We start from the raw sequence: 72089 nt of genomic DNA, 5'->3' as shown, positions 1-72089 counted from the left end.
ATGGCAAAATAAAAAACATAATTTAAGTCTAATCTCAATGTAACAATTGTTTGTTGGCTGAATCACCCCTAAGGAATCTGAAGGTTGCTAAGATGAAACATATACTGTAATAACAATAAAACATATTTCTAATGATTTGTGGTTTAGTCAAGTGTGAAATTGAACAGTAGAGGGCAGTCTTATTTTGTTTATGTGCTGAGCTGTATTTAAGTGCAGACAGGTAATTTTCAAGTTCAGGTTTATTGTTGAAATATGAAATCCAACTTCATACATTGATTGTAACATATTTTGTGTTCACTTTATAATGTTACATACATTCTGTGTCTTGAGTTTTTTTTATTTTTCATTGACTACTACCTTTCACTTTGGCTTCATTCTTAAGCAAAGGTCAGCATTTGCCTCTTAACTATTTAGCTTAATTAAATCATGTTTCTGTATACAAATGTTTGGTAAAAAGTATTACAGTGATTCACATCTTTTGCAGTTTCTAAACCATCCATATTTTGTTGAACATTTCCAGGAAAGTAATATTATATTCTCAGCCCTGTTTAATCCAGTTCAGAGTTCAGAAGTGCAAAGCAGGGGCCAGCCCATCACAGGAGCCCAGTGGAGATGGGCCCGACTGCATTCAGTGAGTCCTATGACTTGGGTCAGGTAGTGCCCACAATGACAGCCACAAAATGTCTTTTGAGTCATCACGCAACACTAATCTTAACCATCTAAACCAGGCATGTGATGGGATGTTGGGGCATCACGTGACTGACCTCAGAGGTAATGCAGGCTGCAGTTACATTCTGTTGGAGCAGTGCCTGTATTTATCAAGTATCAAGTGACATAAAAGATCAAGATTAGGCTGTTTCTAGTGAGTTTGCATGTAGTTTGTGTGAGGAGCTTACAGATTTGGGTGTGACTGCCGATCCTAATGTGACGTGGGAGACCTTCTGTGACAAGATCCTGAAAGTTGCTGAGGGTTTAGTTGTTGTTACCCGTGTTCCCAGAGGGAGGTGTTTTACCTCTCAGAGCACTCTGGATATCATCGAGAGGAGTCGCAGCGCATGGCTTGTAGGCAACTCAGCTCTGTACTGGGAACTGAGAGGGACAGCTGTCAGGGCTCTGAGTGCGGGTAAGGAGGCTTTTTTTAGAGGAATCTGTGAAAAGTGACACACCATCTATGTTCCAGTGACCTACGTCCTGCTTACAGAGGAATCACAGCATTACTCACATCTGAATCTGTTACTCAGAGAGTTGCGGTCAGGGCTGCTGATGGAATAGTCCTTACAGATGACACTGCAGTTGTAACCTGCTGTCCTCCTGGTATTGCAAGCAGTCTTTGCTTCCATTTGGGAGACACATGTTATCCCAAATCAATCGAAAACAGGACGTCGTCCCTATCTGGAAAGGGAAGGGTGATCACCTGGATTGCAGCAACTACAGGGGGATAACACTGCCCTCAGTGCCAGGTAAGGTCCTTGCTAGGGCCATCCTCAATAGGATTTGTGATCAATTGGTCACCTACCAGCAACCAGAGTTGTCTGATTTTACGCCTAAGAAGTCTACTGTCGACTGCATCCTGGCACAGAGGGTTCTCATGAAGTACAAACGCGAATATTGGCAGTGTTTCTTTGCAGCCTTTGTCAATTTTCATAAAACATTCTACTCAGTTGATCGTGCTGCTCTGTGGGACATCCTGAGACTTCACAAGATCCCCTCAAAGTTGCTGGAGAGCATGACTAACCTGTACACTGGTACTGTGAGTGCTGTGCAGAGTGGAGGCAGAACTTCTGCTCTTTTCCCAGTTGATTCTGGGGATCATCAGAGGTGTGTTCTTGCTCCTACTCTGTTCAATACTTGCATGGACTGGGTGTTGGGCAGGGTCATGGGGTCCACAGACTGTGGGGTATCTGTTGTAAAAAAAGATTCACTGATCTTGACTTTGCCGACGATGATGTGATCTTTGCAAAGCCAATGGAGGCTCTGATCAGGGCTCTCGAGAGACTGAGCGAGAAGTCTGAGTGTCTAGGCTTGTGAGTGTCCAGGATAAAAACCAAGATCCATGCCTTTAATGACCTCATAGGCACAGTCATCAGCAATTTGCCTGTCTGCGGTAAGAGTATTGACCTCATCAAGAGGTTTCATGTCTCTGGTGACTCTTCCTATGAAGTCAGTAGACTGATTGGTGTGTGGCACTCCCAATGTCTTTGTAAAAGGATGAAGGTCCAAGTCTTTAGAGTCCTGGTGCTTCCTGTCTTGCTATATGGTTGCGAGACATGGACACTATCCAGTGACCTGAGATGAAGACTGGACTCCTTTGGTACTATGTCTCTTTGGAGAATCCTTGACTACTGCTGGTTTGAATTTGTGTTGAATGAGGCACATTCCCTGCGTTGTGAGGGAGCAATATATTTATATATATATTTAACAAGGGGAGTGAAAAAAGGGAGCACAACATACAATTAAACTAAGCTGGCCTTTCGGAGATCATGTTCTTGAACAATGTAGCATCCATGTGATGTCCTTTCTTTATTGTCATTAACTGTAAAGCAAAAGCCACATAAAAAGTACAATATTGTTTCATGGTGAGATTTAATTGTAATACATTATTGTATAATGATAAATTGAAAATAAATTTATAAATGAAAAAAGGTGGTAGATTCCCTGGTTTTACTGGTTTCCCAGATTTCCCAGATTTATTGGTGCAGTTTCCTTTAAAAAGTGAAGTTTATTGTGATGTGTACTCAGTGCAAAGAAATTTCTACTTGAACGAACAGTTGACAATAAAACCATACCAACAAAAGACACACAAAAATACATTACATTCAATGTACAGTATGCGTATGTATAAATATATCTATACAGTATACTGTATATATAAAAGACAAATACCACTGACTCGCTCATCACGAAATCTCCTGAACCATGAGGACTTGTGACTTGAAATTTGGAATGTAGGTTACCCTTGGCCCATAGGTGCTTGCTAAGAAACGGTTTTAAAAATGTTGTGATCCAAGCGCGTTCTGTCTGTATGTCTGTCCGCTTTTCATGAGAGAATTACTTAATGGATTTAGATCTGGTTGTTTTCTATAATTTGCTTGAACTTTCCGGTTGATTTTATGACTTCTCTCATCGCGCTAAGTACCAATAGTTCGCTTGCAGTACCAATGTATTTATGCAAATCCAAGAGAGTGGCTGTGGGCCGAGAGCAGGGGGGCGAGGCCTTCCTTATTCACTCGCCAGCCTCTGTGTGAGTTGGTCTACGTCTCGCCATGTGTTGGAGTGCACCTTGCCTCCACTTAGCTAGCAATACCTGTTTGTTCAACAGACATTATCATCTACAGATTAAGGAGTAACGTTTGACGTTTTTGAGAGAGAGATCAGAGCTCCATGTATTTTAGAGGGTAGCTGCTGATTGCCAGAGAAATCACGGCCATGTGCTTTTCTCCCCATGCAGGGAACACTCTCCCGTCAGAGCTGAACACGATCAGATATTGTGCCAACGTCCATTGATTTTTAAGGTTTGTCCTGTTTCCTTACTATGTGGGCAAAGCCATGGGGTACAGCTAGTAATTATATATAATATACAGATATGTCCATAATTTTTGAATTTCCCCTTGGGATTAATAAAGTATCTATCTATCTATCTATCTATCTATCTATCTATCTATCTATCTATCTATCTATCTATCTATCAGTTTTAGGACAGTGACACAATTTTCATAATTTTGGCTCTGTATACCACCACAATGGATGTGAAACAAAGCAATCAAAACTTATGGACCTGACTACATATAGTATGTACTGTATTTGCAAGTATATATATATTTTTATACACAGTTATACCCTAAATGTACTGGGATAACTGCCAATTGTCTTGTTGAATTTTCCAGAAGTGGGGAATGAGAAATGCATCTGTGTAGAATGTCTTGTTTGTTAGTTTGAACTGGCTATTTAAAAGAAGGAAGCCACCTTCTGATAGTAAGCATACATAAAGTGTAAAAGTACTCTGAGGCATTGTACTACATCCAGAGTTTTTAGGAATGAGTGTTTTCACTGATAAGACTTGCTTTTACACTTTATGGTATTACAAATGTGCTTCGCAACCTCCGACAATTTTCAGGAATGCTATCACTGATAAGAACTTCTGTTGAATGCTGCTCCAGTGTGTGCAATTGGAGGTGGGGGTTTGGGGGAATTCTGAGGACTTTTTGTAACTGGTTACACAGGGGTGCTTTGCAGTGACTGCCATTCCCGCTGAATGCATGGTTGTCATTTTTGGCGTAGTTTAAAAGCAACGTTGCTGAAAAACCACTACTTTGAAACTCTATCTAAGATATGTACATAAGATTTAGAATGAACTTCAAAAATATGAGCCAAGGACAGGTAGAATTTATGAGCCTCTGGAAAGAGGACTTGTTTTAGAAACATGGGCCCCACCTCTCCACCTCCAGGACAGGTTTTAGATTTATAAGCCAAAACAAATGTTATTTCTCAGCCACCTGGTTGGCGTTCAAATTCATGTTTTATGTCTCTTTTGATTCTTTGATTTATGTTGTTTATGTACCTGATTCTTTATTTTTATTTTGTCTATGCATATACAGTAAACTGTCTTTGTTATGTTCCATGTGTTTTGTGGGTGGTCCTTCCAGAGGCAGTGCCACCTGTCAATCACCACCAGGAACTGCCCTCTGCCCTTTAAATCCGGAGGGTCTTCCACAGTTTCTGGCGGTTTATTGTAAATGAGCCTCAGAATGGTGAGTTGTCATGTTTTACTTGACTGATGATTTACTGTATTTTTTTGACTGTTCTTGGGTATTTTCGTACTGGGACTCTGTTTGATTTTGGATTTGCCTTTCGCAGACGTTGTATGCTTTTTGTGATCGTTGAAGCTTTGCAGTGCTACAGAGTATTTTTCTTGTGACAAATAAATATTTTTATACATTATATAAGATTCTTCTTTGCCCTTGTTACTAGCTGTGTTTTACTGTTTCTCCCTCTACTGGGCATTTTTTGGAATATGTGATTGGAACTTCTAGTCCATGACAACAGAACCACTAAAAATGTTGCGTAAAGTCAGACAATGAGCTGGCTGGGAAAAAAGACAAGAAGGAGCTAACCTGAGAGAAAGGAGGCTTCATTGTAACTTCAAGATTAAGTGCCACCTGAGAGATTGAACATCTAAAACTATCAGGTTGTATGGTGTTGGATAGCCACATCTATATTTGCTTTGGTTTAGGACACTAGCTATAATATTTAAATATTTAAACTTGTTAAGCCTGCTTGTACATTTTGTTTTATTTTATTTTACCACCAGGGGTTGAGAAAACTGTTTTCAGCTAAGTCAATTAAGAGTGTTAGAAGTAAGCTACAGTGACAGTCACACCTGGGTGAAGTCTAAAGCAAGTGGACCGTAGTCCTGGTGTTAAGTGCATTGTAGCTGTGAATTTTATATCTCTAAATAAGCAAACAGGGGCAGTGACAAAGGTGTCATATTTAACTGATAAAGAAACTGCATTTGATAAAAGAAAATTTATGTTTTAAGGAGAGGTGTCTCCAAAAGCCTTTCCCAAAATAAAATATTTGGTGCTGTTGGAAAATGAGTAGGGTCAATATGAATTTATACTGTGATAAAACAGGTAGTTATACTATCAGAGCACTCACAACTTGAGCACATGCAAGTAAGAGATTCACTGTACTCTGTACTTATGACAGTAATGACTCTACAAACCTATATACAGTATCTAAGGCCGCCTTGTGCCTGGTTATGGTGAGATGATCTCTTGCTCTGTGCAACCAAGGAATGGAATAAGCAGATTTGAAAAATAATGAAATTAATAAATACCTCGGGAGCAGTCTACATCATTACAGAGGAACTTGAACAGCATGCAGTCTTGAGCAGATTTGTGGCAAATGAAATGTAATGTAAGTAATTGTAAAGATTTACACATAGGAAGTAAAAATGTTAGGTTCGAATGAACAATGAGAGGTCTGACAATTGAAAGTACACCTTATGAGAAGGACTTAGGTGTCGTAGTGGACTCTACGCTATCAACTGTCAGACAGTGTTCAGAAGCCATTAAGATGGCAAATATAATGTCAGGTTATATAGCATAATGTGTCAAGTATAAGTCCAAAGAGGTCTTGCGCAGTCTTTACAATGCCCTGGTGAGGCCTCATCTGGAGTACTGTGTGCAGTGTTGGTCTCCAGGATACAAAAAGGACATAGCAGCGCTAGAAAAGGCCCAGAGAAAAGGCCCAGTTGGAAACTTGCTAAGGATAAATTTCACACAAACATTAGGATTTTTTTTTTTGCTCACAGAGAACCATAGACACTTATAAGGAATAAGTAGTGTGATTGACGGTAAGACTTTAGGGACTTTCAAAACTTGACTTGATGCTTTTTTTTAGAAGAATGAAGTGACTAGGACTGGCAAGCTCAGTTGAGCTGAATGGCCTGTTTTTGTATAGATTGTTCAGATGTTCCACGGAATATAAGATGTGAATGAAGCTGATCAGTATTTGCTTTAGATAGATAGACAGATAGATAGATAGACAGATACTTTATTAATCCCAAGGGGAAATTCACATACTCCAGCAGCACCATACTGATACAAAAAACGGTAAAATTAAAGATTGATAATAATGCAGGTAAAAACAGACAATAACTTTGTATAATGTTAATGTTTACCCCCCCCGGGTGGAATTGAAGAGTCACATAGTTTGGGGGAAGAACGATCTCCTCAGTCTGTCAGTGGAGCAGGACATTGACAGCAGTCTGTCGCTGAAGCTGCTCCTCTGTCTGGAGATGATACCGTTCAGTGGATGCAGTGGTTTCTCCATAATTGATAGGAGCCTGCTTAGCGCCCGTCGCTCTGCCACAGATGTCAAACTCCCAGGGTGAGGCTCATCCATTGCACTCCGGGTGTGCTGACCCCTGCGATTTCCCCAAATGCGGGAAACTCAATTTGTAATTTATGTTACTTACTTACTTATCTGGTACTGTGATTTGGGATTAGAATAAGGTAACCATCCCTCTTCAGTGTCATAAAATGTGACAAATGGAGGTTGGTGTCAGGAAAGGCATCTGGAGTGAAGATTTCTGATGTGGTGTAACTGGCCAACCTAGGTTAGTCCAGACAATGGTCATCCAACTGGCCCAAAAAGAGTGTGAGAGAGTAGAGTGACTCCGTATTCCTTACATTATTAGCCAGTATGTTTTTTGATATTATTTCCCTAACTAGTTATCTTTTTTTTCCATTTCCTCATTGCCTGTTTTGGCTCTTTGCTTGACGTGTTTAACACTGCTGTTAGTTTTGTAATGATTTTGTTAACTATTATACCCTGCCTATAATTTATATAATACTTTATCTTTTAAAAGTTTATCAGTCTGCATCAACATCTCATCATTTTCAGCCTCCCATTTGTTAAATATCACCTTGGAAAGCCTCCCTGTCTGCTTTATTTAAGGCTCCCATTTCTTTTAAGGATTTTAAAGGATTATCCCTTCCTTCCTATCCTTTTATTTTTATACCTTCAAGATGTGGCAGGGCCTCTCGCTACCTGGCATGAGTAGTGGTCCTGTGCTGCCTCTGCTGCTCCTCCTTAACAGTCCTCTGCCATACATGGCTTGCACCTTTAATGTCTTCTTTTTTATTTGTATTATTTTCTTGTGCCTTCACTGGTCTGTTATTCAGTAGTTGACTTCCACTATCAATTTTCTAAATTCGCTTTCAATTAATCTTTCTCCATCTGGGTTTTTAAAAACCACTGCTCCATTCCAACCTCCCCAACTCTGTCTGGTCTCGTTGCTATGGTTTTTCATATGCAAGCCACTTTTCCCTCTCGCAGTTCTTTTGTTGCTGTTGAGAAATAGAGGATGCTGACTCACAAGCTATTAGGACAGCTGCACGGCCGGTTGTGTGGTAAGCCGAGACTTGGCCTTATAAGGAGTGCTGTACGGTAGACATGTAAAATGATTTCTATCTTTAGATCTGGGATAAAAAGACCTCTTCTTATTATAACAGTGACCTACCCTTCTCTCCTGCCCCTTTTGGTACACCATCCTGTATACTTTCTCCACTTACAGCCCGCACATTTCATTCATTCATTTGGCACTGCAGTCAGTGCTGCTGTCTAAAGAGGGGTGCAGTTTGAAGACTGTGATTTGGGTTCAACCTCAAGCCAGTTACGGTCTGTCCTCAGTTTTCATGTTCAACTTTTCTCTACGTAGATTGTCTTCTGTTTCTTTCCAATGATGAAGACATACAGAGCTACAGACACATACAATAGGTAACCTCTGATATTTAAAAAAAAAAATTAGATGAATAGAAAGTGAAGAGCCGTGTTGGGCTGAATGGATTTGACTCATCAAAAAACTTCCATTTTCTCATATTGGGTCGACTGGGTCGTTGTGTGTGTGTGTGTGTGTGTGTGTGTGTGTGTGTGTGTGTGGTTATGGTAGTCAGCTGCTTGGTGAAAAAGGGGTGGAATTGTAAAAGAAATGTTCTGTGTGGTCTTCTGTGTAACAAAGTTTTCTTATTCCCATCATTTCCAGCATGACCATTATGGAGATGGTGAGATCATATCACATTTTAACTCTTTCATTAACTGTTGTGTTTATAAGTTAAAACAATATCTCTGTAACTTGTCATTTCTGCAGCATCCTCAAAACAAACTGGATTTGAGACAAATAGAGAAATTTGACGCAACTACACAAAGTCATCCTTTGTTTACAATGTTACCTGTGCTTTAAGGTTTTAGATTTTTTTTTTTTTAGTTTATCCATCTTCCAGGTCTGAACCCCTCTGGATCAGACACCAATCCGTGGCAGATTTACGTGGAATTGATTAATTCCTGGAGAACAAGGATGCAGCATTAATAACTTAACCACCATGTTTCGCCATCCATTGTGCGTATGTCCCTCAGTTCATTATAAAACCTACATAACCCAGTTTAAGGTTGTGGGATCAAGCTTGCTCGGTGTGCCATGTCCACCAAAGTGATGATGAGATCATATGAAATTTTATCACATCCATTAACTGTAGTGTGTGTATAAGTAAGAGCTATTCAATGATTAGATGTTTGTCTAAGACTTCAATCTATCCAGTGTAACCAGTAGGGGGCGCCACTGAGCCCCACACCCCAGACACCAACACACCCACCACAGTGCCAGATTCAAATAAAGGTTTTTGTTTATTAAAGACAGTACCTTTACAATTAACAAGATCCACTGTTATAACCACAGATAATAATTGTTCCTTCTTCTCTATCCACTCCTCCAGGTGAGTGCTATCTATAATACTGGTGGAGGGATTGTTCTGGATCTCCACCTGCCTATCCACTATGGCTTTCTGACCAGGAAATACTCCATCAACCAACCTGGCCAGGATGCCTGTCCATCCACCTTGGCACCTAAACCAGTTATGTTGGTGTTGCTATGCAAATGATGGCAGCCTTTATAAGCACAATTACTGGTATATTTGTCAGCATCTGTCATAGTGAACTCAGGCTATACGTATGGTATGGCTCTTTCAGAGCTTTCATATTTTGACGTCTATTTGCAGTTGAGTAAAATATGTCCATTGGAACAAGTGCAGTGGTGATCTCAGCTGTTATTTAAAAGAAAATTCCCAGCAGCTCCCTGCAATCTACACCTGGAAAAGTGGGTTCAGCAAACAATTGTAGGAATTCTATTGGGCGGCCATATATTCACTCTGTTTAAGAGCAAACATGTCCTTAGAACATGCAATATCATCAAAGTGTAGATCACCATCCTGAAAATAATATCAAAATTTTTTTCTATTGCACGTTTCTATACAAAGGATGTAGCTCAAAGTCCTTTACAAGATGTTAAAAAATTTGTCACTTACAAAGAAAAAAAATTACATTTAGATAAAGATTAGATAGGATAACAATGAATAAACAGTATACTAATGTTGTGGGGTACAAAATCTGTACATTTTGGTTTATATTTTTATTATTATATTTTGCTCCATCCCAACAAGATGAATTCAGGTGCAGGACACTTGCATAGGCATTATAATAAAAAGGCATATCTCTTCCCTTATGCCTGACTTTTATAACACTTGTTCACAGCATAGTGCTATATTGGTTTTACAGCCTGGGAAACGAAGACTGAGCCGATATCTCAGGCTATTGATTACTTTATGGATGGACATCTGGGACAACAATTTGGTTTACAGCCTGGGAAAGGAGGACATGCCGATGTTTTTTAGGCAACATCAAAAAAACTTCATCATCTGGGAAAAGATAGATAAAGAGTTTGAGCAAAATTCATCCATCATATTGACAGCCAGCCAATCTGGTGCATGCAACAATCCTGTGTTGTGAAACCACGGCATGAAATTTTATAATAAATATGCCTCATTTGAAAGCAACGTCAGAAGACAAATAGCGACGACGGAAGAGCGACGTGAGAAAAGAAAACAAAGACACGTATGATCAGTTTTCATCAGATCGTCAGTTAACAGCATTTTCATGAACATCGATCGCTAAATCAAACGCCGCCCTGGGACTTTCATCCTTGACATCACTGATTCCTTGTCACCTGTAACTTTTTCGTAAGCTTTTTCTAAAGACTATATATATCCAGATTTTTCTATCAGTCCTATTTTCTATTTTTCTTTGTTCCAGTGGTATTATTATTATTCCTGTATTAAATACCATGCTGCTTTTACCTTTCTATGCTTTGTCTTAATGTCTATAGAGTGATTGAAATAATAAGTTAGATTTCTTTGAGCACCTGGTGCAGTCGGAGATTTTCCATTACCTCTGTGCTGCGAGGTTTATTAAGACTGTGAGTGAGAGCTCCACTCAATAGTAGGGAACAGTACGTAAAGAAGGTATTCTTGGCTGATAAATGGCCTATAGGCAAGGATGCTGAGCCTTTGTATGTTTAAATGTATTCTTGTAGACCAAAAGTAATATTTAGGTCTGAGATATCATTAAAACATTGTATGTTGTTCGTGCTGATAATAAGTAAGTCTCTTGAAGTGCTGAGAGAGAGTGACAGGCTGTGTTATTCCTAAAGCACTTGTGTGGTTTAAAGTGCTAAAAGTTAATCAGCGTGTGTGTGTGTCATTCATAGGGCACTGTTGTGGTTAGGGTCTGTGTGTATGTGTAAAGTTATGTGTGTGTGTGTTAATCTTAAAGTGCAACAGTAGACCAATCCGATAATGAACTTTATGAGTACACTTGCCCTTTTTTAAACAGATAAAGGGTAAGTAGAGGGAAATACTATGATAATACAACTAAAGATACATAAATAATGTATAAAAATGTATATAGTTACAAGAAATAGAGTCCTTAAGACAGAGACTTGTTTTAATTTTTCTAAATGACAGTTCGATGATAAGGAAAACACAATCTGCATGTGCTCCACGCCAAAACACCACTCAGCCCCGACTGGGCGTTCTGCCTAATGTAGATGTCCTTAAGTAGTTCTTTTCTTTGGTTCTATTTAGGCTTCATCTTAGAGGATTGCACGCAGTGGGTTTTGTCACAAGTTGGGGTATCCTCTTGCAGCACATAAATTTATATTCTAGTTTGTCTTTTGTCTCTCTATGTGAATCCTGTCACTGTCTGAGCACAACTACAGCATAAGATGGGTGGGTTGGATAGGGAAGACCTTTGTGAGGTATGGGCTGTCGTTGCAATTTCCGGGAGTGCCATGGAAACGGATGCACTATTGAAAAGGAGTGTGAAAAGGCAGGAAGAGAGAGGAAAAACAGCCTGAGCTTTATGGCGGAGTGGAAAGACATGGCCTATCTAAGGCCAGGAAAATGATTGTTTCATGTGGAGCACCAAAAGTCCGATACAGCTTGGGGGTGGCCACCTTGAAGAATCCCGATACACTGAGGGAAGTGGACTAGACAGTAGATGGGACCGGGATCAGAGTGAGCAATAAATAATCTTTTCTTCTTGCCACTTCTGAAGAATTGAAAATTGGGAGATATGATTATCTTACAAAGAGAATAAATTGAGTGGACGTTATGGGATATTTTTGGGTAAATGATTTTATGGTATTTGTTTACTGTATATGTTGGGAGAGGGTGGGTGGTTTTGGAATCGGCTTATGTCCGGGGAGTTTGTGGGATTGCATATAAATCATTAATTACATTTTTTCTCTGCACCTTTTCTCTGGGTTGTTTCTGTAAAATACACTTACATTAGTGGATTTAAGGGGTCTGAAGACAGTTTGGGGTTGACATGCAATCCGTAGTTAATTTTTCACTATAAATTTAGTGAAGCATAGTGGTTACGATCGCTACACTCTTTCATTCAGACATCACAGGTGGCTGCACAGAACTTTGGTCAGGTGGGGGTGGTGGGGGCAGAGAAGGCCTCCATTGAAGACCCGGAGAAGAAAACAGAGGAAAGTAAACGTTATTAATGATTGCATATTCACTGAAGAGACTGATAATTCTGTGCATAGCTAGGGTATTAAGAGTAAAATTAAATTGAAGGCTACAAAAAAAAAGCCTTAAACTTGGGATCACTTCAGTGCCGGGAGACAATACAAAGGCATGTCGTAAATGCTGCAACATGCAAATAGGAGCCCACTGAAACAACCTTAAAGTCCATGATGAAACAGCTAAGCATTAATTCCATTGTGCACCTTCAATGAGAGAGCTCAAAACGTTTACACTCCTGTCATCTTTGGAAGCTGCACATGTGCTTGCTAAAGATGAACAGAAATGTAGAGAATTGCAACCTGTGTAGTGTGCCACATATCAATCACTGCTGCAGATGAATTAGTAGAAATTTAACATGATGAATTTGGAAATACTAATCTTGAGCACCTGTCAGCACTAAAGAAGAGCAATAAAGTCCAGTGTTATGAAAATTAACAATGACCACCTAATCACCCTAGATCTGAAATCACGCAGTATTTATCAGTCATTGCAAGATCTGGACCTTGGAACTACATAGTGTAATAAATTGTCATCTACTGTAAAAAATGGTATAATAGCAAGGTTGTAAAAAAAATGCATCTGCAGTATCCGACTTCATGACCTAAATCTATGGAACTGCAGAGGGAGATGGAATTTTTTTAGGGTTGCCAGACATCCCTTATATATGGGACATGTCCCATATTTGATAAATTTGTCCCCTGTCCCATACTGACCTTTCAGGGACACCCAAATGTCCCATATTTAGTTCATTTTCAAATTTCGTAATAAAAATATATTTTTAGTACCTTCTTACGGTAGTTAGTAGTAACTTTATAAGTAATTATACTTTCATTTCTCAGATTCTCTTGATGAAAATAACTGAAATATAACGAGGAAACTAGTGTTTGCTGCCTGTTTGCAACTTATTCAGTTGCTATGGTTGGCTGAGGACAGCGACATTGTTACCGTTTTGCTCTCCAGTCAGGCTGCTGTGCAGTTCTATATATATATTGCAACATATTGTGTCAACAAAGTGTGTTGTTACTACTTGCCACGGACCACTTTTTTTCTAACTTAAAAACTAATCCATCCATCCATCCATCCCAAGATGCCAAAACGTAAGTGTAAACCTCGTGATGAATATTCCAGCAAATGGATATTTATCAAACAAGGCAGAAGTTGTTTTGAAGAAAACTGTGGTGTATGTAATTGCACTTTCAGTATTGAACATGGCGGGAAGTCTGATATCCAGCAACACATTATGTCTCTTCTTTAATATAATATATTGGTCTGGGTTTGTAGGGGGCATGTATAAATTTATATACATATAGTAATATAGAGAGAATTTTTAAGAGTGTCCCGTATTTCTAATTTTCTAATCTGGCAACCCTAAGCTTTTTACATCCATAGGTAGTTATATCTTTCGACAAATCAAAACTGGCAGGGGGTGCCTATGTCTAATGCACAATTACAGAGAGCTTTTATCACAAATGATGATAGCAGGACTCAAATGGGAATTAAGTTACTTTCGTTCAGGGCTGAGGAAATGTGGACTGACCTCCCCAATGTAGCAGCCTCCCTGTGTTGCTGGAGACGTTTGACAGTTACAGTGTACAGCAAGTTAGAATATAAAGACTTGGAAGGAAGCTGTAAATAGTTCAATCTTGATTAAAGAAGTTTACTGTTCTACAGATAAAATTTGGTTAAGTAGGCTTTTTTTATTTGAACGCAACATTCATGATGAAACAGTAATATATTAAATAGGTTAATGCATTTGGTAGCATATATGAGATTAAAAAGATAATTCCTACAGTATGTGCACAAAATGTGCTGTGTGTCACCATGACGTTTGTAATTATATTGCATGGAGTTACAAATGTAAGCTTATTATGTTGCTTAGCCTGAAAGAAGACAAACCGTAACATACATAATCAGATAGGCTTACCTTCTTTGTTTTTTGTTTATAACACAATGAAGCATTTCTTTATTCATTTATTTTTTTGCCTTAAAGGTTCTGACTTGTTGCATTAGTAATAAAGAGATACAGTACTGTTTTTTTTTCTGGTACTTTTCTTATAAATATTTTAAGATGTTAGCCGTTTTTATATAGTGACCTACATGCAGAATACAGTTGAATTTTACCTTACAGGCAGAGCAAAACCTTTGCTTAAATATTCATGTCGTTGAAACACAGGCAGGTTACATGACTATGCTACACTATTACTGTACTATATTCAAGATGAGTCAGGGAATGAACTTGTAGCAGTCAAATTTTCTGTATAACTCTTTATTCATTGTCCTTTTCAAATCTTAATAAAGGACATTTGAACATTTTTTCACTTTAATTTTTCTCGGTGGAAATAACTACTTAGAGTTACATTTTGAAGGATGAAGCACCAACAGGCTAAGTGCCTTGGCCCAGGTCAAGCCAATGGCACAAACCAAACCTGTGGCCTTATGGTTTTCCCTCAGACCCATTGCCTACTCAACTATATGGCAGTTCTCTCCCATTTGAAACCTACTTATTGTACTGTCTTCCTATCCAATACGATTCACAATGGACTTCATAAAGAGTCAAAGCACATTCAAGGACTCAAAGGTGAAGCTTTTCTACAAGGCAGGAACCAACCTGAGTAAGAGTCCAGTTCATAGCTAGACACAATTTAACAGACAAGACATTTTTAACTGAGACAGGACACCAGGAAATGATCCATTAACCAGATCATTTATTGCACACAATCACGTAGCACATTTGGAGAGCAAGACAGAATACACTACTAAATTAAGCAGTTGATGAAATGGGAAATGTACCTTTTAACAGCGAATAATAGAGTAGAAGCTATTTTTATATCTAAAGAAATCAGAACACTAAACATGATGACATTTAAATTGTTTTCAAATAATAATCAACTGCATCCACAGTCATGTAAAATGGTGACCTCTGCAAGTAATTTAAGGCAATTTGACAAGAGATTACTCATAATAATAAAATCAATTACAGCAGTTATTGTGACAAAAACCTCAAAATTGCTCAAACTACCCTTTAGTAATTCTTTTTACTTTATGGAGCTCTCTTCCATTATATCAGACCACACTAACACTATACCTGAATGTTATTGATTTCATATTTTAGACTTTTATAAAATTAGCAAAAATGTAGGAATAGAATAAAACTCATGATAAAGTCTCTCCAATACAATTCTATATTTTAAATTAAAGTACAGTATATTATACCAGTAGGTGAAGAATTTTCATCATACAAAATACTGCAGAGTTCACCCCAAGATAAGTGAATGTCTGTTTTAAAATGGAGGCCAATTCAATGGGGATTTGGAGGCCTTGGGTTAAACAGCTCAGCATTTTAAGTTCAGGTAAGCTCTCCTCCTCATGAACCTTCAGATCTCTTTCCCTTTAAGTAGCATTAATAAAAGTGACTCCTGTCATGACCTAATGTCTGAGTTTATGACTCTTTGTACTTAATACAAAATATGTATTCTGGAAGCACTGGTTGGGCTTTAGTTCCTCAGGTTCACCGAGTTAATTTCTCAGCTCTTTATATTGTGCACTGTAGTGTCACTTGGTAAGCCCACTTTTTTATTCTGAGCAAGAACTACAGAAAAATGAATCTATTGCAGATATATTCTTTATTGTTCAGCAGTCCATCTGGACGTACATTGTACATATCTGCTTGACATATTTTTTCATTAGGGATTGTTCTTTCTGTTATTGTTTTTGAATTAATTCAAAGGTCCCTACAGTCCTACTCTCTACCACACTACTTGATCATTTATTCCATGTGTCTTTGATTCCCTGCGTGAAGGAAAACCTTATAATGTGTGTGTGTGAAGTTTACCCCTAACAAATGTGTTCTTGTTGAAAAAACTCATTTTAAAGTAACAATTGATATCCACCATACTAATTCCTTCCACAACTGAAAACGTTTCGGTCATGTCACATCTTAATGTCCATTTGGTTAACCTTTCTCCGATAGCACATTCTGTACCTTGCAGTCCTGGAGTTCTCTGCAGTTCTTCTAGTGCTGCTATATGTTTTTTGTAATATGGGGACCTAATGGTACACAGTACTCCAGATGTGGCCTCACTAGTATATCACATAGCTTAAACATGACCTCTCTTGACAGGCCATAACCTAAAAAACCTATTAGTCTTCTTAGTGGCTTCTGCACACTGATGAACATAGTGATGAGGTCATTATGGCTTCTAGGACCTTCTCATAGGTGTACGTTCAAGTTTCAAACCTTCCATTATGCATTCAAATCTAATATTTTTACTTTCCACATGTAACACTTTTCATTTACTTACATTAAATTTACCTAAGTCTGTATTTTGTCCAAGTCTTTCTGTAATGATTCAGTGGATTCTTTATTATTTGCTATTCCACCTTATTTTACATACTGAATCTTGAATTCCAAAGAAGAGGTACATTTTCAGGAAATATGACTTTGTGTGATACATGCAATCCAAAAACAAAACCGAACCATGGTGCACATCTTAGAAAATTTCTCAAAACTGAGAGCATTGGCTACAGATATTCTAGAAGTAAATTTAAATGCATTACATTTATTGAAGTGGTTTGGCAGTAGAGAGAGGTGGTTTAAGTGATATTCTTGGATGGTTTATAGTAGAATACATCATTCTTCTGAGTTGATGCAACAGATATTTTGCACACCCTCATTACAGTATGTAGAAGACAGAAAGGTTTACAGTTGATGAGTCTATAATCTGCTGGCCAGAAGTACTTTTATTATGCAAATGTAATAGGCTTGAGTGAGAATTTATATAGATAGATAGATAGATAGATAGATAGATAGATAGATAGATAGATAGATAGATAGATAGATAGATAGATAGATAGATAGATAGATAGATAGATAGATAGATAGAGTGCATCCGGAAAGTATTCACAGCACATCACTTTTTCCACCTTTTGTTATGTTACAGCCTTATTCCAAAATGGATTAAATTAATTTTTTTCCTCAGAATTCTACACACAACACCCCATAATGACAATGTGAAAAAAGTTTACTTGAGGTTTTTGCAAATTTATTAAAAATAAAAAAACAGAGAAATCACATGTACATAAGTATTCACAGCCTTTGCTCAATACTTTGTCGATGCACCTTTGGCAGCAATTACAGCCTCAAGTCTTTTTGAATATGATGCCACAAGCTTGGCACACCTATCCTTGGCCAGTTTCGCCCATTCCTGTTTGCAGCACCTCTCAAGCTCCATCAGGTTGGATGGGAAGCATTGGTGCACAGCCATTTAAAGATCTCTCCAGAGATGTTCAATCGGATTCAAGTCTGGGCTCTGGCTGAGCCACTCAAGGACATTCACAGAGTTGTCCTGAAGCCACTCCTTTGATATCTTGGCTGTGTGCTTAGGGTCGTTGTCCTGCTGAAAGATGAACCGTCGCCCCAGTCTGCAGTCAAGAGCGCTCTGGAGCAGGTTTTCATCCAGGATGTCTCTGTACATTGCTGCAGTCATCTTTCCCTTTATCCTGACTAGTCTCCCAGTTCCTGCCACTGAAAAACATCCCCACAGCATGATGCTGCCACCACCATGCTTCACTGTAGGGATGGCATTGGCCTGGTGATGAGCGATGCCTGGTTTCCTCCAAACGTGACGCCTGGCATTCACACCAAAGAGTTCAATCTTTGTCTCATCAGACCAGAGAATTTTCTTTCTCATGGTCTGAGAGTCCTTCAGGTGCCTTTTGTCAAACTCCAGGCGGGCTGCCATGTGCCTTTTACTAAGGAGTGGCTTCCGTCTGGCCACTCTACCATACAGGCCTGATTGGTGGATTGCTGCAGAGATGGTTGTCCTTCTGGAAGGTTCTCCTCTCTCCACAGAGGACCTCTGGAGCTCTGACAGAGTGACCATTGGGTTCTTGGTCACCCCCCTGACTAAGGCCCTTCTCTTCCGATCGCTCAGTTTAGATGGCTGGCAAGCTCTAGGAAGAGTCCTGGTGGTTTCGAACTTCTTCCACTTACGGATGATGGAGGCCACTGTGCTCATTGGGACCTTCAAAGCAGCAGAAATTTTTCTGTAACCTTCCCCAGATTTGTGCCTTGAGACAATCCTGTCTCGGAGGTCTACAGACAATTTCTTTGACTTCATGCTTGGTTTGTGCTCTGACATGAACTGTCAACTGTGGGACCTTATATAGACAGGTGTGTGCCTTTCCAAATCATGTCCAATCAACTGAATTTACCACAGGTGGACTCCAATTAAGCTGCAGAAACATCTCAAGGATGATCAGGGGAAACAGGATGCACCTGAGCTCAATTTTGAGCTTCATGGCAAAGGCTGTGAATACTTATATACATGTGCTTTCTCAGTTTTTTTATTTTTAATAAATTTGCAAAAACCTCAAGTAAACTTTTTTCATGTTGTCATTATGGGGTGTTGTGTGTAGAATTCTGAGGAAAAAAATGAATTTAATCCATTTTGGAATAAGGCTGTAACATAACAAAATGTGGAAAAAGTGATGTGCTGTGAATACTTTCCAGATGTACTGTAGATACTTTATTAATCCCAAGGGGAAATTCACATACTCCAGCAGCAGCATACTGATAAAGAACAATATTAAATTAAAGAGTGATAACAATTCAGATATAACAGACAGACAATAACTTTGAATAATGTTAACGTTTATCCCCCCTGGTGGAATTGAAGAATCGCATCAGTCTGTCAGTGGAGCAGGACAGTGACAGCAGTCTGTCGCTGAAGCTGCTCCTCTGTCTGGAGATGACACTGTTTAGTGGATGCAGTGGATTCTCCATTATTGACAGGAGCCTGCTGAGCGCCCGTCGCTCTGCCACAGATGTCAAACTGTCCAGCTCCGTGCCTACAATAGAGCCTGCCTTCTTCACCAGTTTGTCCAGGGAACTAACAGAAGCATTCTTAAGTCATAATAAACTATAATAAAGCTCAGTTTAGTAGTAACCAAAACTTAACCATATTTATAAAACATGAAAGAAATAAAATGTTAGTGGAATAAAAAGAATGCTGTACTTTACCTGCATATAACTGTCCAGAAAAGCTCTGCATTACACATGAAACTAGATGATGAACAAGGGTTTCTCTTTCATAGCCATCCTTAATTAAACATTGATTTAGCCTACTTATAAAGAAGTATATGCCAGAATCACTATAAAATGCTGTTCACCATAAAAGTCATAATAGGTGACACACATATGATACCATGCTCATTTATCAAAATATTTGAGATAAAGTGATGGATGGCTCTATGCTTAAAAATTCATAAAATGCATTTCAGACTATTTAAATAAGCATGGTGGTTGAATGTTAATATGTATCAGTATCCATATATGCTTTTTATTCATGCACTTTATGTGACATTATGAGTTTTACTATTGCTATGCTTGCATTTAGCTAAATATATAAAGTAAACCAACTTATAAAATATGGTTTGTAGCAATGATTAATTTTGATTTTACAATATTAAAAGTAAGCTTGTTTTTTACTTGGAAAACATTGTCAATATAAAACAGATTACATTTCTTACTGTAAATGAAGCAACTGAAGTCTGCCGCAAGGATCTGGCACTCAAATGAACTGACTTAATTTCTATTCAGTTGTAATTGGCTTCCCCAGTGCAACATAATTAGCTTGTGAACGCTTCTGAATGAGATCTGTTATCTCAGACTATAAGGGTCTGGTTCTAATTAGGTCCTTCCACTAGCTTTCTTGGTTTGATTCATTTGACATATTAATTCAACTAATTTGTACTGCAGCATTTACTCTTAGAAATGTGCATAACCGCCGGAGAGAATACAAGGAAATGCATCCGGTTAGTCTATTTAGCAGACTCCCTTTAATGTACTGCCTTTGTATCTCTGCTCATGATCAGAGACGAGGAACGGATGATAGATTAACAGATAAACTGAAAGCTGCTTCTGCTTCCAAAACTTAGCAACTCCTCCCACTACTGCAGTCCTGCCCTGACTCTTCTCATACAGAAAAGCTCCACCATTAAGCCCATTTGTTTGTCTTTTAGTTTTCAATATACAGTGCATTCGGAAAGTATTCACAGCGCATCACTTTTTCCACATTTTGTTATGTTACAGCCTTATTCCAAAATGGATTAAATTCATTTTTTTCCTCAGAATTCTACACACAACACCCCATAATGACAATGTGAAAAAGTTTACTTCAGGTTTTTGCAAATTTATTAAAAATAAAAAAACTGAGAAATCCCATGTACATAAGTATTCACAGCCTTTGCTCAATACTTTGTCGATGTGCCTTTGGCAGCAATTACAGCCCCAAGTCTTTTTGAATATGATGCCACAAGCTTGGCACACCTATCCTTGGCCAGTTTCGCTCATTCCTCTTTTCAGCACCTCTCAAGCTCCATCAGGTTGGATGGGAAGCGTCGGTGCACAGCCATTTAAAGATCTCTCCAGAGATGTTCAATCGGATTCAAGTCTGGGCTCTGGCTGGGCCACTCAAGGACATTCACAGAGTTGTCCTGAAGCCACTCCTTTGATATCTTGGCTGTGTGCTTAGGGTCGTTGTCCTGCTGAAAGATGAACCGTCGCCCCAGTCTGAGGTCAAGAGCGCTCTGGAGCAGGTTTTCATCCAGGATGTCTCTGTACATTGCTGCAGTCATCTTTCCCTTTATCCTGACTAGTCCCCCATTTCCTGCTGCTGAAAAACATCCCCACAGCATGATGCTGCCACCACCATACTTCACTGTAGGGATGGCATTGGCCTGGTGATGAGTGGTGCCTGGTTTCCTCCAAACGTGATGCCTGGCATTCACACCAAAGAGTTCAATCTTTATCTCATCAGGCCAGAAAATTTTCTTTCTCGTGGTCTGAGAGTCCTTCAGGTGCCTTTTGGCAAACTCTAGGCGGGCTGCCATGTGCCTTTTACTAAGGAGTGGCTTCCGTCTGGCCACTCTACCATACAGGCCTGATTGGTGGATTGCTGCAGAGATGGTTGTCCTTCTGGAAGGTTCTCCTCTCTCCACAGAGGACCTCTGGAGCTCTGACAGAGTGACCATCGGATTCTTGGTCACCTCCCTGACTAAGGCCCTTCTCCCCCGATCGCTCAGTTTAGATGGCCGGCCAGCTCTAGGAAGAGTCCTGATGGTTTCGAACTTCTTCCACTTACTGATGATGGAGGCCACTGTGCTCATTGGGACCTTCAAAGCAGCAGAAATTTTTCTGTAACCTACCCCAGATTTGTGCCTCAAGACAATCCTGTCTCGGAGGTCTACAGACAATTTCTTTGACTTCATGCTTGGTTTGTGCTCTGACATGAACTGTCAACTGTGGGACCTTATATAGACAGGTGTGTGCCTTTCCAAATCATGTCCAGTCAACTGAATTTACCACAGGTGGACTCCAATTAAGCTGCAGAAACGTCTCAAGGACGATCAGGGGAAACAGGATGCACCTGAGCTTAATTTTGAGGTTCATGGCAAAGGCTGTGAATACTTATGTACATGTGCTTTGTCGATTTTTTTATTTTTAATAAATTTGCAAAAACGTCAAGTGAACTTTTTTCACGTTGTCTTTATGGGGCGTTGTGTGTAGAATGCTGAGGAAAAAAATGAATTTATTCCATTTTGGAATAAGGCTGTAACATAACAAAATGTGGAAAAAGTGATGCGGTGTGAATACTTTCCGGATGCACTGTATATATTTAACACAAAGATGCTATGACCACTTAAAATCCTTCCATATATGATCTACCCAGTAAAGGGTACAGGTAGTGTCAAAAAATTCTTTTAAAGGTGAACTGCAAACATTAGGTCAAGTGAGAGCATGGTTTCCCACACTAGAGGGATAAATAAAAGAGTCATAATGCTCAAACTGAAATATTTTCTTGAATTGAATTCCTTAAGAAATCAGTTTCTTTTGTTAGGAAGCCTCCCCTTTATTGTTACATAAAGTTGACCTCATGAAGCAAGAATCATCAATAAATAACATGGCTACTATACACGATGTGCCACAATGTACATGTCTGGAAGCAACAAGCACTACAGCAATAATAGCTCAGAACAGAGAAACTGTTGATATCAGAGTGGATTTCAGAGTGGCCGAACTTTCAGTTATATGAATTACAAGCAGGATGGGGTGGGTCCAGGACGTCCAGTGATGTCAGTGGTAGAACCGCCGCCAACCTTCCATTCTGCATAGGCAGGAAAAGAGAAGGCATTAGAACACAGTGCTAACTCCTGGTTCGGTGGGTAACTAGAATCAGCTTAAGTTGCAATCCATGCACATACACGCTACATATATATATATACAGTATCTTGTATATAAACGTCTATGCGTGGAAGTGTGTGTGTCTGTTTCCCCGGCCTGGAAGTGCGAGGCTACAGCATGAAGCTCAAAGAGCCAGCAGGGCGGCCCCAATTTAACGAGTCAGAAGAAGAAAGAAGTTCAAGGCTATAGCAAGAAACTGAAAGAAAGCTACTCCATTGCCAAAATGAAACCACTGAGGAAAAACAAACGAGAGAGAAACTCGCTTAGCCGCTAATAGACAAGAGCGGCAAGCATGTCTGAAAAATGAAACCGCCAACTCTGCATTTCAATTTTTTTTCTGATGATTTCAATAGTTTCTAGCAGCCTGGGCTTTTTACAGTATATATATATATATATATATATATATATACTGTATATATATATACTAGCTGTGTAAGCCCATGCTGTAAAAAGCCTGGTGTCCTAGAAACTATTGAAATTATCAGGTAATTGAAAGGAACTACTTTGGGGGTTTCGTTATGCTGGCGTGCTCACCTCACTTGTGTATTAGTGGCGGGAGGAAAAATAAAAAGGATACTGTTTTCTCACTTGCGTAAGAGTTTCTCTTTTTTTCTCTGCAGTTTTACTTTGGCTACGGAGTTGCTTTCTTCTTCCGATTTGTTAACTTGGGTCCGCTTGGGTCTGAGCTTCATGCTGTAGTTACCTCGCACTTTTGGGCTGGACAAACAGACATAAACACTTCCACGCATAGACATTTAGTTTTCTGTTTCCTCGGAGGTGGAGCCCTTGCCCTGACTCCACCTCTCACTTCTGGGACAGACAGACACACACACACTTCCATGAATAGACATTTATATATAAGAAGTGCAAGGCTACAGCATGACGCTCAAAGAGCCAGCAAGGCGGGCGGAAGTTAATGAGTTGGAAGAAGAAAGAAGTGCAAGGCTACAGCATGAAGCTGAAAGAAAGTGACTCAGTCGCACTGTGAAACCGCCGAGGAAAGACAAACTTAGCCACTAATACACAAGTGAGGCGAGCACATCGGCAAAACGAAACCTCTGAGGAGATAAAAACTCGCTTAGCCACTGATAGACAAAGGGGTGAGCACGTCCGCAAAACAGAACCGCCACACCTGCATTTAATTTTTTTTTTGACAATTTGAATAGTTTCTAGGAGCTCAGGCTTTTTACAGTACTGGCTTACACAGCTAATATATATATATATATATATATAATAGAAAATATATAGGCGACATTTTAGCATTTATGTTTATACATTTTAATTGCTGATTTATATTGTACTAGTTGAAGTACCCAGCATTGTTTGAGTATATGTGTATGATGCGTTAAGGTAAGAAAGAAAATATTTATGCATTTGGTCACTGCTCGATGAAATGCTAGAGTCCCATCTATCATCTACACTATTGCTCTGATAAGTCTCAATTTCTCTCATGAGTTGAGAGTTTGTTCTTTTTTGTATGTTTTGTTTCCAAAACTGCTGTAACTCCTTGTCAGGGTGGTACTATGAACTAATTCTTTGCATTTACTGGTTTAATGTGGTTTCACAAATACATCTTTAATATCACATTAATAAATATTATGGCTTGTTGAATAAACCATGTACCACAGATAGCATCTACAGTAGTTGTGTCAGGGGGAATTGGGGTTTACAAACATCACATCAGGTTTCTAAATTGTACTGACTAGCAAGGAAAATTCAGTCTGCTTTGAAGAGAAGGACTGGGAGAATAAACATGTACAGAAAAGCAAAGCTAAGGTCAAAACTGGTAATCAACAACACCAACAACAGTATTTATTTCTATAGCACATTTTCATACAAAAATGTAACTCAAAGTTATTTACAAGATGTCAAAGAGAAAGTTACAAGAAAAAAGAAACAAATAAGATTAGGCAATAATATTAAAGAAAAAGTAACAAAGAAAGAAAAAAAACAAATGAATCTAAGCAATCTTAACAACAGATAAATATCAAGTAGAAGAGTAGTGTTCTAATATTCAGTGTCATGATGAAAGTTTCTATGGATGAGTAAGATGGCCAGGAGGACAGAAAAAACTAAACAAAAATAACAAGCAAAAACTCTATTTAGGCTGGAGAAAAAAAATCTGCAGGGGTTCCAAAAGATCGCCCAGTCCCCACTGGGCATTCTACCTAACATAAATATTCTTAATTCATTCCTCTTTGTTTCCAGGTGTCATATGAGAGGACATGATGAAGTTGGACATATGGACAGCTGAGACACCCACCTTCATTCCATCATCACAGGTGGCTGCCTGGTGCTTTGATCAGGTGGTGGTGGCATAGATCGCCACCACAGAAGAACTGGAAAAGACAGCTGAGAAAAGTACAGATTAGTTTAGATTGTGGATCCCTGAGGAAAATGATAATTCTATTCCCATGCAGTATATTAGGAATACAATTAAAATGTAGCTATGAAAAAGCCATATTAAAATAATGAAGTTAGCAGTTTTTTTTAAATGTCCCATGGTATAAGGCTGGTGAGTTGCTATAGGTAAATTATTCCAAATTTTAAGTGCATTACAGCAAAGAGTATCCTTACCACTTCTTGTAAGCTTGGCTCTTGGAATTATAAGCAGACCACCATTAGAAGAGCTAAAGTTACGACTTGAGGTGTAGAGGGACAGGCATTCCAAAATAGACGAAGGGGCAAGACTAGTTAAGGCTTTGTAAACCATTAGTAGTTTTTTAAAGTCAATTTTAAACGACGTGTGTAACCAATGTAACAATACTAAAACTGGTGAGATGTGCTAAGATTTTCTTTTCCTAGTTAAGATTCTGGTAACTGCATTCTGCACTAATTGGAACTAATTGACATCTTTCCTGGGTAGCCTTGTAAGGAGTGCATTGCAGTAATCTAGTCGACTAAATACATGACCTAATTTTTCGGCGCCTTGTAGTGTTATAAGAGGTCTAACTTTTGCTATATTCTTTAAGTGAAAAAAATGCAGTGTTAGTAATCTGGTTAATATGTAAGTTAAAGTTTAGGTCACATTCAATGATTACCCCTAATTTCTTTACCTTGACTTTTAAACCTAAGGGATCAAGTTTATTCTAATACCCTCACTATTTTCATATTTGCCAGCAACTAAGACTTCTGGTTTTTTTCCCTTATTTAGTTATTACTTATCCATTTGGAAATACTGCAAAGAATTTGGATCAGTGAGCCAAGAGCATTTGGGTCATCTGGCGATATCGATAAATAAAGCTGTGTGTCATCTGCAGAGCTGCGGTAATTCACCTTATGCTTTGGTACCCAATAGACCCATCCACATAAAGGATCTGGAAAGAACTTTTAGTTATTTAGAGTTGTAACAGGCTCCATACTGTAAATAGCCATGAATAGATGGTAACAGATTTATGAAATACTGATGGGTCCTGATTTTAAAAGGACTCGAGTTATACAGGCTAAGTTGAGGTTTTCTTAATCTGTTAGTGTCCTGCAGCCTACCATAAATGAAAGATTTTCTACATATTAAGAAGTTTTTCAAAGCACAAAGAACCAACTTCATGCGCAAAGAATGCTTCCCAGAATGAAATGCTGCTTTGTCAAGCAATAGTCCTACAAGAAACCACCAAACCCATTGAAGAACTATAAAGTGCCATTAAAGAACCAGTATATTTAAGAGTGTACCCATCATAGGCATACAAAGTCAATGAAATTAGTTAGTCAAATTTTATTTAAAAGAAAATGGTATTGTCAAAATTGGTCATGTTTGCTAGTATTACAGCCAGAGATGTTAATTTAAGCTTGTAGTTGACTTCATTATGTGTTGCGGGAACATTCCTAGAGATAGCTCTGCAAAGTTAACTTATGTGACAAGCCTATAACGTCTTTTTAAGTGTATTAGAAATTCTGGTATGAATTGTTTTTCTTCATTCTGTTTATTCAAGTAAACCTATTAATGTATTTATTTGCCAGTTCAAGGAAAACAACTCAATGAAATAGAGGAGGACATTACCTCTTGAAAGTTCTTTTTACAGTGCCTACAAAAAGTATTCAACCCTTAGAAGTCACATATTCAGTTAAATGGAGATCCCCTGTCTGTAGTCAAGGGGTTTCAGTTGATTGTAGTATGAATGCCCCTTAAGGGGAAGTTCCTGCTTGTGGCGAATCAGCATCATTGCCTAATTTATACAATGAAGACAAAAGAATATTGAAAACAACTCTGTGAAAAGGTGATTGAAAAGCACAAGTCAGGGGAAAAAGAAAAGAAAAATCCAAGTCAGTGAATACTCTTTGGAGTCCATGTAAATCAATCATTGAGAAATGGAAGGATTACGGCACAGCTGTAAATCTGCAGAGAGCAGGCTGTCCACTAAAACTAAATATGCAAGAAGAAGACCAGTGAGGGAGCCATTTGCAATGAGTTAGGTTTCAGGTATGCTATGAGGAAACAAAAAAAATGATAGACTGCTTATTTTTTGTCATGAAATGAAAACCAAATAAAGGTGCACTTTAAAGAATACCAGCTGAGTTAAATAGCCTTGCCCAAGGCAGAAAATAGAAAGGTCAAAAGTGATTACAAATAATATATTACTAAAATTATTACCTTCCTACTCTATTTTGTATTGTAATCGGTGGAAGATTGATAAGCTAGATTGTCATCAAGTCCTCCTACAAATTTAAAAGCTTCAAACTCTTTTTGGAGAGTTTTGTCAATACATGACTGTGCCAGTCCAGTGTGAAAAGCTGTACATAAAGCCTCAAACACATACATTGGTGATTGTGTGCGATTTATTCCAGTTAGTGTGGCTAACTTTGCTTATTTTTCTGCACAGTATTGTTGAAACTGAATCTGATGCCTTTAAGGCATATGTCACATGAGTACTCTTCAAGCAAATAACATTTGCAGTTGTCCAATATGACTGATTCTTTAATCAGAACCTGCAGTCATATGAAAAAGTTTGGGAACCCTCTCAGCCTGCATAATAATTGACTCTACTTTCAACAAAAAAGATAACAGTGGTATGTCTTTCATTTCCTAGGAACATCTGAGTACTGGGGTGTTTTCCAAACAAAGATTTTTAGTGAAGCAGTATTTAGTTGTATGAAATTAAATCAAATGTGAAAAACTGGCTGTGCAAAAATGTGGGTCCCCTTGTAATTTTGCTGATTTAAATGCATGTCACTGCTCAATACTGATTACTTGCAACACCAGATTGGTTGGATTAGCTCATTGAGCCTTGAACTTCATAGACAGGTGTGTCCAATCATGAGAAAAGGTATTTAAGGTGGTCAATTACAAGTTGTGCTTCCCTTTGACTCTCCTCTGAAGAGTGACAGCATGGGATCCTCAAAGCAACTCTCAAAAGATCTGAAAACAAAGATTGTTCAGTCTCATGGTTTAGGGGAAGGCTACAAAAAGCTATCTCAGAGGTATAAACTGTCAGTTTCAACTGTAAGGAATGTAATCAGGAAATGGAAGGCCACAGGCACAGTTGCTGTTAAACCCAGCAGGTCTGGCAGGCCAAGAAAAATACAGGAGTGGCATATGCGCAGGATTGTGAGAATGGCTACAGACAACCCACAGATCACCTCCAAAGACCTGCAAGAACATCTTGCTGCAGATGGTGTATCTGTATATTGTACTACAATTAAGCACAATTTGCACAAAGAACATCTGTATGGCAGGGTGATGAGAAAGAAGCCCTTTCTGCACTCACGCCACAAACAGAGTCACTTGTTGTATGCAAATGCTCATTTAGACAAGCCAGATTCACTTTGAGTAAGTCGAGTGTAATTGTGGAAAACCATTTAGATCAGTTAACATCAAATGTAAACACAGAAAACAATTTAGATGAGCTAACATCACATTATAATGTGACCTTGAGAGATGCTCTGGACACAGTGGCTCCCCTTAAAACAAAAGTGATCAAAGCACATAGAAACTCTCCCTGGTTTAATGAAAACACTCGAGCTCTTAAATTAGAGTGTCGAAAACTGGAACGCAGATGGAGAACAACAAAGCTACAGGTCTTTCAAATTGCATGGACAGAGAGTGTTAATAAATACAAAAAAGCCCTCTTTAAAGCTCGGCCAGAATATTATTCTACATTAATAGATAGCAATAATAAAAATCCTCGGGCACTGTTTAGAACAGTGACTAAATTAACAAATGGAAATTCAGATCAACAGTGCAAAATACCAACAGACATTAGCAGTACAGACTTTATTAACTTCTTCAATGAGAAAATTAAAAATATAAGATCCCAGATCTCTGCATCACAGTACAAACCAAATACTAGCTTAGCAGACCCTGTCTCACATTGCACTCAGCACTTTAGTAATTTTAATCCTGTAACTGAGCAGGAAGTCTTAAGTTTAATTTCTAAAATGAAGCCCACTACTTGTTCCCTAGATCCAGTGCCAACAAAACTAGTAAAAAGTGCAATGGATGTTCTTGCAGCGCCTATCCTAAACATTATCAATAGTTCATTATTGCATGGCACAGTACCAGATGCACTAAAAGTCTCAGTCATTAAACCATTACTTAAAAAGTCAGACCTTGACCCACACATACTTAATAATTATAGGCCTATTTCAAATTTACCGTTTCTCTCTAAAATACTAGAAAAAGTAGTCGCCAGTCAGCTTCAGACACACCTTATGCATTACAATTTATTTGAGAAATTCCAGTCTGGTTTTCGCACTGGTCATAGTACAGAAACGGCACTAACACGGGTTGTAAATGACATTCTGATATCCTCTGATGAAGGAAACTCATCCGTAATTATGTTGTTGGACTTAAGTGCAGCATTTGACACCATCGACCATTCTATTTTACTGCACAGGCTAGAAAATGATGTTGGGCTTACAGGCACCGTGCTCGCTTGGTTTAGTTCTTACTTATCAAATCGATTCCAATATGTACAGAAATGTGCTGACAGTACTCCATCATTATACACAGAAGTTCAATATGGTGTCCCGCAGGGCTCAGTACTGGGACCTTTACTGTTTTCACTGTACATGCTTCCACTGGGATCTATCATTAGGAAACATAATGTTAATTTTCACTCGTATGCAGATGACACCCAGTTATACCTTTCATTTAAATCAAATGAAGTTTCTCCAATGTGGTCTTTAATTAGTTGTGTTAGTGAATTAAAGGAGTGGATGAATAAGAACTACTTGTCTTTAAATACAGATAAAACAGAGATGTTAATTGTTGGAGGGAATGATGCTGATCACAATAATATTTTGTCATCATTTAACTCAATGGGAATCCCAGTCAATTTTACTGAATCAGCCCGCAATCTAGGAGTTATCTTTGACTCTAGCATGTCATTTAAAGCGCATATTACAAAGTTGTCCAAAACATGTTTCTTCCATCTTAAAAATGTTAGGAAATTAAGGCGCTTTTTAAATAAACAGGATTCTGAGAAACTAATTCATGCATTTATCTCTAGTAGGATTGACTACTGCAATGCGGTGTTCACTGGATGTTCAAACTGTTCTTTATACAGCCTCCAGTTAATCCAAAATGCGGCTGCGAGAATTATTACAAGAACAAGAAAATACGAACACATAACTCCAGTTCTTAAATCCTTACACTGGCTCCCGGTTAAGTTCAGGGCAGATTTCAAAATCCTTCTTTTAACATATAAATCATTAAATGGTCGAGGTCCGGCTTACTTGTCTGAACTTATCATGACTTACAAACCAGAGCGCACATTAAGATCTCAAGATGCCGATCTGCTTATGATTCCAAGGATTAATAAAATAACAGTGGGGGGTCGAGCTTTTAGTTACAGGGCCCCTAAACTGTGGAATGGTCTGCCTGCTACTATAAGAGATGCCCCTTCGGTCTCAGCTTTTAAATCCCGGCTGAAGACTCACTACTTCAGTTTAGCATATCCTGACTAGAGCTGCTGATTAACTGTACAGACTGCAATTCTGTTGTTAGTCATTAGCACTTAAACCTAAGTAACATGACAGTTATAATTGTATACTAACCCTCACTTATTCTGTTTTTCTTCTCGGTACTCAAATGTGGCACTTGGTGCCACGGCCCACCTGCCAAGTTGTTTTGCCTGCCTAAGGAAAAGTCATCCCAGATGGAGGATCGCAGGAATCGTGGGAGAGAGGGGTCCTTTCATCGGATTGGCTGGCCCAGCACTGTTTCAGCTGTGGAATGGCCAAATGGGGGAGGCAGCTTGAAGGATGAGGTCTCCAGGACTCTATACAAATACAAATCTTATTATGGGATATATCTTCTACTGTTAAATTCTGCTCTGTACTTCTAAAATTTATATATATTTTTTTTTATTTCTTACTATATTGAGAAATTGTTCTGTGTACTGTACTGTATTGTATTGACCCCCTTCTTTTGACACCCACTGCACGCCCAATCTACCTGGAAAGGGGTCTCTCTCTGAACTGCCTTTCCCAAGGTTTCTTCCATTTTTCCCTACTAGGTTTTTTTGGGAGTTTTTCCTTGTCTTCTTAGAGAGTCAAGGCTGGGGGGCTGTCAAGAGGCAGGGCCTGTTAAAGCCCATTGCGGCACTTCCTGTGTGATTTTGGGCTATACAAAAATAAACTGTATTGTATTGTATTGTATTCTGGAACAAAGTGCTTTGGACTGATGAGGCAAAAATTGAGTTATTTGGTCATAACAAAAAGTGCTTTGCATGGCGGAAGAAGAGCAAGAAAAACACCAGCTACCTCAAATTTGGAGGTTCCATCATGCTGTGGGGCTGTGTGGCTAATTCAGGGACTGGGTCCCTTGTTAAAGTCGAGGGTCGGATGAATTCAACCCAATATCAACAAATTCTTCAGGATAATGTTCAAGCATCAGTCACAAAGTTGAAGTTACGCAGGGGTTGGATATTCCAACAAGACAATGACCCAAAACACAGTTCGAAATCTACAAAGGCATTCATGCAGTGGGAGAAGTACAATGTTCTGGAATGGCCGTCACAGTCCCCTGACTTGAATATCATCGAAAATCTATGGGATGATTTGAAGCAGGCTGTCCATGCTCGGTAGCCATCAAATTTAACTGAACTGGAGAGATTTTGTATGGAAGAATGGTCAAAAATACCTCCATCCAGAATCCAGACGCTCATCAAAGGCTATAGGAGGCGTCTAGAGGCTGTTATATTTGCAAAAGGAGACTCAACTAAGTATTGATGTAATATCTCTGTTGGGGTGCCCAGTTATGCACCTGTCTAATTTTATTATGATGCATATTGCATATTTTCTGTTAATCCAATAAACTTAATTTCACTGCTGAAATTCTACTGTTTCCATAAGGCATGTCATATATTAAAAGGAAGTTGCTACTTTGAAAGCTCAGCCAAAGATAAACAAAAATCTAAAGAATTAAGAGGGGTTCCCAAACTTTTTCATATGACTGTAACTCCTCTTTAACTCAGCTTTTCTGATGTTACTATTTCATCTATCAACAATACAGTGCATTATTTGAACTCCCAGGAGCATTTCTTATAGAGAAATAAAGTATCACAACTATATACATGTATTAAAATATTTTAAAGATGTCCGAAATTAAGGAACTCTGCCTTGAGTTTTAATTTTTAGGGCAACTAATTTGGGTTACATGAAAAGAAAATTTCTCCTTGAGGATTAATACAGTGTACCAAACACCAAACAATTTGACAAAATAGCTTCAGTTTATCGAAGTTGTAAGTAAAATACAACACAAAACTGCTAAAGGTATTTGTACCATTACCAGCAAAATATTAATGATATTCCAGGGTTGTTATTTCAACGTTTTGCAGGCAATTTTACTTCACACTTCTCTGAACAAGAGTCTCAATCATGGCAAAATATTTCAATATATTTTGATTTATAACAAAATACAATTTTGTTTTTCTATGGGTGCCACCATTTTGGTATTAAACCTCTGGATAATACAAAGTTTCATTGCTAGGGGGCGTGTCTTAGAAGTTGCATTGTGTGACATCATCAGCATGACCATATATAGGATGGCACAACAAGTGACTAATTGTTCAAATTTGAGGATACTCACTGAAAGTCGTGAGCAAAATACAGTGTAGGTTTTGTGTCCAAATCAACTAGCTATTGTGTTTCTGACTACAACTTTGGTTTACAGTCTATTTTGTAGAAGGATAGGCTTGATTTATTGGTTTTGATATGGTTTGAATTGCTGACGTTTGTTTTATCTTCTAACCTTTTTTTCTATGCCCTTGTGGTTTGCTACTTTTCCATGTTTTGGCAGTACATATACAAAAGAAAATGTCATTTTCTTGTTTTATTCCTGTTGGCTTTGCTTAGGTATTATTTGAAAAGTCTGATGTAAATTTAAAGTTGGATAAAAATGAGTGTGTTTCGACTAAATACATTCAATGATGCCAACTTGTAATGGTATTTGACACAGATGTGGTTTTACTACCATTGGTTAACAGGGAATAGCTTCACATATGATAGAGAAACAGTGCTAGGAAGGTTTGCAATGCTGGTGCACAGATGAGAAATGACCTTCAATGAGCCTACCGTCATGAATGTTAAAGCTATTAGTGTGCTATACATGTTAATACCTGGTGGTATTAATGGATGGTGTTGTAATAATGAGTGTGTTTACACACACGCACATACAACTGGGTTAAGGCAGAAACCTGGTTTCTAAATAATCCACGTTTACATGGGCAAGAAATCTTCTGGAGTTCTCCTTTGTCAAAACCCTCTGACATTATTAAACTGTGCAGAAAAAGAGTTAAACATCATAACTGGCCATAATGAATCAAAAAATAAGCATGATCCCTGTGATGATTTTTTATGTTATAAAAATTCTTAGTCAAACCGATGCTTTATTTATAGATGTCTGTTACACACTCTTTTCTGATTGGCTTTGAGATTAAGCTTTGCAAAGGACCTGGTATGTGTGCTTCTTGCCTTACACCCATTGCTGCTAAAATAATAATAATGCAGTGTAAGAAAATACAATACTAGTCAAAAAGAGTTGGGGATCCACCCCGTATACTGTGCAGAAAATGAGTTCCAAAACTGACTGACTGACTGAAATGGTAAACAGCAGGCATTTATAGTGAAGAAAACAGGAAGGGCGTGTTTGCAGGGAAGAAAGTGGTGTGAAGTTATCTGTGGGTGCTGGTAGTGAGGTCACCAGTGGGGGCCGGAAGTGAGGTCAGAATAAGTGGAAATGACGGATTTAGCTGGTCTTCTCCTTGGAGGTACTGTAGAAAGAGGAGAAGAGGCATTAATATTCAGTGCCAACCCCTGGTCTGGCTTGTCAATGCCCTGATTTGAACCCTTTGACTGCCTCCCAAACACACATGTGTGACAGCAGATATTTTAACTTCAGTATTGTGTTCAGTATTGCGTTAGGTTTCTCATTAGTTGAAAAAGTAATTGGACTACGTAAGGTATGCTACTTTTAATGTGTTTCCCTACTGCTCTCAAGATTGTGTTGCTGAGCTTAGCAATGTACACTCAGCCCATCAACGTAAATTTAACGATTTCTTAAATATTGGGGCAGATGCCTCTGGAAATGTATTTTGTGGCAAACATATGCAGAGGCTGAGAGAGTACCAAGAACACACTCAGACTACAAAATCCTTAATGGTAACCTGGTTAAGAGTTTACATGACCACATAACTGGCTTATTCACGGAGAACTCTACCTCTGTTAACCAGGTTTCCCAGAGACAAACGATCTGGTTTTTCTAACCAGAATAATGTTTAACATGGCATATGAGCAATAAGGTTTCTGCAAATAACTGTTATTGAGGTGCATATAAATGCACCTAATGATGGATATTGCTTGCGGAAGGGCTGAGAGTTTGTTTGAGGGAAGATGTTCATTCATCTGACTCTCATGTATGCTTTATAGATTACACCAAACAGTAAAAACAACCTGATTTGGTTGAGAAAGTCAAGCTATATTGGCCTAAATATGACTATTGTACAAAGTTATTTTTGGAAAAATGAAAATATTTTTAGCTAATGTGTTACCTAAGATGAAAATCAATTACCAACTGTGATGGTGCTGGTCTCTTTCACACTCCCTACTACAAGTGGGAGTTTCTTGAACCCACAGCCTTCAGTAATGTAACCAGGACTAGCCAGGCAGATGAGGACACATACACACCCATAGCAAGGGGTAGGTGAAAAAAGGCTTTTATTAATACAAAGTCAAAAACAAAGTGTCCAAAAGTGCAGTGCATGAAAAAATCAATCAATAAATAATCCAATAAAAAGTGAAAGTGGAGGTTAAAATCAAATAAATAATCCATTAAAATGAGGTTAAAAACACAGTGCAGGAAGTTGTCCACAAAAATAGGAGCCCTGTTGCAACCCTCTAAATGCAGACATCCTCTTAGTTTAACCCTAAACAAGTCCTTGCAGCCAAGGAGGCACCTAACCAGCTGTTCATTCAACTTTCTGCGTCTGCTCCTAGGCTCTGGCCTCTGCAGCCTTCTGTGACTCTAGCAGGGCAATACACCAAGCCTCTAATTCCTGCTGCCAGGCTTGTGTCCCTACGGTCCATACGCTTCACTGAGCCTTTCAACTCCTCTGTCGCCATGTTGCCTCTCTCTGGCCTTATGTGTTGAGTCACTCTCCAGCTCCCAGATCACTCAGCCAAAGTGACCTCTTTCAGTTCTTGAGCATCGGCCATATGGTCATCCGACGGACTTCTCCCTCTCTTGTTTGCTCACTCACACCGGCTCTCTCTGCCTCCTGACTTCTCTCCATTATTTTCTTAACCTCCTTCCTTTCTTTTGTTTTGTTTGTATTTTTCCCTTTCCTCGTGCCGGCTCTTCCTTATATGCTTCTGTGGGCACAGCATCCCAATCGTGCACCGCAGGAAGCCAATGAAGCATCTGAGACAGACCGCATGTGGTGTAGCGGGTCCACAGCTCAAGTCAAAAAGGTCACTTTTTAAATAAATAGTCACCGCACTCACGGCTTAGAGAGGGGGCGTGGTAGTGGTTTCTGGGTGAATTCGTGATGTGGGCGGTCCTCGCTTAAGTGCACAGGTGAGGAGTCGTCCGCATCCATAATTGATGTCGGGAGCTGCTAATTGCCACACCTGATCCACGCCCCCGTGATAAATAATAGAAGCGCAAGGCGGCTGGGGAAGGGAGAAAAAGAAAAGGAGAATGAACGGAGGTTATAGAAGAAGAAGGCAGGAAGCAGGGAGGAGAAAGCCGGTGTGTGAGCGAGCGAATGTGCTCTCTGTTGAGATAGAAAGGCAGCTGGACAGTGAGTCCTCATGGGGTGTTTGGCCCGCACCCTGGGAGCAGTCGGTAATGGTCGCTCCCGCAGAGCGTTAGTGAGGAGCGGAAGTGCCCGGAAGGAGGATGGCTTGCCGCATAAGGCCGAGGAGGCAGCAGGAGTCGGGACTTGGGTACTGAAAGCCCCAGCATGAGCGCCCTGGTCGCTGGGGAAGCCAAGTCATGATCTAGTGAAGCCCACTGGAGCCAGGGATCGGCGAGGCAAACAGACCAGCAGAAGAAGGCAGAAAGAAGGTCAGCTGCAGGTAGGGTGGCTCCCCTGGTGCATAGCCTAGACGGGGGAAGCAGGGGAGTCACCGGTAGAAAGGCACCGGGATTTGTTTTAAAAGACTACTTCCAGCCATTGTTTTAACCTCGGTTTTAAAAGGATTTTTTCTATCATGTTTTAACCTCCACCTTTCACTTGTTTTTATTGGATTATTTATTTGAAGATTTTTAAAGCACTGCACTTATTTATTTGAACACTGTTTTGTTGTTGCTAGTTTAATAAAATCACTTTGCACATTTTGCACCATCCCCTTGCTTCATTGTTGTGCCTCACTGTCCAGCTCATCAGTGACATTACAGACATTGTCGATTTCAGAGCTCCCAGAAGCAAGATGGGAGCATGGAGTGGAACCCGCATCGTCACACTGCACCCTCATGTACAGGTGCATCACACCCCAATTACTCCACCAACCCCCTGCAGCTGTGTGAGCATGCACACCCACGGAGATCAAGCCTACCAATTATTTATTTATTTATTAAAAATCGGCCACCTTTTCCTAAGCTGCGACCCTGCTATACCACACCCACATTTTATATCCATTTAGAGGAAGAAATTCTGATCTATTTTTTACATCAAGTTATGGTGATAACATGTAGTAGAAGTTAAATAATATGACTTGGGAATGTGTCCCAGCAAACTGTTGCTTGACAATTTGTAGCTAATAGGGGGTATGTTGACATTTTGCAATTTCTTTTAAAAATGGTAGCAAAATTCCCAATAGATTACCTGTACTTTCAAATAAACCCCAATACTCTTAACACAACAAATATTACAAATAAAGGGTTAACAGATAAAGGCTCCCATACTGAAGGAATTTTTCTCTGTGTACATTACAGGCTAATAATGAATACATGAATTTGTAGAATGACAAAAATATTAACCTAGAGTACTCAAACTTTATTGTGCATGTGTGTGACATTTTCCAGAATACCCTAACCCTAACCCTACTCCTAACCCAAACAGTAAATATTTAGATTTTACATAAAGTTCTTAAGTTGACTACGGAACTCATCAACCAGTACAGAACTGTCAAACAGACCTTTAAGTACATGGAGCTGCGCAATATTTTGAATGGTCAATATTACTTGTTTCTTTTCACCTTATTTATTGTGTCCTACATTTCTGCTATCTGTGTCAGTAGAAAGTGGCATGGTGGTGCTGTGGTTAGCACTGCTGCTCCACAGATCCAAAGTCCTTGGTTTGAGCCCTGCACTTGATTGTTGTCTGTATGGAGTTCGTACTTTCTTTCATTTTGCAGGGGGTTTCCTCTGGGTACTCTGCTATTTCTCATGCATTCACAAAGATCTACTGGTTAGGTTTACTGATGTCCATGTAAGATGGCTCAGTGATGAACCCACCTAGCCTTCCAGGGCTATTCCTTGTCTTAAGTCCCGTATTGTCGACCCTGAATTGCATTAAGTGGTGTTGCAAAAGAATGACTGGCTGAATGTAGCAGTGCACTGATATTTTAGCTACTATGGGCTATGTGGTATTTAAAAGACTTTAGACAAGATCCCCCGATGTGCTTAAAGTGTTGCACTTCTTTTTCAGTTATTAGACAGTGATGGAAAAAGTAGTAGAATTCATTTCTCTGGACAGCTGAACATTAAAACTTGACAAAGCTGCTTCAGGATACTGAGGGATCTCGCATGCAGCCAGGCTCAGTACATGTCATCCTCAGAACTCATGTCAGGAATAACCAGCAAATGATTTTGAGCACAACCCACTGTAGCCTGAAAAATGAAAGCCTAGCTAGATGAGTTCTCCTTGTAAGCTCAACAGAACCGGGACAAAAAACATGAGGGAGTGTTTCATAATGGTTTCAGTCACTTGTGAGAAGTTGGAGGTCCACAAAATGTTTCCACTCTTCAACTTTGTTTCCAATCATAGTTTTGTGGGTTCTGTCTAGCATAAAGATATAAACTGCAGGGCTACATTGGTAGGAAGTCATTCCTGATTTTGCAAAAATTACATCATCTTAAGTTCTTGGCTATCTAGAGAGGATGTTACGCTGTTAAGCTTCTCCAAGTGAGCCAGGCAAAAGCGTTTGTCAAAATATATACATCTGCCACTACTCCAAAACTGAGCTGAAGCCTATTTATACAGATATGAATGTACTGGAAACATATAAGAATTTAGGTAAAAATATCAGTTTTAATTACTGGACCATGATAGCTTGAGATGAGCCCAACTAATAATAGCTTGTTTAAGATGCTCCAGAAGATTGTTAAAATTAAAATCTTTGGATCATTAAAATGTTAAGCAATTTTAACTCTTAATTATGTAACCTGACACATTTAAATAAATGTTTAAGGGTGACTTCTGGTGCTGAAGTGTTAAATTAAATTAATATACTACTTTCAGGTTAATCTTAAACTCTGGGATTTTTTAGCACTTACCCATTGCACTGAACATAAAATTTATATTTTAAAAATTTGACTAAGGCAGAGAAACAAAAAATATTAATATTAACATTGAAAGGAGAACACAATGCACAGAAATAACTGCCTTTGTTGTTTTCGACTTTAACTTGTTCACATTAATAATCTTATTGTCCTTGTAGTTGATTGGCACTTTCTCTTGCCTTGTGCCCAGTGCTGCCCCAAAAGGCTCCAGCTTTCCTGTAACCCTCGACTGGATTAATGTGTTGAAAAATAAGGATAGGATATGGTATAGTGATTTTATTGTCACTTGCGAAGGACTGCACACACTTGAATGATATTACTGAATAGAACCACCAGGTGTCAGGTTTAAGTCATGAAAAAACATGCAAATGTTCACCTTCAGCATTAGAAATCATCTGAAATAAGGAACATGATTTACTTAATGTCTCGCACATTGACATGCCTTATGAGTTAATCTTATTTTTTGTTATTTGAGTTCAGAAACTAATGACACTGAAAATGCTTTCATAGACAACATATCCTGGTCAGCACCAATCATTATTACTAAACATTGATAGTGATTAAATATTCTGTACATACTGCACTCTATATTTTTGGGAGATCACAACAAATCAATAAATTCCTAAGGACTTCCATTGTATCATTATATAATAAAACTAATCTAACCCACCCTGGTAGTTAAAGACCATTTAGCTTAATGTGTGGTAGAAACAAATTAATAGATCATCTTTTAAAAGATAAAAAGAGAAAATAAGCTGTCCAAAAGGTTTAAATTGGAGATTGTTCTTCACATACATGTTTTCATATGATAATATTTAACTTCAGAAAAATCTTTTGAGCAGTACTCCATAGCAGATTAATCATCAGACAGGAATTATAAGAGATCCAAGGCACAATGTGCAGATGTGGTTCAAATATGGTGTGAAGAGCTTTATTTGAATTAACTTGCATAATTAGTTAAGTTCTTCAGGGAATCAGTGCTGGGGCAACAGCCCTTTAGAATTGATTTCTGTAAAATTAAATAAACACATTGAATAAATTTGCACATGACACTAAGCTAGGCAAATTAGCAGATAGCATGGAATCTGAAAAGCATTTACAGTTTAATGTAAATAAATGTCTTGCACAAGGGAGAAAGAAGTCTGAATACTTATTATACAGTGCACCTAAGTGTTCAATTCAGCTCACTTTTTTTGTTGTGAACTGGAATCTTACACATAGTGAAAAACGGGGGGTCAAGCCTCCAAAAATAACCAAAAAACAGAATATGACTCACTAGCCAGACCAGAAGAGGCTCACACCAGACCAGCTTGCACCAGAAATCTACCTGCAGGCTTCAACCTGGCTGGGCCCAAAGTAGGGAAAACCTGGCTTAAGAGTTCAAAATGTTAAAAATATAGCGAAAGCCTCACAGGAGAATGGCTGACCATGTAATGCCCCGTGCCTACAGCCATGGGCATACAGTATGTCCCCACTGAGGCATCTTGTAGTTCATAATCGAACGGTCAAGTGAAAGACAAATACAGACACCAAAATATGGAAAAAATATTAAAAACTGTTTAATCCAAATAGTGAAAAACATACAAAAGTAATGTATTTCAAAAAAATAAAAGGGAAAAAAAATCTCATCACATGCACCCTCCCTTCTTTATACTAATCAGGTCCAAGGACCACAATGCTAATCCAAACAAAGGGCAAGCTCTCTCCATCGAGAAAAATCACAGGATTTAAATCAATATTCATTTACTCTCCCTGTCTCTGATTCCTGCTTCCACTTCTTTAACATCAGAGGACTCCTTCTCCGGTTCTACATATAATCGTTTCTCCATCACGGAGCAGTCAGAAGGCTTGTGTTCACTGCCACATTTCTGCCTCCACTTTATTAACATCAAAGGGCTCCATACCAGGCACTGCACATAACCTTCTCTCCAGTCCGAAGCGGTAAGAAGATTCCTCTCAGCAGCCACAATGAACAACCTGCAAATGAAGTGGCAAGAAGATGAAAAACCAGATGTTGAATTGATAAGAAAACCAGAAGATGAACAGATGAGAAGACTAAATGATAGGGACCAAATGACAAGAACAAGGATACAACCTAGCCTCAGCAGTGCCACCCTATGCGATTGCTGCAGCCAATCCCAACCCATAGGTGTACACCGCGACAGTACGTACTTTAATCACAAATGAACTCCTAAGTTAGGGGACTCGGACCTGCATACATGCGCGTACAACATGAAAACAGCTCCACAGCTCTGGACACCTCCCTGAACTCTATTCAGGTACCATTTCTGAATTAATTGTGAATTTCACCTTGGGATTAATAAAGTATCTATCTATCTATCTTGGGCCCTCTTTTTCACAGCTCCTTTCTAGCCTTTGTTGATGGCAACTAACCTTGTGCTTTTTCTCATTTTAGCTGCTCTTTACAATAATTGAGTTTTATTGTTTTATTTATTGTTTCATAAGTGACACAGAATTTAAAAATATAATTTTTTCACATTTCTGATTTAATTATAATGATATAGTTTAATTTGGAGTTACATAGTTACTGTTACTGACTACTATTGTAAAATAATGAATAAGAGAAATAATAATCCTTGTGTACTGTTTAGAACAGTGGCTAATCTAACAAACAGGAATTCAGAACAACAGTGCAATGTATCAACAGATATTAACAGTACAGACTTTATGTACTTCTTTAATGAGAAAATCAAAATCTAACATCCCAGATCTCAGCATCACATTGCAAACCACATACTAGCTTGGCAGACCCTATCTCGCCTTGTATTCAACACTTTAGAAATTTGAATGTTGCAACAGAAGAGGAAGTCTTAACTTTAATTTCTAAAATGAAACCTACTATTTGTTCCTTAGATCCAGTGCCAACAAAACCAGTGAAATGAACCATGGATGTTCTAGCAGCACCCATTCTTAGCATTATCAATAGCTCATTACTGAATGGTGCAGTTCCTGATACACCAAAAGTTTCAGTTATCAAGCCATTACTTAAAAAGTCAGACCTGGACCCACATATACAGTACAGTATAATTATAAACCCCTTACAAATGTACTCTTTCACTCTAAAATACTTGAAAAAGTATTTGCCAATCAACTTCAGTCTCACCTTATACATTACAATTTATTTGAGAAATTCCAGTCTGGCTTCCTCACCGGTCATAGTACAGAGACGGCACTAATACGTGTTGTAAGCGACATTCTGCTATCCTCTGATGAACATAACTCCACTGTAATTATGTTGTTAGACTTAAGCGCAGCATTTGACACCACTGACCATTGTATGGGCTTACAGGCAATGTTCTTGCTTGGTTTAGTTTAACTAATCTATTACAGTACGTACAGTTCTCCATCATTATACACAGAAATGAGACACAATGCTCCACAGGGTCCTGCAACCTTTACTGTTTTCACTTTACCTGCTTTCACTGGGATCTATCATTAAAAAACATAACATTAACTTTTTACTCATATGCAGATGACGCCCAGTTGTATCTCTCTTTTAGACCAAATGACATGTTTTCAATGTTGTCCTAATTTGCTGCATGAATAAGGTAAAGGAGTGGATGGATGAGAACAAATTGTCTTTGAACACAGATGAAACAGAAAAGTGAATTATTGGAAGGATTGATGCTGATTGCAACAATATTTTGTCATTATTTCACTCAGTTGCAATCACAATTAGTTTTACTGAAGCAGTCTACAATACAGGTGTTATCCTTGACACTAGCATGTCATTTAAAGCGCACATTACAAAACTTTCCAAAACATGTTTTTTTCGATCATATCGATCTAAATACTCTGGATTCTGAGAAATTAATTCATGCATTTATTTATGGTAGGATTGACTACTGCAATGTGGTGTTCACTATTTGCTGAAATCATTCTTTATTCTGCTTTCAGTTATTTGAAAATGCTGCAGCAAGAAGTATTACAAGAAAAAAGAAAATACAAACACATAACTCCAGTTCTTAAGTCCTTACAATGGCTCACAGGTAAATTTAGGGCAGATTTCAAAATCCTTTTTTTATAAAGCCTTAAATGGCCAGGCCCTGCTTACTTATCTGAACTTATCATTACTTACAAACCAGAGCACATATTAAGCTCTCAAGATGCTTGTTAGCTTATGATTCCAAGCATTAATAAAATAGCAATAGGAGGTTGAGCTTTTATTTACATTGCTCTGAAGCTGTGGAATGCTCTGCCTGTTACTATAAGAGATGCCCCTTCGGTCTCAGCTTTTAAGTCCAGGCTGAAGACTCACTACTTCAGTTTAGCATACCCTGAGTAGAGCTGCTGATTAGCTATGCATACTGTATCTCTGTTTTTAGTCATTAGTACTAAAACATAAATATAATATGATATTTATAATCTGTTACTAATGCTCACCTATTCTGTTTCTCTTCTCTGTTCTCACATGTGGCACTTGGTGCCACTACTCTACAGCCAAATCGTTTGCCTGCCTAAGGAAAAGTCATCTAATAAAGGACCATTGTCTGATTATCTGATAAAGGATCACTGAAATCATTGGCTAGAAGGGTCCTTTCCTCAGATTGGCTGGCCCAGCTCTGACTCAGGTGCAGAATAGCCAATAGAGGGGAGGCAGCTTGTTGCCCAAGGTCTCTTGGACTCAGATTGTATCTGGCTTGTCTGACTCCTTTCTAACAATCTTGCAGTGTTTCTACAATTAGCTTATGGACAAAGATTGTTGTTTTTCATTTATGCTAATTAATTTCTACTTTGTTTTTGATGGATTCAAACAAATCTGTATCCTCATATGTGAGTTATATACTACTGTATATTTAGTGAGTGGTATAATCTACTCTTTCATTTTGCCTTGAGAGTTGTTATGGCGCTATATGCCTGCACTTGGTGAGGAGTACTGTGCAAGAACAAATTTGTTTGTCCTAGTGTATTATATAGTATTTCTGTGGTGGCAATGATAGATTGGCCCTCTAGCTCTGTGAAGAGAATTACTTGTGTTCTGTTTTGTGTATTGTATTTACCACCATTTTTCTTTGTCTTCTTAGGGAGTTAAGGCTGTGAAAAGACAAGGCACGTTACAGCCCATTGAGGCATTCCTTGTGTAACTGTGGTGCTATACAAGAAATAAACTATTGCTGTTGTTTATGCTGTTGTTATTTATTTTTTGTTTTTTTATTTTTTTCATTATTTATTTCCTTTTTTGGACATAGTTAAAATCATCTAATTTTTTCATGTTTTGTTATAAAATATAAAACATTTATTTGATTATTTTTGTACTTGATTTTTTTTCTGATCCAAGTGGGAGGGCCTGTTTATTGGTCACTAATATTAGTTATCGGAAATCACAGATTCTTTTTATCAGAATTGGTATCGTTGACAAAATCTCTGATTGGTCAGCCTCTAATAACTATACAACTAAACCCTATTCCACTCATAATGCTCCACAAAAACATCCAAATCCATCCTACCAAAAGCCTTTTCTGCGTCAACAGAGAAAGCATTGCAGGGGATGAGACCGATGGAGCCATGTTTAAAATGCGCAATAGCCGACACATGCTGTAACTGTGTAACGAAAAGCCACAAAACCGGTCCGGTGATTGTAAATGAACTTTGGAATCACAGATTTGAGCCAGAAAGCCAAAAAAGTAGCTAACAATTTTGCATCTGAATTCATTAATGATAAGAAGCAGTAACGGGGACACAGTGTGGTATCTTTATCCTGCTTCAGAAGGAGTGATATAAGGGAGGAGTTTATATTAGATTGTAAATTAGAGAAGGATAGAGCTGTGTTGATCATTTCAAACAGCAAGCTGAATGCTTGTGGCAAAAATGCAAAATATACTTCTTGCCATATGCTGTCTGGACCCAGCGCATCTGACAATTAGGATTCATCAGAGGAGAAAAGTTCAAAGTAAAAGTAAAAACTTAAGAACCTCTATTAGTGAGGTTAGTGATATAACACATCTGTGCAGTCTAAGTGCTACCAAACTGTTCAGTTTGTGGTCAGCAACACAGGAGCGCCGCAGGGGACTGTACTTTCTCCGGTCCTGTTCAGCCTATATACATCGGACTTCCAATATAACTTGGAGTCCTGCCACGTGCAAAAGTTTGCTGACGACACTGCTATCGTGGGCTGCATCAGGAGTGGGCAGGAGGAGGAGTATAGAAACCTCATCAAGGACTTTGTTAAATGGTGCGACTTAAACCACCTACAACTGAACACCAGCAAAACCAAGGAACTGGTGGTGGATTTTAGGAGACCCAGGCCCCTCATGGACCCCGTGATCATCAGAGGTGACTGTGTGCAGAGGGTACAGACCTATAAATACCTGGGAGTGCAGCTGGACGATAAATTGGACTGGACTGCCAATACTGATTCTCTGTGCAAGAAAGGACAGAGCCGCCTGTACTTCCTTAGAAGACTGGCATCCTTCAACATCTGCAGTAAGATGCTGCAGATGTTCTATCAGATGGTTGTGGCGAGTGCCCTCTTCTACGCGGTGGTGTGCTGGGGAGGCAGCATTAAGAAGAAGGATGCCTCACGCCTGGACAAACTGGTGAGGAAGGCAGGCTCTATTGTTGGCATAGAGCTGGACGGTTTGACTCCTATCAATTATGGAAAATCCACTACATCCATTAAACAGTGTCATCTCCAGACAGAGGAGCAGTTTCAGCGACAGACTGCTGTCACTGTCCTGCTCCGCTGACAGACTGAGAAGATCATTCCTCCCCCAAACTATGCGTCTCTTCAATTCCACCAGAGGGGGTAAACGTTGAACATTATTCAAGTTATTGTCTGTTTTTTACCTGCATTTTTTATTACTCTTTAATTTAATATTTTTTGCTGCTGGAGTATGTGAATTTCCCCTTGGGATTAATAAAGTATCTATCTATCTATCTATCTATCTATCTATCTATCTATCTATCTATCTATCTATCTATCTATCTATCTATCTATCTATCTATCTATCTATCTATCTATCTAGTTCAGCAACAGAGAGATAGTAACAAATGCATGTGCAATAAATTTTAAACTCTGCATTCTGCATAAGAAGGTTCTTTAACTCAGCTCTGGTTTGCTTAATTTTGAGCTCATGTACTGGACCAGAAATATGTGGGCAATCATTTTCATGGTTATTAAGATGCTTGTCAAGGCTATCAATATCCCTGTGTGCAGTGTTAACCAAAATGGATGCAAAATCAATGTTCAGATCTTGTATATGCCCCTAATTAGCCAGCTATTAGTTGGATACTGAACAGAGTCTTTGTTTAGCGCTATAAACTCCAAAAGACTAGTGAAGGTTTCTTTAGTAAAGTCTGCATTTTGCTAAAGAGCAGTATTAAAATGCCAACTAGGGGACTTAGCAGATAGAACCTTGAGAAAAATCGGAAGAATATCACATTGGTTGTCAGACAAAGAGGACAAGGATAAGCATGAATTAAATTGAATAGGGGGCAAAAACTTCGAAATTAAGATATAATCAATTCTGAAATAAGACTTGAAATGAAGAGGAAAAAAAGAAAAGAAATTTGGCAAGGGCCATTGATGAACAGGGAATGAGTTGATTTATAAGGGAAGGTGATTTATCGAGCAGGGGGTCAATAAATGCATTTGCGTCCATACCGATGATTAGTTGGAATTCCGAAAAAGAAAGGATGCATTTAGTAACGTCAGGGATGATCGTATTATTAAATAGGCTTTGATTAATGTTTTTTCTCATTTACATGCTCTATCATTCCTTTCATACCTCTGGGTGAAAAACATTATTGGTCACATAGCACATATATCACATACCTAGAAACCACGCAGTATCATAGCTCTTAGGCCAATAAAATGCTGGTACCAATGTAAAAAGCCATAGTAATATGTTAGCATCCATAGAAAATCAAAGGCACAAAATGGTGATGCAATTTCTTCATCACGATAAACATTAAAAAAAAGACAATAATGTTCAGAAAATTAAACAGAAAATTTTTTTAAAAAATTACTAACAGACTCATACATTTTACTTCTAATTATAATCTTGCTGTATTTTGGATTCACTGGACAGTAGTAAATGATTGGCCCCAACAGTTTAATCATGAAGCATTAAAAAACAGAAAAATAAGTGAGCAAGCTTTTCAGCCAAGAAAAGTGACTCATAAAGACTGTGGGCCTCATGTATGAATGATGGATATGCACAAAAATGTTGCGTATGCCCGTTTCCATGCACACTTTGAGATGTATAAAAACTAAACTTTGCGATCCCAAGAAAGTTTTAACATTCAACAGTAGACATTAAAGCTAACAGTAGGCCTGAAAACACAAAGTAGGCCTACTGCTAAATCTCCTATGCAGGTTTGTGGTCTGCACTGAACTTACTAAGTCAAAAAGGGAGAGAGGAAAAACACTGGCCCAAAAGTACAAAAGCAATGCTTCCAATAGTAATAATAATAATAATAAAACTTTATGTAAAAATGGTCAAAGAAAGACATAATGTTGCTTATACAAGGTAAACTAAAAGCAAAGTAAATCTCATCCATAAGACAAAATGAAAAACCATCCAGGGCAGAGCAAAGTTCCAAAAGCCCCAAACAAATTTAGAGAAAGTCCTTACAAAAATAATGAAGAAGAATTCAAGAATGGGAGTTGAACAAGAAGAGCAATAACTAATGCCTTATCACTATTGCTCTCAATTGCTCTCAGGCCTTACATAAGATGATGACGGTCCAATATCTGTAGCACATATATGAGAATGAACAAATAACAAGATTGGATGATGCCATTAACATGAAAAAATATATTCAAGAAAAATTAACAAAATGAACAGACTTAACAAAGAAAAACAGAAGCCAGCGTCAGAGTTCTTGTAAAACCACAGCACAAACCTCATTGGTTGGCATTTCTGAATGGAAAGGATGGGTGCTGGGAAATTAAGCTACTAATGGGAGTCATTACTGATTCAGGATTCTTCTGTTTGCCATTGATATTTTCCATATAAATAGTGAACTGTCTGGAATGATTTCTGGTGCCCATTTACAGTAAAGAACTTAATTGTCACTGTTGATACAAAAGAGCATGCTGAGCTAATTTGTAAACTTGCATGAAAAAGAGATGCCTCAAGTTCAATGCACAACAACTGCCATAGAAGGTGGCAAAATGTAATGACCATATATGAGCCTTGTAAAAACACATGAAACCTTATAGATAGATAGATAGATAGATAGATAGATAGATAGATAGATAGATAGATAGATAGATAGATAGATAGATAGATAGATAGATAGATAGATAGATAGATAGATACTTTATTAATCCCAAGGGGAAATTCCTTGTAAAAGACAAGGAGAAAGCCATTACAAGATTACCAAGTCTAATGTGAAAATGTCAGACAGGGTTTATTCTGTGTGATCAGATACTGTATCTTGCACAATCCATACAAAATAAAAATCAGACCATGTTTTTCCAGCAGTTACTGATATGAAACGGTAAGAATCTTGTCAGCATGAAGCAGTGTGAATCATCCTAGCTGTAGGCTCTAGCAGTGAAATTCTTTGATTCTGCTCCAAAGCTGAAGTGTCAAAGCTATCTTGTCAAAAACTTGATAAAGGAATGGCTAGCGAAGTCTGTCAATTTGGGGTCTTTTCAAGTTCATCCTGATATATGCAATCAAAAAATTGCTTGTATTTGTATTTAATCATTGTGGGAAACTGCATTTGAGCTAAAATTAAATTGAGATGTAAGAAATATAATTTAAATGGATACATCATAGCTCAAAACACTGGCATTTTTCAGAAATGAATAATGAAATTTCAGTAAGGTGAAAAACAGAAAAAGTTATAAGTCGATTTAAAAAAAATCAATGTGATAAATTTATGTAAGACTAGCTTAAGGCAATACAATAAATATAGCAGGTAGTGTTCTTCTGTTATTCCGAGTTCAATTCACCACACATAATTTGTTTACTTGGGAACAACCATTTTACTGCAGATGTGTCATCCACAAAAAGCGATAATTAACAGACCCCGCAGAATTCAACTAATTCCATGTGTGCCCACAAACTGCCCGAGTCATGGATTAACATACTGCAATAAAACTATTTACTGTATTATTCTAATAAATATGATTAGGATATAGTCAAAGGTTGTTTGAATGCAGAAAAGCAATTAAAAAATGGCAAAGAAAAAGGAGGGTCTTCAACCTTGAACATGAGTACAAAGTGAAATTCGCAAAGTGATAAATGGAAGGAGTTTCAAGGACTAAGAAAAGTAAAACGAGTGCACTTTAAGAGTTTGTGGGCAACCCTAATAATAAATAGATCAATACATATTAACTCTGTAAGAAAGTAAGCTAAGATAAATACAAAAAATGAGTCAGGGAATCACAACAGACCCCCCCACCATATTTAGGGCAAGTGCTTTCGGGTCTTTGAATTTTGGTGTTCAGTTTGGTTTTTGTTCATGTTTGGTTGAATCTCAGAGACAGCATTTGGTACACTCTTTGATAATTATAATTTTCTATCTATTTATCTATATAAATTAGTCACTCCCCATCTATCTATCTATCTATCTATCTATCTATCTATCTATCTATCTATCTATCTATCTATCTATCTATCTATCTATCTATCTATCTATCTATCTATCATTAATCACTCCTTATCTGTACAGTATGTCCATCCATCCTATTAAATAGCACCTTAAAATGTACGCTTTCTTTTCAGAATGAAATGAACACAGTTTCTCTTTCAGTACAAATAACTATATGTACTTTCTGTCAGTTGGCACGATCTAAACCTCTAACATAGCAGCGTGAGACTTCACAGCTGCTGGTGCCCACAAAATACCTGATTTACTTTTATTGAGTTATTTATTTGCTGTTAATCATCATACTATGTTGGTGCTTACCTACTGCCCCCATATTTGGTTGTGTTTCTATAATGGTTTGTGGATGAACAACTAACACAGGCTGTTTTTGGGCCTTTTGTTGGTCTTGTACATTCTGAGTACCCCATTTTTTTAATACATTCTTCTTAGTCTGTTTATTATTAATTTACTTAATGTTAATTTATTTTTGTACTACTACTCTATATAGTCAGTACATTTCAGTGCCTTTAAGAATATGCCCCTTCTACTGTATATGTCATTAGTTAATAATGCACTTGGGCAACTGCAGTCAGTCACCTGCTGTTAGGTGTGGGTTTCAGAGAACTTTGCTGATCTAAAAAAAGAGTGAAGAGCAGAAAGAGGGAGTAGATAATGTGGTCATGGGTCTCATGTATTTGCTCAGAATAAAAACAGATGGAATATTTAACAGACTGTTAAACAGACGTTTGACATTGTGAGTGCATCAGTATGTGCATGTGTTTCATTTGCCACCAAAATATGAAGTGACTCTGGCATCTTTTTATATTCATTATTAAACTATTAACCTTATGCTGGTCATTCTTTTACTCATTTTTTATAAGTTTGTTGAACACTACAGTGCTTAGACTTGAGATTTTGAGGTTCTCCGGTTCTTTTGATAAGGATGACTAAATCCTTATAGTGCTCATGCTCCTCAGGACACACAAAAGACATGCCACTTTCAACTTTGCATAACCAAGGGGTTGGCTATTAGATTCTTTCACTAAGATTTTACATGTTCTCAGCTCATGGAGGTAATATTGTATCCTTTTTTTAATTATTTGTTTGTTTGATTGTTTTTTTTTGGCCATACTACACCCAAGCAGGGTTACAGGCCGGCAACAAGGGGTTGGTTACAGTGTACGTTTCTGCACATGTGGCCATTTAATACAGAATTGTGGTTTACTCCATTAATGGAGGAATGCTAACTTATTTAATGTACAAATATTGTTTGCTCATTTCAGGTGAAATTGTAATTCAGATGATAAATAGCTTATATTGGTGTTATGTCAATACCTATAACGTACTTTAGATGAGTAATGTAATAAGTGGATATCGAAATAATTGGGTTATTCATTAAATTTCACATTATTAATGGGTGAGCTGCTGAACTGTCCAGTCGTTTTTCCTGCCTTGCGCCCATTGACTGCTGGGATAAGCTCCAGTTGCACGTGGTATAACCAGTGTAGGAAAATGGATGGATGAATGAATTTTGAATGGGAATATTACTGGTGTTTTTAAAGAAGGCAGAAACGCTGGTCTACAAAAAATATTTTTTGTTTGCTTCTGGGAACTTCAGAACACATATATTTTATATATGAAATCGGAATTAAGCTAGCACGTCAGGTTTTTGAAATACACATCATTGACATTTTGACACTTTTGAATATCAATATAATATATCAACATGATATCTGGAGTTTGAACTATGTCCCACCAAAATTGTTTTCATATGTTTATTCTGAAAACAAACCAGAAGACGATACCAGAGACACGTTAAAGCTTATTTATGTCAATTTACCTCAATATAAAAGTGAGGTCAGTGTGCCCGAAAATGCTGGAGGCACTCGCTTTTGCACTTGTATTGCACATCTGTCTCTCTTTGCAAGAACCAACAGTAGTCACACATCATGCTCAGAGTGAATTTTCCCCGATATCAGTTTTCCATCACCTTTATATCTTGATGAAATCTTTCCCCATGCTCAACTCTGACATCGCTTAGATTTGGTGGAAAAAAGTCAACATGAGAATGTCAAAAATGCGTCTTCGGTGACATTCTGACTCCCGTAAGCTAATATACCTTCAGCAGGTTCTCCACAAGCTCAGTATAATTCTCTGCTCTGTGACTGTCAAGAAAATTCTGGACAACCCGCACGAATGAGGGTGCTGATTCAGTTGTCTTCAGTTTCCTTTTGAACTCATCGTCAAGCATCAGTTCACGGATTTCAGGGCCAACAAAAACACCTTCCTTAATTTTGGCTTCACTTTTCTCAAGACCAAACTTATTTCTTAAATGCATCGTTTTTACTGTCCAGTCACCCTAGTTGTCCAAGACCTGGAACATCATAACTAAATAATAGGATGTGCTGGACAAAAACGGTTTTCAGATTTGGAGTCAGCAAGTGAAATTTGTTAAAGTACAAGTGAAAGAATCCCAGTAGCAAAATGCTTGTTGACCAGTGAAATCAATACAAAACTCTTTATTTCTTAGAAGATGTTTTTTCAGAAAACTTTATTTTTTATTTGCGTACAGTATATTTGCATTGTATATCTTATTTGTTGCAACCTATTTTTATGTGGGAATAAACAAATTAAATGTGAATTTTCAAAACAAGGCAAAATATTAATGGAGAGATCATTTTAGCTAAGACAAAGCTTGGTTAGATACAAGAAGAGGAAACCCTGGGGCGACCGCTAATTTACTGTAAGTTAGGCCGCACCAATAAGGTGTTCAGGAAGGGAGGGACTCTAAATTTAATTTAATTTTTAAAATTTATTACCTGTATCTATTGCTTACACTGATATTTAATGTTTTGTGAAAAGAAAACGTATAATGAACATGCTGCATTTGGCCAAACATTTAAAAAGTTACCTTTTTGTGAAAAATGACATTTTTTATATGTGAAAACAGTGTTTTTAATACACTGTAGCTTGTAAAATATATAATTTCAGTAATTTTCAATCGTATCTGGTAACAACAAAAAAGTTCATTTTTCTAAAACAGCCTAAATAAATACATGGCATTTTTCAAAGAAACATTACAATGAGAGTGGATAAATTGCACTGTAAAGTCAGCATCAGTACAGTAGCTGTAACTAAGTCAGTTTGATAGTAAAATAAAAAGAAGGGAGGGAAAAAAAAACCTTAGAGAACAATTTTAAATTTTAGCAATGTTGAAGTCTTATTACGAGTCCTAAGGATTTTCGCAGCAGCATTTTGAAATTTTTGAGATCTGTTAATGCTTTAATCAAGAAGATCATCTAAACGTATTTCAGCTGTCAAGCAATGAATATTTGTTGAAACATGTACTGATTACAGAAGGTCTGGTAGACTCAGACTCTGGAAGTCCAAAGTGATAAATTGATATTTGGACTGCAGCACAGATATGATATTGAAAGATTAGAAGGACATACAGAATAAATCCGAGGACTGAGTCCTGGACAACTGGTTCATTATACAGGAGTCAGGATTCAGTGAAGAATCCAGCTTTGAGTTGGAAATACTGATTGAAGGTTTATAGCTTTGTAATCAATTAGCTGTGGGAACTTAGCAGCTATTTGTGCACGGATGTCACTGACACACATAATACAATTCTTTATGGCTTTTGTAGCCCATTGAGTGATCTTTATACAAAAGCATGGATCATCAGAATACTAATGGAACATGAAATCATGATGATGAATCAGTGGCATCATGTCCTGTTGATAACAATAGAAGAATGGCATTCACTGTACTTAAGGGATGCAGCATTTACCACCAAAGCCTACAAACTGCCACCTTTTTAAAGACGTATCCAGGAATACCATATGCCAGCATAGTTCTTTGGGAATTGCTGTGGTTAACAAGAGAAGCAGTTTAAAAGGAGATCTGGTATCACCAGTAAGGAAAATATTCACATTGCAATTCCCAGTGCTATGTTGTGGCTTAAATTCAAGTAAGACAGATTAAAGTCAATGGGTATCAGTTAAGTGCTGAATAAACTGACTGCATTCTAAATTTTTAGAAATGGATAAATTGTTCGAAAGTTAGTTCAAAAATAGAACTGAAGTTTTAGTTACTTTGTAAACTAGATGGTTAGGGAACAGGTTCAACAGTGAAGGAGTTGATGGTGTCAGATGGTTAATAACAAGTCTTCAACAATCTTAATCTTTAGAGGATCCCAAGTGCTAGTGGTTGGTCTGGAGTGAGAGAGGGTCAGAGATAAGTCAGGAAAGGTTTCTGGGGACCTGTCTCATCAAAACATACAGTTTCTCTTACCTGCATAGAATCATTTTAATGTGGACTCACATTGTAATGTCTAACATCTCTCACTTCATTAGTTAGCCTATTCTTACACCTAGGAACTTTTGAAGATATGTAGTTCACAGCTGCACACTTGCACTCAGGTACTTGAGACTACTACCTTCTGTTCAATAGCTCCTTTGGACTTCACTCAGGCGTGGCTTTCACTGTAGCCTGCTGTTGGAAATGTCCTTCCTCACCCCTGATTGATCTAGCTGAGAAATGGATGTTGGTTCCCAGCCCTTGACAGCAAAATAGCACAAACATGCAGGCAGGACAGCAGATGTAATAAGATTTATTCTTTGAACATTTTTCAAAAGCAGTAGCTAGTGTCATAAACAAAAGCATACTGAATGTGGCATTCACACTACATGTAACACCCTGTAGTTCTATAAGCATACAAAAATTAGCAGCACATCTGATTGGCGCAAGTTTGCAAAACCAAGCTGAAAACTTGCGTACACACAGGTTAAGGCTGGCGTGAGAATGTGTGTGGCTTTACACCAAGTTTAGTTTTTACACAGCGTGATGTGAGCGTGGAAACAGATGTACGCAGCATTTTTGTGTGTATGCACCGTTTATAAATAAGGCCCCAGGTGTTGTTTGAAGATTCATTTCTCTCTAGAGTTGGTCGAAAATGAGACATCACCTTCTGTGAGAGTTTCGCTTTTATACTCATCTGACCAGAAAGTGCAGAGTCAATTGTCCTCATTTGGCATCTTCTGGCTATGGGAAAAGAAAGAGATGATACTGTTAGTGACAGCGCCCCATCTAGTCCTGGGGTGGAACTGCTTACACAGGATGAGGGTGATCCAGACACAAATGCATGACAGAAACTTTTTACTTAAATTATCAAAATATTCTGACAATTCTTCTCTAAATACATCAGAAAAGACAAACAATGTATATTTTGCTTGTAACATATAAGGATGTTTTAGCATAGAAAGGGAAAAGTATCTGTAAAAGTTCTTAAGTTACAGTTTAAGTCACAGTTTTAAATGTTACAAGAAGACTTCTGGTCTTTCATTAAATATTCTGCTCTATTTTACTATAACATCAGATGAACAATCACTTAAGAAAGGTAGAGAAGAACAGGTAGTGGGATTGCATGAAGACCAGACTTAGAAGATTTTGGACACTTTACATGTTAATACAAAGCAGGTAGCAAATGAACAGCAGTGTTAATTCTAAATCATCAAGATGTTTTACCAGCACACCATCCCTGATCTCTGTTTCCTTTAATTTATATTGTTTTTGTGGATAATTTGGTGATGTTTTTATGTGTTTTAGTTCAGTGTTTTTGAATTTGTAAATCACTTTGTAATTGTTAAGAACTGTTTGAATTTGTATTGGTCTGTACATTAAGTACTGGGGGATCCAACTACTGGCACTGCAGATTAATCAAGGCCTATTTAAGGGTCCTGCATGCTTCAGGAAAGTATTAAGGCATTAGCTCTCTTTATCTTATGTTGTATGGCTCCATTTTTTGATCTTGCTCTGCAGGTTTATGCTGTTATTCTTTTTTTGGATTACCTACTTTTTGGCTTTTGGACTGCTTACTTTTTTGAATAGTTTAATCACATTTGTTCTGACATTTTTGGTTTTGAGTTCTTTTTGTTTTCCTTCAGTTTATTTGTGAGTTTTTGCAATGTTTCTGGATTGTTTTTAAAGTATAGACCTTTTTGATTTAATATAATAAAGAAAAAAATTAAGCTTTGTTATTTTGCGTCTAGAGTTTTATGGAGAAGCATAAGCTGGAGGAACTGTGATGACATAATTTCAAAACCTGTTTTTTTTCCTACTGCTCTGGTCAAATATATGAGAAGCCTGTGGTGCCCCAGCTCTTTTACTATGAACATGGGACACAGCTTAATGGCTAGCACGATGGTAATTCTCCACTGAGATAGACTGTTGCGTGGAGATAACGTAATAATGATCTCTCGTTTTCCTCCCTCTGCAGAAAAGAAAATTAACAGCTTTCCACCAGACATCACTTCCGACTCACCTTGACTCATTTCTTCACACCAGAATGCTTCAGAACTGGAAGAGCCATCATTGTGGGCAATCAACCTGAACAGAATGGAAGACTTGTTATACATTTTACATGCATTTTCTTTAAAAGCATTTTTCAGTTATACGGTGTTGGGCGCAAGGTGCCCCAAAACACTTATGTTGTCTGGCTTTCTCTTTACAATTTTACATGTACTATATGTATGTTTGTACATATATGATGGAAAGTTGACTGATTTTTTCACTAACTTATCAACAAAAACACTTTCTCATTTAGTAAAAAAAAGAAATTTGGCAGAATGGTACATCTAAGGCAGTAGGTATCCACTAAGAAAGTGCATTTCAATATTTAGGGTAAAAAAAAAACCTCTATAATACAAAAATTTAAATTCCTTAAACTCTTAAAAACACTGACCGATTTGATTGAAATTTGGTGATGTTATAGAGAAAAGAAAAGTAGTCTATTAGTTTTTATATGTTGATATTTATCAATAATAAAGCTTTAGTGAGTGGACTATTTTAAGGCACCCTGTCATTTTTCCACTCAGCACAGAGAAGTGTGGCTGCCAGCTGAATGCTGCCAGCACAACAATGCCACTCACCAATAGCACAGGTGGACGTGTGAATAAATGGATATGTTTTGACAAGGGAAAAATAAACAGGATGATCTGTGGGACAACCTCTGAAGTTGAAGAAGGAAGTTTACTGAAGATGAAGTAAGATGCATTTACACACTCAAGGTGTGTTATACACCTCAAGTGCAGCTGCCTGGGAGGGAGAGAGAAATACAGGAAGAGCTGAATTCCTCACGGCCAAAACAAACCATGTCTGACAGCATTCGAGCAGCTCTGGAGATAGGGGGAATGGACACTGTATAGAGACACAGGCCCCCTACCCCTTAGACTTATTATACTTTAGACTTCATGCGTGAATCCCCTCAAGTCTTGCATGTGTGAAATATCACCGTCAAAACTAGTCTATAAGGGCGTATGACTATACATATAGTTCATGATAAGGTACCATTTGCAACTTAATTCATTCTTCACAATACACTATTAATACCAAATATTGAAATACTTCCACTGTTCCTAAATGTACAGCATACATTATCTGTTGTGTTAATAAATGGTCCACAAAGTTTATTCACTTTGTCAGTGTTTTCTTCCTCTGGTTGAGACAATACATATAATATATGTTGAAATTTTGTCTCATAAACCATATTCGAAAAGCTAAAAAATCAAGAGGGTTGTGAAGTTCTGTGCTATTGCCGTAAAATTCCAACTATGGAATTATGTTCTTAAAAATGTTATGACACATATTATTCTCCTTATAACACAGAGAAATCTGTTCATTGGTATTATACAGATAGTTTCCATTAAACATACATTTATATTCCACTGCTTTTTTACATTTACTTCCATTCTCAAAATCACTTAACCCAATTAATTTCCCCCCGGCTCAAAGAGGTGTGAGGAGCTGCATTTCAAGAGGCTGCATATGTGTTTTAGTATAAAATATAAATATTTCAAACATTTAATTTATTACATTGGCCACCTAATTGTGCAGCCTGTAACCGTCACTGCTTATTATAATAAAATTAAATGTTATTCACTGTTAGAATCTTATTGTCTTACTATGGCTATGACAAAAAAAAATTGAAGCTCAAAAATATAACTGACAAAAAATATGAAAATTAATGTCTGAGTAAACAATGTAAACAAATGAAACTTTTTAACATATATATGGTAGTAATGATAATAATCCATCCATCCATCTATTTTTTAAACCTGCTTTATCCTTAGCAGTGTTTCAGGGAAACTGAAACCTATCCCAGCAAGAGTATGGCGCAAGGCAGGCTGACATAAACACTCAAAATTCCCATTATTCAGCTTATTACCTGTTTGAATTCAAAAGAATACAGTTCCTGTAAAATTGTGTTTCGGATTGATGAACAACAGAATTCAAAGTCAGTCAGTAGAAAGCATGAATTGATCTATGGCAGGAAAAGTTTTAGTCATGTAAGCAGCATATTCAAGACAAAGCAGCTCCAGTGAACTACAGTAATAATAATAGATAAAACAGCTAGTATACTATATATATATATATATATATATATATACATGTGTGCGCATAGGAGATAGTTTCAAATCATGGGTGATGGTAATTCTCTGCCGAGGCAGGGATTGGCACTGTGTAATAATGGATTCTCTTTTTCCAATTCTGCCTTTGACATCACTTCCGGGGTCTGCCCACCTGGACCTGCCTCTTCCTCTCAGAATTCTTCATAGCCGCCATCTTGGTCAGTCATCTTGAGAAGATGAAAGTTGGAGAAACATTCATTTAGCATTTATATAAATTTCTTTTTGAATATTTTAATTTTTATATTTGTTATACAGAGTTTGCTGCAAGGTGCCCCAACATTTTGATGTTGTCAGTCATCTTGTTTCATATATATAATATGTACATATGTTCAAACTGTTCTTTATACAGCCTCCAGTTAATCCAAAATGCTGCTGCAAGAATTATTACAACAACAAGAAAATAAGAACACATAACTCCAGTACTTAAATCCTTACACTGGCTCTCGGTTAAGTTTAGGGCAGATTTCAAAATCCTCCTTTTAACATATAATGCATTAAATGGCCAAGGTCCGGCTTACTTGTCTGAACTTATCATGACTTACAAACCTGAGTGCACATTAAGATCTCAAGATGCCGGTCTGCTTATGATTCCAAGGATTAATAAAATAACAGTGGGAGGTCGAGCTTTTAGTTACAGGGCCCCTAAACTGTGGAATGGTCTGCCTGCTACTATAAGAGATGCCTCTTTGGTCTCAGCTTTTAAATCCCGGCTGAAGACTCACTACTTCAGTTTAGCATATCCTGACTAGAGCTGCTGATTAACTGTACAGACAGCATCTCTGTTATTAGTTATTAGCACTAAAACATAAGTAACATGATAGTTACAATTTGATACTAACCCTCACCTATTTTGTTTCTCTTCTCGGTACTCAAATGTGGCACTTGGTGCCACGGCCAACCTGCCAAGTTGTTTTGCCTGCCTAAGGTAAAGTCATCCCTGATGGAAGATCGCAGGAATCGTGGGAAAGAGGGGTCCTTTCATTGGATTAGCGCTATTTCAGCTGTGGAATGGCCAAATGGGGGAGGCAGCTTGATGGCTGAGGTCTCCAGGACTCTAAACAAATCCAAATCATATTATGTGATATCATCTACAGTTAAATTCTACTCCGTACTTCTAAAATTTTTATTTTTATACTATATTGAGGATTTGTTCTGTTCTGTGTATTGTACTGTATTGTATTGACCCCCTTCTTTTTGACACCCACTGCACTCCCAACCTACATGGAAAGGGGTATCTCTTTGAACTGCCTTTCCCAAGGTTTCTTCCATTTTTCTCTACAAGGTTTTTTTTTGGGAGTTTTTTCTTGTCTTCTTAGAGAGTCAAGGCTGGGGGGCTGTCAAGAGGTAAGGCTCTTGCAGCACTTCTTGTGTGATTTTAGGCTATACAAAAAATAAATTGTATTGTATTGTATATAAAATTGTGTTTACAGAGCTCCAATATTCGAAGTGGCACAAACCAATCTTTGATACCATTGGATAAAGCTGGCATGTCTGTTTTGTTTCCTATATATCTGTACGGATCATTTGATTTTTTTCTTCCATCTAAAAGACAGAAATGCTTTGTAAATAGTAATAAATTTGTTGTTGTTATTATTATTCTTTTCAGGTTTTTTTTTTTAATTAGGTACTGCACATAATGGTTAATTGCACATGCATTCAGCCTGTACTGCTTTCCTTAAATGAACCTGGTATGCAGAAAGTTGGCTGCTGGACTGAAACATCTACTTTGTACCAGAACTTTCTTGTCTGAGATTAAGAGTACCGGCAGATAATATATGCATACTGAAGCATGCCTTCACACCCAGAGAGGATGCAAAGGACACTCCTGGCACTGTGCCTGTCAGTACACTGCATAGTGAACAGCATGCTAATCAAGCAAAGAAGATACAATGTACAATGACTATATCCAGAACAACAAAATATTTTTAGAATATTTTCATTATGGTCAGGCTTTTTTTATACATATGCAGGGCTCTCATTTTGGCTGGAGTTGTAACATTATACAAGCGCAAAGCAGATCAGGCAGTGACTTAAATGAAAAGTGAAATATGCTTGCAATATGCATACGTGAAAGTTCTGATCATGGCTGCTATGGCTCTGTGATGTCACACTAGCCTTGCAAACCATCATGGGGCACTGTAAAAAAAAAACATTTGTCTAAGCAGGGCACATAGATTAATTTTCAGAAAATATTTACCAGACAAGAGCATTGACAAACATGGCATATTCTCTGTGAAAAACGCTTTGGCAAATTTTGCCAATCAACACCAGTAGTGTGGTTTTTAATCTGCTGTGTTTCAGTAATTAGCTCAGTGTTCACTTAGGTTACTGGGCAGCATATTGCAACAGTGGTTAGCACATATATCTCATAGTCCAAGAGTGCTGGGTTAAAAACCCATCCACGTTGCCGTCTGTGTGGACAGAGCTAATTTGTCACCCAGTGGAGATTTTTCTTTTTACAAAAGCTCTTTAAGTAAATAAACAGATAGATGCACTCACTATGGTCTGAGCAAACACAAGAATGAAGAAAAAGGAAGAAAAGTTCTGACTTAGCATTAATGCATTATACAGTCATATTGCTTTTGGTATAAAGGAGCTCCAGTAGGGGCAGCATGGTGGCGCAGTGGTAGTGCTGCTGCCTCGCAGTTAGGAGACCCGGGTTCGCTTCCCGAGTCCTCTCTGCGTGGAGTTTGCATGTTCTTCCCGTGTCTGCGTGGGTTTCCTCCGGGCGCTCCAGTTTCCTCCCACAATCGAAAGACGTGCAGGTTAGGTGGATTGGTGATTCAAAATTGGCCCTAGTGTGTGCTTGTTGTGTGGGTGTGTTTGTGTGTGTCCTGCGGTGGGTTGGCACCCTGCCCGGGATTGGTTCCCTGCCTTGTGCCCCGTGTTGGCTGGGATTGGCTCCAGCAGACCCCCGTGACCCTGTGTTCGGATTCAGCGGGTTGGATAATGGATGGATGGATGGAGCTCCAGTAGTGTTTGCTGATATACATCTGTTGAATGATTCGTTGGCTGAAAGTCCTCAGTGTTAGTGTGTCATGATGAGGATATGAAGTATTGTTCATAATGGCACTCAGTTTGGTTTTAATTCTCTCCTTCGCTACTAGTTCCAGGGGGTCCAGAGTGTGTCCCATAACTGAGCCTGCCTTTTTACTTAGTTTGTTAATTCGATGGGCATCTTTTGAAGTGAACACCACAGCATAGAAAATCAAACTGGCCATCAGAATTGTAGACAATGCGAAGGATGTTACTACCCACCTTAAATTAACGCAGTCTCCTAAGAAAAATGAGTCTTGTGACGATGCGGGTTCGACTCCATGCTCTCTATCCAGTAGCCCTTGAACCCAACACCGTCGGTAAGGCTACCGATGAGCTTAGCAGTGAGGCAACAACACAGCAAGGGGATGGTACAAAAGTGTCAAGTGCCTTTATTTAAAATCCAACAACAAAAACAAGGTGTTCAAAATAAGTACAGTGATTCATAAATCTTCTTTAAATAAATAATCCATAAAACACATGTGGAGGTTTAAAAATCAATAAATAGAACAAAATAATAATCATTTAAAAGTTGATGAGGTTAAAACGTTGGAAGCAATCTCTTCTAAACACAAAGCCCGGTGTGTTCGTCTTACTAGTGTCTCCCCTGCTTCTCCCTATTCTCCTCAGGAACCGCGTCGGCCACACACCACCACGCCCCCTCGCTAAGCCGCGAGTGTGGTGATTATTTATTTTAAAAACTGGCCTTTGCTGAGAGCTGTGGACCCGCTATACCACAAGTCTGCTCTGCCCTTTCTTTTATAGTCCCTCTGTGTTCCCTGTGTTTTCCGAGACCAGTCCAACCTATAACTGATGTGGACCCCTAAGTGCTTGTAGGAGAAGAAAACCTCTACATCAGGTGTGTCAAACTCCAGTCCTGGAGGGCCACAGTGGTTGCAAGTTTTCATTCTAACCATCTTCTTAATTAGTGACCAATTTTTGCTGCTAATTACTTCTTTTAATTAACTTGACTCTGGCCCTTTAGTTGTTTTATTTTTCCTTAATTAGCAGCCAAACAATAATGAGACACAAAACAAGCCACCACATCACACAATATCTGAAAATAAAGGAAGGTGATGGTCTCAGTAAGGTTGATCTCTCAACTCACCAAAACACTTTAACTCTATTCTTATAAAAAACAAAAAATAAACAGTTTTGGAAATGTCTGCTATTGCAGAACAAGAGCAGTAACAACCCGTGGAATTAAATAACAGGTTTAATTAACAGCAAGCATCGGCTTCTCATTAAGAAACTGGTTGTAGTTTGAAGCCCCAGTTTAGCTGGTCCTCATTTCTGTTTGGCTGTCATTTAATGAGGAAACAAATCAATTCAGAGGACTGAATCCTTGTAACATGGCTGTTAAAATAAAGGGGAAAAAAGTGAATTAGCAGTGAAAACTGGTCACTGATTAGGAAAAGGGTTAGATTGAAAACCTGCAGCCACTGCGGCCCTCCAGGCCTGGGGCCTCATGTATAACGCCGTGCGTAGAACTCACACAATAACATGGCGTAAGCACAAAAGCGGGAATGTGCGTACGCACAGAAAAATCCAGATGCAGGAATCTGTACGTACGCAAACTTTCACGTTCTTCCACTACATAAATCCCAATCAGTGTGAAAAGTAACGCACGTGCACGCGCCTTCTGTCCCGCCCCAACTCCTCCCAGAATTACACCTCTTTGAATATGCAAATCAATATAAATAGTCTTCTGAGAAAAGACAATGGGAAAAGCACGGGGGAAAATATAAGAATTTTAGCAAATACCAAGTGGAGGCAAAGGAAAAACGTACTATTTGTTGGTTTAAACAGTGGTATAATCAACAAAAGAAAGTTGATAGAGTGACAGAGTGTCTGAGAAACTCGAAAGATCAAGTTCACAAAGTCGCACAGTGCCCGAAATAAAAAAGAAATCACATATCAAAGTCGCCATGAAAAGGCGAGTCGTAGCCCACCGTCTGAGTGTCATATGAAAGCTTATTAGGGTACAGACAAAAAAATAGGCACACAGTGGGAAAAAAGCACGAAATGTCAACTTTAATCTCAAAATTTCCACTTTAATCACGTAGTTTATTTTGCCATTAAAGTAGAACATCATAAACTTCATCTTAAAATCATTTAATTTACTAGTTTCTCAAATCCCATTGTAACTAAAGTAGGACGTTAAATGCTTTGTTCTGTATTTGATCTTCTTTGTGCTCTATGTGTGTGAATCACTACCTGCTTCTTAAACGGGCTTTCTCTTTCTCCGACAGGACACATAATCCATTACATTCGTGATATTACAGCTCTCTGAATAATTAAAATACTGAGATGTATACGTGATATCTTTTTCATGGTGATAGGAATGAAAGCATGTTATTAAACATGGGAACACGGTGGCGCAGTGCTTGTTCATATCTCATGCAAGAGGCTTGCTGCGCCATGCGTGACCTTCAATGAAATAATTTATCACAGCAGTACTGTCTCTTTCAAACGTACTAACCTCCAATTTCTGTCCTTACTTTTCTTTCTCCAAATACCCAATCGCCACACAATCAGCTATGTAATAGACGTGAAGCCATTTGTAAGCTTGGAACGCCGATTCTTCAAAACTTTTAAGGAACATTGAAATAGCTTAGTAGTACGTGTTTAATTATTCTATCCGTCTATCTTTCCAGTGTCGTGTCAGCGCAAGAATACAACGCAATGCAGGAACAATCCCTGAACTAGCTAGCGCTGCGGCACCGTGTCCTCACATGTTTAATTATTAACAATACAGATTATTTAAATGAAGTTAAAGTTTTATCTGTATAATATAATCAACATATTTTGCTGCATTTCATTTTAAAAATGAATACCGTCATCATATGTAAATACGCGCTTTATAAAGTGGCGCAGGTTGTGCAATATTATAACTGTAGTGCAAGTTTACAGTGAGGTAATTGTACTTATAAGTAAACAGTTCTACAAGGAGCACTTGATGGACTGATTGAGTGCGTTTAGAGTTCTTGGGATGAAACCTTTTCTAAACCGCGAAGTCCGTACTGGGAAGTCTCTAAAGCGTTTTGCCGTGGCTCAGGCAGCGTCTGCTTCATGCTGTATACTGATATTTCTCTTTCCGATCAGCTGCTGCTGTGATTCCCCTCTCAGATACAGTGATATACTGTAAATACTCCGAGTGGTGCAGTGAGAGTAATATGGAAAAAGATGATCTGCTGTGGCAATCCTTAACGGGAGCAGCTGAAAGAAGAAGAAGATGCAGTGAGAGTTACAACGCTAAAGCAGTTATGGTATTTGGAATACTATGGCTATTCCCTGGACCATTATATTGCTGCAGGTTAATTACAATCAGATGCATTACACTAATAAACAATACGCAGTTAGTTTCAGTATATTTATAAAGCCGCGTCAGGAATGTGGAGCTAAGAAAGAAAGGGTGACCACACAGGAACAGTAGCACTGCATTGACGCTGGGTGCCGACAGTCTGCAAAACCGAGCGGAGAAATTGTGTACGCCAAGGTATGAGTTACCGTGGAAATGTGCGTGGCTTTACGCCAAGTTTAGGTTTTATACATCGCGATTTGAGCGTGGAAACAGGAGTATGCAACACTTCTGTGCGTATGCACCGTTTATACATGAGGCCTCTGGAGTTTGACACCCATGCTCTACATCCACTCTCTGAATAGTGATCGGACATAGAGCCTCACCTACAGTGGGGTAAAAGTCAACAACCAATTCCCTGGTTTTGCTGATGTTTAGTTGCACACAATTCTTTCTGAACCAAGAAACAAAGTTCTCCACCTGACACCTATACTCTGTCGCATCCCCTTTATCAAAACACCCAATAAGTGAAGAATCATCTGAGAATTTCTGCAAGTGACATGACCTGGTGTTATATTTATAGTTGGAGGTATATGTAGTAAAGGAAAATATTCTGAGTATTATTATGTTTGGTCTCCTTTTTTGTATTTTTGAAGAATTGGTGAAAAATTGAGGAACAACAATGAAATAAAATGAGCAAAAGTTAACTTGCATCTTATTTTGCTATATCCTTTGAACATTCATCCTGCTATAACTTCTTTGCTATGCCCCATATTGTTAGCTTGTTTTTTAATAGCATGGCATGTATTTACATAGACTCTTAACCTAAACCTAGTATTATGTTGTTGAGTTGTTGTTCAATGGCTGTTCTCCTCTGATTTCTATCATAGTTACTCTCTTCACATTTTTGCTTAGCTCTGTTTTTGTAATTTTCCTCTTCTTTCCTTCTTCTAGTTTGTCTTTGGTTTCTTTTTTTTTATGGCTTCATGATCCTGGCATTGTGTATATCAGCAGACTTGCCACTACCTGACAATGTTTGGCATATTAAAAGTTGAGAGTTGATGTCGCATAATATAACATTCTCAAACAAACTTAACCCAATTCAGGGACATGGAAGCCACTGCAAAACCTGGTAGTACCAGGAAGCAACCCTGGGTGGGCTATCAGTCCATTGTAGGGCCCATTTGTGTACACACCCACAACCACATAGGGCCAATTTGGGATCAACTGTTAAGTTAACCTGTGTGTCTGTGTTCTGACCACATTTATTTGAGGCATTAAAGTATAAAGTCAGATGAAGTGTTTGAAGATTTCTGTATTGGAAAGTAAAAAGGTTTTATTATGGTTGTGTTTGTCTAAATCACAAAGCTGACAACTGTATTTGGAAACCATATGTTTAATTTTACAGGAGGACTGTCAAAATGATACTGGTGACATGACAGAGTAAGTGCAGAAATGTCACAGGTTAGCCTGGCACCACCAGACCACCTCAAATTAAACCTTTTTAAAGCAGTTTCATTTCTACTTATATTTAAAGAACATTCCATTGCGCTCTTTGAAGAGTTTCTCAATCATTTTATTATCTTTCTATTCTCTCTCTCTTTTGTATTTTTAAAATAAGTAAAAGAAGATAACTAACCTCTGGTATTATTACAATACTTAATTGGGTAGAAGACCTGCACAATCTACATAATTCTGTTAATGCTACTTATAAATGAAAGAAACACTCAAAGTGGAATTTAATAGACAAAAACCACCCAACTGATTCTAAGATTGACTGACATGTTCCTATTTCATTGCATTTTCCTGCAGACAACATTGTGAACTTTGAAACATGGCTAAAAATAAAGCTGGGCCAGGAAGACACCATATAATTAGGCTGTCTCACACTGAAAAGGAGAGCAAAATGAAAAAACGCAAAGCAAATGTACTCCTGCTTGAGGCCAGAATGTAAAGTGCATTTAAACAATACAGCATAAGCAGTTATGAAATGCTCTGGCTTGTAATATTATCAAGCCATTAGTGCCCACGTCAAATACCTTTGGAAAGTAAAAGTGCTATAAATAAACAATAATTATTTGTTCTGAGTTAGCCTACACAAAAGTGTGAAGAGAAAAAAGGAGTTAAAAAAAGAGAATGGCATCCACGTTTGACAACACCTGTTATTATAAACAACTTTACATTTATGTCTGCATGATTTGTGACAGAGACAACAATCAAAACTATACATATATTACACTTTTTAAAAACCATCATCTCATATCACTTCACTTAAAACATGAAGCGGCTAATGCTAATGGTCTCCAGTTTCACAACTGAACAATTTTTCAAAGTGCTACTTTTCAGCTAGGGGTCCTCCTGTGGCTAGTGTTCAGATTCCCTTTATATCATTTTTTTTTCATGCTTCATTCCTTTGTTTATGTTAACATTGTTTTTTATTTGTTTTACTATGTTTTTTTTAATTAATTTTGTGCATTATTTAATTTCTGTGTGTCCATGCTTCTACTATGTTCCTTGTACTTTCAGGGGGGCTCCACTGCTGAGAGACTGCCGTCAATCCTATAGAGGCTGAGGGAACACACTAGTGATGGGCATTTCGATTCAATTTTTTTAAAACAATTGTCTTGAACTGCTCATCTTATGGTTCATTCTTAAGATTAGATGCTCATGCATATGGGAATTACGGGGGTCTCCCCCTTTGCATTACAAATGTATAATTTAATAATTCCATCCATCCATCCATTATCCAACCTGCTATATCCTAACTACAGTGTCACAGGGTTCTGCTGGAGCCAATCCCAGCTAACATAGGGCACAAGGCAGGAAACAAACCCTGGCCAGGGCACCAGCCCACCGCAGTTAATAATTCCTACATTCATATATATATACTGTATATAATTAAATATATATTGTGGAGGACAGCAGGGGCCCTTACGCGGCCAGGACGCCTCTAAAGTGGAAGGACTGGGAAGAGAGTTTATTCAGGGCATTACCTGAAGATGGCAGCCCCTCTGGGTTGCAGCAGTGCCTTGGACTCCCACTGGGCCCCATGGGAGTTGGAGTTTGGTGCAGCTCTATTGGGTTCTGTGGCCGCCGCCTGGGGGTGCTGTATTAACTGTTGAACCCTTTGTTGCAGCACTTCCGCCACACCCTGAAGTGCTGTCAGAAGAAGGTCACAATATTCTATCTATCTATCTATCTATCTATCTATCTATCTATCTATCTATCTATCTATCTATCTATCTATCTATCTATCTATCTATTCTCTCTCCTCCACATGTCCCAGCAAGCATTGTCCACCTCCTCCCAACTCAGGCTTGCTTGCTGGGTCTCCAACAGTTCTTTATATAGTTCTTGACCCAGAAGTGCTTCTGCTGTTCTGCCTGTGTGACTTGCCAGCATTTCTGGGTCAGATGGAGGATCCGAACTCTTTAAATCAGCCCGGAAGTACTGTGGGGCTTCCGTCCTCATGACTTCCAAGCACTTCTGGGCTGCAAGGGAAGCATGACTCCCCAGGTCCTTTCACAGCTCCCCCTGGCGGCACCCACGGCACCCAACAGGGCTGAGAAACTGGACTCCAACTCCCAGGATGCCCTGTGGGAATCTGGGGCACCGCTCCACTCCAGGGGAGCTGCAATGTAGCGTTTTGGGGGAGGCAGTGTCCTAAAAAAGCTGCCTTCCCCATCCTTCCATCACAGGGGCATCCACAATACGAACATGTGAGTTTTTCATAACAGTAAAATGAAATAGTAGATAATTGTCATACTAGCTTCAGCATAGCACCTCTAAGCTTTTAAAACATATGTGATTAATTTAGTGTGGCATTATAGAAAAATACACCTTTTTTGCAGTAAAACAATAGGAGATAAAAATAGAGATGGTGAGTGGTAAATTTCAAGCTATTTAAGCAGTCTTCAATGAGCTTAAGTCAGCTACTTCTGAGTGCAGGCTTTACACAGTTTTTGAAAGGGCTTTAGGCTAATGTTTCTATAACAATTTGAAAGTTATGCAATTAAAAAGTCATACTGAACATTATCTCTCGATTCAGTTATCATCATTGTTACTGTAGGCTTAAAAAAACAAAAGATTTGAACTAGTGACCCTGCTCTGTAAAGGACACTAAAACAAGAAGAACATGCACTTGCTTAAACTGCATTCTCACTGGGTCTACTACCTTTGTTGTTGTTGGCTAGTTAAGAATGAAAGAAGGACCAAAACAAAATAAACAAAGCATGAATAAAAATGAAAGTCACAAGAAAAAATAGTGAGACAAGTACATTTTGTGGGTGTGGTGGAGAAATGAATATTACAGATGGAATAGATCTGGACTAATTATATTGAGAGACCTGAAAAATATAGCTTCAGAAACAAGGCTGAAAATGAATAATAAGTGGCCATGGCAGCAAAGACTTTAGGTTTATTGTGTTTTTTCTCAGTGTGACCTAGAGAAAATATATTCAAAGAAATTGTGACAAAATTGTATTCAAATGAGTAGTTTAAATCAGAAGTCAGTCTGAAAATTGTCAAATTTTTCATACAAAATCAGTAGAAGAATGAGTCACTATTCAACTCAATTGTTGAGTTTCAAAAGCTTGTTTTGAAGTGCTCAGAGACAAACTTGTATGTGGGCTTCACAATATGAATGAAGACAAATATTTCTGCTCTGAAAGAGGTCACACTACCTTATGCATTAGAAATATCTCTATAATTGTAAAAACTATGGAAGATTCAGTGGTAGTGCTAAGGAAAATAGCTGTGGATAGCAATGTGAACAACCTGAAACAAAGTGCTCCTGCAAAGTGGGAATATGTTATACAAATAGTCTGTTTTTGTTAGTTTAAGTACAAATACAGTGGACAGTGCATTATGAACGGATAAAAAATTAATATGAAATTTGGAAGGGTCACAGAAAATAGGATAATAAGGAAATATGTGAAATGAGACAGTCCAGTGGCACCAACCACAGAGTTAGAGGTGTCCAACTGTTTCAGACACTGAAGAGCTGAGTGGTGACTCTGATAACTGTGCAGTGGTAGACAGGTATGAAGAACTGCAACTGACTGCCTAAAAAACAGTACTGAGAAACAAAAAGCTAGTAATAGTGGGGGATCTTAATTACTTAGGGGAATGAAACCCAGCTTTGCTACAGAAACAGAGTCTAGCATGGTGTGTTGCCTTCCTTGGATACAGGTGAGAGACCTCGCTCAAAAACTGGATAGCCTCCTAGACAGAACGAAAGTGGGTCCATTTGTCATTTTCCATATTGGAACAAATGACGTATTTAAGGGCAGGCTGCCAGTTCTGCAATCTAAATTTAAAGAGTTTGGTGTCAAGGTGAGGAGAGGAACTTACACAATTAACAGAATTTCATCCATCCATCCATCCATCTTCCAACCCGCTGAATCCGAACACAGGGTCACGGGGGTCTGCTGGAGCCAATCCCAGCCAACACAGGGCACAACGCAGGAACCAATCCCGGGCAGGGTGCCAACCCACCGCAGGACACACACAAACACACCCACACACCAAGCACACACTAGGGCCAATTTAGAATCACCAATCCACCTAACCAGCATGTCTTTGGACTGTGGGAGGAAACCGGAGCGCCCGGAGGAAACCCACGTAGACATGGGGAGAACATGCAAACTCCACGCAGGGAGGACCCGGGAAGCGAACCCAGGTCCCCAGGTCTCCCAACTGCGAGGCAGCAGCGCTACCCACTGCACCACCGTGCCGCCCATTAACAGAATTTACAAAATTCTATTCAAAAGACACAAAAAGAAAGAAATAAAAGAAAAAGAAATTTGAGCGAGGGATGAAACCCTGGGTGTCCATAGCAGTAAGAAATTAAGTTATATATTATAATATAGTCTTGTCAATCATGGTCCCAGAGAGTGTCATGTTGCTTACTAGTTGGACATGCTAGCAAGAATTTCACTGTACTCTATACATGTAACAAAACTACCACTCCTAATAATAACTGTGGTAGTTTTAAGTTCACAGTAACTCCTGCACCATATGCACAGCAGTATCTGCTACCAAATTTTCAAGACAATTTTACTTAAACAACTGTACGTGAGAACTTTCCAGAAAAAGGTTTGACTCAAGCCAACATAAAGCAGAAAAGAAGATGAATAATCATTCAAAAGTATAGTCAGGAGTATTTTTATAATTTTGGTTCTTCCGCCACCACAATGGATTTGAAATAGAGCAATCATTATGTAATTGAAGTGTAGACTTTTCACCAATTTAAGGGATTTACCAAAAATACTGTATGAGTTGTAGGAACCATTTTTATATATGGTTCCCCTACTATCAGGAGCTCAACAATTTTTTAAAAAACTATGAATTATGAAAATTGTGTTCAAATACTTATGAACCTGAGTTTACAGCTAGACAGAGTATTTATTTTGTCTCAAAAGGGAATTTAGTTTTTACAGAAGGTCACGAGATACAGAAATATTACAGAAAACAACAATCCCCATTAAACACACACAAGAATTACAAAAGAGAAAAAAAGAGTTCTGATTTGGCTAAGGATAATAGAGGAATTAAAAAGATGTATTGTCATTGGTATAAAGGGGCCCCAGTAATGTTCTTGACACAATTCTGCTGTATAATCCACTGGTTAAATGTACTCAACCTAAATAGTGACTGGACAAAGAAACTGTTTGGTGGTACAGGATAAAATGGGCAATGTCCATTCTGCTAGGCTTTGGTTGCACACCAGGCCTGTCAAGGCCACAGATTTAGAAGAACTCCAGTTGTGCCTCCCCCCATTTGCATTCCAAACAAAGTGACTGAACTCCAGCTTGTACCAGGATCTACCTGGTCTTCATCTGATAACAAATGTATAAATTCGAGTTGAAGTGACATCTTTGCAGAGGCCTCTTTGCAGAGACTTTTTGAGCCAGAACTCAAGCAAGAACAAAGAGCTGTAAATCAATGAATGACAACTGTGATGGACAGTAGAACTCACCTATGAAGAGACACTGATTTTTAAACTGGAAGTGACTTTAATCCAATCATGAGAAGTTCCACCTTTCTTCATAAACTAGTTACACTCATCCCATCTGTGGAATTCTAGATATTCTCAGAACACTCTTGAAGAACTCCATAGGGATTCTCTCAGTGGAGGCGGAACTCTGCAAAATGACCCTCTGAAACTTCCCTTTGAAACTAAAAGCTGAAGAGCTGTTCTCTGTTTGGGGAGCTCAAAAACTGACAAAGTCTTTCTCTTTGTTAATCAGAAATTGACAATGTCTCTGCCAAGAAAAGCTTTGGGCCAGTGGACTGAAAAGGCCATTACTTCACAAAGAGAACTTCAGAATCTAAACTCTTGTGCCAGAAAGAGTTATGCTTTTCCTTTAGTTGCAGACAGCACAGCAAAGTCACTAATAGCAGAAAGCAAGATGAGAAAGCAGCATTACTGAACACTACAAACAAAGGATCATACAGCAAGGAGAAAGGATGCAAGTAATATGACCTGCACATCCCTGAGATTATGCCTTAACAGGGATGGATAGATGGTAATAAAGAAATTAAAAAAATAATCTTACAGTGCTGTCAGCTTTGTCCAGGTTAGAATGTGATTATAAAATAACAGTTTTATGCTTGATTATTACTGCTAAAGCTACCATAATAAAGAAGGTATTTTTATTCTCAATTGCCACTCTATCATTCCATTTCCTCAGCTTATTTCAGTTAACAGTTGGGGAGAGCATGTCTTCTGAATTAAATGAACACTTCTAAAATTTACAAATTGCATGGTCACTTATATGCTGTTTTGATAATCATTGTCCATCTTCTAAGTTCATGGTATTATATGAATCCTCTGGTGGTAAGTCCTCCTGCCTCGTAGCTCACAGGACGTGTTTGACTCCTGACCTTTCACTTTCTTGAGTGTGTAGTTTTCAAAGTTTCCTCATATTATTGAGTTTTCTTTCCATGGATATTCTTGTTTTGAAAAAACACATACAGTAATCCCTCGCTATATCGTGCTTCGACTTTCGCGGCTTCACTCTATCGCGGATTTTATATGTAAGCATATTTAAATATATATCGCAGATTTTTTGCTGGTTTTGCTGGTTCGTGGATTTCT

The sequence above is a fragment of the Erpetoichthys calabaricus genome, chromosome 4 (genome assembly GCF_900747795.2).
Source record: "Erpetoichthys calabaricus chromosome 4, fErpCal1.3, whole genome shotgun sequence".
Taxonomy (NCBI): domain Eukaryota; kingdom Metazoa; phylum Chordata; class Cladistia; order Polypteriformes; family Polypteridae; genus Erpetoichthys; species Erpetoichthys calabaricus.
Note: the sequence above shows the minus strand (reverse complement) of the source record.